Genomic DNA, 72,089 nt, shown 5'->3' on the forward strand with positions numbered 1-72,089 from the left:
GCGCACAGGATTCTATTGGCCCAGAGGTGCAATATTCCTGTAAGAAGAAACTTGAAGCATGCTTAAATAATAGTCCATATTTTATTAAAGATCAATTAAAAATATGGTACTGTGACATCACCTATTGTGAATGGTGGATCCTGTGTTATCTACTGTATATAGAGGTGTTATCAGTCATTGTACAGGAGGAGGTGAGCTGTGACATCACGTATTGTGAATGGTGGATCCTGTGTTACCTCCTGTATATAGAGGTGTTATCAGTCATTGTACAGGAGGAGGTAAGCTGTGATATCACCTATTGTGAATGGTGGATCCTGTGTTACCTCCTGTATATAGAGGTGTTATCAGTCATTGTACAGGAGGAGGAGGAGGTGAGCTGTGATACCATCTATTGTGAATGGTGGATCCTGTGTTATCTACTTTATACAGAGGTTTTATCAGTCATTGTACAGGAGGAGGAGGAGGTGAGCTGTGACATCACCTATTGTGAATGGTTGCTCCAGTGTAATCTACTTTAAATAGAGGTCTTTTCAGTCATTGTTCATGAGGGGGAGAAAGTAAGCTGTGACATCACCTATTGTAAATGGTGTATCCTGTGTTATCTGCTGTATATAGATGTATTATCAGTCATTGTACAGGAGGAGGTGAACTGTGACATCATCTATTGTAAATGTTGGACCCTGTGTTATCGTCTCTATTTAGAAATGTAATAAGTCATTATACAGGAGGAGGTGAGCTGTGACATCAGCTATTGTACATGGTGGACCCTGTGTTATCTACTGTAGTTAGAAATGTAATAAGTCATTATACAGGAGGAGGTGAGCTGTTACATGACTTGTTGTGAATGGTGAATCCTGTGTTATCTACTGTATATAGGTATCATTCATTGTATAGGAGGAGGAGAAAGTGAGCTGTGACATCACCTATTGTAAATGGTGGACCCTGTGTTATCTACTGTATTTAGAAATGTAATAAGTCATTATACAGGAGGAGGCGAGCTGTGACATCACTTAATATGAATGGTTAATCCTATGTTATCTACTGTATATAGAGGTGTTATTAGTCATTGTACAGGAGGGGCGAAGGTGAGCTGTGACATCACTTATTGTGAATGGTGGATCCTGTGTTATCTACTGTATATAGAGTTGTTATCAGTAATTGTACAGGAGAAGGAGGAGGTGAGCTGTGACATCACCTATTGTGATTGGTGGATCATGTATTATTTAGTGTATATAGAGGGGTTACCTTTCATTATAATACTGCCTGTGATACAATAAAACTGCAACTGAAAAGTCTTCTGTAAAAAGCAACATGAAGTATGAGTCCAGCATAAGGCTTGGGGACTAGAGTGAAGATTGCAAGACTGAATTTTTAAAAATGCATAAAATGAAAACCTGATTTAAAGAAAATGTTAGTTTTTGATGACATGTTGCCTTTAAGAAAGTTTTCTCTTTTCAGAATTTGAGCTAATTTTGGTTGATGTTATGAAGCTACTTAGCCCACAATCTTCTCATCCAATATATTTTCTTTGGATACACAGATGCATATGACTATGAAGGCAGTGTAAATTTCTAATCCACACCCTTTCCTTAAACTGTGCAAAAATAACAGATGGCTTGTAGGAGGAGGATGGACATTTCTTAAAATGTCTCATGCCAATAAAAAGGAAAAAAAGGAATGGAAGACTTAGGCCCGCCATTTGTATATTCAGTTGGGTCCAACTAATGGGGCCCCTAGCAATCGTACATGTATAACCTATCACCAGAATAGATGATACACGTGTTATTCCTTTAGGTACTGTATAGTGAAACTAGACGAATTTAATGGTGCATCTGTGTCACACAGAGTTTTGCTAAAAATCTTGCCAAGTGTAATGGCGGCATCAGATGCTGTTCACACTACAGATACTCCATACTATGGTTTCTCTGGTGTTTCTGAGTTACACAGGCAGGCTCGGGCATCGACCAGCTGTGTGTTCATTAATGGTCAGATTAGCAAGAGTTAAAGGGAACCTGTCACCACTTTTTCAGCCTATGAGCTGCGGCCACCACCACTGAGCTCTTATATACAGCATTCTAACATGCTGTATATAAGAGCCCAGACCACTATGTAGAACATAAAAATCCCTTTATAGTACTTACCTAAGGGGGCGGTCCGGTGCACACTAGTTGGATGGGTGGCGCCATTCTCCGGGACTGGCGCCTCACCCTTTGGCCGTCTTGGTCGTCATTATTCTGAAGCCACGATGCATGACGCGTCTACGTCATACATACTCATCGGTCCTGCACAGGCGCTCTACAATACTGTAATCTGCCCTGAGCAGATAAAAATGCGCCTGCTCAAGACCTCAATGCCGGCACGTGTATATGACGTAGACGCGTCATGCACCGTGGCTTCAGAACAAGGAAAACCAAGATGGTCGAAAGGGGAGGCGCCGGTCCTGGAGAACGGTGACACCCATCCAACGGATGTGCACCGGAGCGACCTTCTAGGTGAGTATTATAAAGTGTTTTTATGTTCTACACAGCAGCCTGGGATCTTATATACAGCATGTTAGAATGCTGTATATAAGAGCCCAGTGCTGGTGGCCGCAGCTTATAAGATGAAAAAGTGGTGACAGGTTCCCTTTAACCTGTGCTTGCCTTCTGCTTACTTCTAGGACAACATGTTGTTGGAAACCTATCACATTTACTCCCTGCCTTTTTGGAATGGTGGAATCTGTCTTCCCACGCCGACTATAGTTTATTACTGTGTTGGTCTGTGTGCTGTTGTGTCCCAGTCCTGCTGGTAATCATATTGCATGGTGCTTAAAGTTTGTGTGGAATTTTCTCATCGTCTTGTCACCTTGTTGTTTCCTTCCTGCTCTTATTTTCCTCCTTACCTTTTATTGTCTTATACCTTTGTGTGAGCGTGCTGTGAGACAAAGTTTTGGTTTCCCCTGTTTGTCTATCTCTGTTAGTTTTATCACACTCCTATCCTGGCCCTCCCCTGGGGTAGGAGGGGAGGGGTATAAGATCAGGGCTGGTCAGTAGCAGGGTCAGGAAGGCGGCTCAGACATCCTCACCTTCAATGGTAACTCTGAGATAAAAGATAGAGACCCCTAGTCTGAGGGCATTGATCATCGTATCAATCTATGGCTGTGAGTCCATCTACCTCTATAGATGGTGATCCTATTACAGGTTTGCCTTTTTTATGAGTCGTTGAGCTTTTTTACTGTAATGCAGATGATAAATAATAAAATAATAGAGCAGTCAGAACTTTTAAGATGGCCATGGAAAAAGTGAAAACATGAAGAATGGAAAACAATACATGTAGTTGTCTCTTGTTGCCTGGCAACTATCCCACTTATTATTTTATGACCTGCATCCGAGTTTATATATATATTAACTTTCTGCATATCTACTGCTTTAATTTTAAAATATCTGCAGCAGATCTTTTAGAATTGAAGTATTTTATGTTGGATCCCCGACTGGGAGAATCAGAGAATCATCTTGTAGTTCATATAAAATCGACCTACTCTTTATAGTTAATCTATGATAAAGTAACAATTGAATCAGCCATTGTTTGTGAGTTCTCGTTTGCAACTTGGAGAGGTAAAGGTTAACTGACTGGTGCAGAATGAAGTTTTGTGAGCTACTTTAGGCCAGATAATGGTGAATAAGCTTGCTTAGGAATGGTGGTTTCACAATAATTTGTCGTCTGTGTAGGCAGGCTATTAAAATTTTGCCGACCGGCAAGCATGTTTTCAGTCACTGGTCATTTAATCCCTTCATGACCTTTGACGTATATTTACATCAAGGGTCGTGTCTCTGCCTTTGATGTTGGCTCACAACCCATCTTTTCCTGCACATGACAGCTCATTTAATGAGTCGAAATGTGCCTTTAAGAGCCACGGGTGGATCGTAGATCTGCCTGCAGCCGTTAAAGAGTTAAATCCCACTGTCATTCTCTGACAGCGGGATTTAACATGTGCAGGCGGCAAGCACACCATTCCCCGCTACCATCTGACATGATCATTGGGTACTGATGCGTTGTTAGGACAGCCAGGGGTCAGTTTATGACCCTTATGTCTGTCATGACGATCTTCATATGAACGCCGACTGCAGTTGACATTCATAGGAGATTATGATTTCTGATGTACAGAGCAATGCTGATATTGACGCTGATGTTGATGCTAATGCTGATACTAATGCTGATGTTGATGCTGATGCTGATATTTGCAATAATGCTGATGTTGGCGCTGATGCTGATGTTGACGCTGATGCTGATGTTGACGCTGATGCTAGTGCTGATGCTAGTGCTGATGCTAACACTGATGCTAATGCTGATGCTAATGCTGATCTTGACGCTGACGATGAAGTTGACGCTAATGCTGATATTGACGCTGATGTTGATGTTGATGCTGATGTTGACGCTGATGTTGACGCTGATGCTAGTGCTGATGCTAACACTGATGCTAATGCTGATGTTGATGCTGATGCTGAAGTTGACGCTAATGCTGATGTTGACGCTGATGTTGACGCTGATGCTGATGTTGACGCTGAAGTTGACGCTAATGCTGATGTTAACGCTGATGCTGATGTTAACGCCACTGATGCTGATGTTGACGCTGGTGCTGATGCCCTGCACTGTACTGTACAGCACAAACAATGGTCCGATTGGATTGCAGCTTCAAGGGACTAGTAAATACAATAAAAAACGAAAAAAAGTTAAGAGTATGAAAAAAATTTAAAAAAATCCACAAAAGTTCACTACACCCCACTTTTTTGCCTTTGAGAATAAAGCCATAAAAAACAATTATTTGGTATCGCTGCTTCCAGAAAAGTCTGATCTATCAAAATCTAAAATAAATTAATCCAATTGGTAAACAGCATAATAAAAAAAATCAAAAAGGCAGAATTATTATTTTTTTTGCCGCCGCGACATTGCAAAAAAATACAACAATAGGTGACCAAAACATCCCAGAACTGGAATAACTAAAAACATCAGCTTAGGGCTTAGCTCCAGATCCCGAAAAAGAAAAGTGTTTCGGTTCTCTGAAAATGGCACCAAAAGCAATATTTTTTTTTAACAATCTTTTAAAAAAAATTTACCAACGGAAAACTATACATGTTTGATATCTACAAACTCGTACTGACCTGAGAAATCATATTGCTAATGTTATCTAAGATGAATGGGGGCCTTTAGACTCCCAACACACTATACAACTCTATCACTTACTACTAGAGTTGAGCAAAAACAGTCCATGGCTTCTGCATCAGAGTCCTGTGAACCTCCTCCTACCTTCTGGGATCTCCAATGCCCACATACTGTGAACATTCTGCTACAATTATATACTGCTGGGCTTTCTGATCAGAAGAGGAACCAAGGATGCCGGTAGATAGTAGGAAATTTGCAGGGCTTCAATTCTCCAAGGCTGCAGGACTAGAACTCTGCAAACCTACTCCTACCTGCCGACGGCATTCCCAGTGACGTAATCACTGCAATGCACACTTGACATTGTTATTGATGATGTCAGCAGGTAGGAGGAGGTTCGCAGAGCTCTGATCATTAGTAGTTTACGGCCCCTGGACCAAAGTCCTGTTAAATCTTTGGCTCAGCTCTACCTACTAAGCACAGGGTGAGCACTAAGTGTCTGATTGCTGGGGGGGTCCAAATGCTTGGACACTCACCAATAAGAGACTGAGCATGTGCAATATCAATCCATTTGAAGTTTAGAGTATCATGGAGTTGGCATAAGAGTTGTCTACACATGATGTATTTATAAGTCCTATTCGCCTTTCTGTATGTGGAAGAGACCATGTGAGTGACTTACTATTAGATGGCACTTTCTTACAATCGTGTTTTTCTATTCTGTGTGAAAAAAAAAGTAATTTAGATATGGGTTTCAGCAACAGAACTAAAAAAAAGTTGGGACAGGGTTACAAAATTGGATTTAAAGGTAAGTGGTACTAATGAAAAACAACTTGAGGGTTACTTTACATGACTGTGTAAAACAGAGCATATTAGAGAGGCAGAGTCTCTCAAAATCAAAGATAGTCAGACATTCACCAATTTGTAAACAAGTCTAAATATTGAAAACAAGTTCAGAAAAATGTTCTTTAATGTAAAAGTGAAAAGACTTTGAATATCCTGTCTGGATGCACTGTTTCTTTGGATGTTTAGTTTTTGTTATCCTTCCTTTAATTCTATTAGGGTAGCAGGTATATTTATTTACTCGTTTGCCTGACCAATCACCTTTCGGGTGCGGCTTAAAATACTTACCTCCTACTAGTATTTCCTGCTGGTGATATTCTCATTTTGAAGTCCAGCCATATTGCGGTTTGTTTCTCAGTGAGTGAAAAACCAACTAGGATACCTTTCTCTGCTGTTTATGTTCTCCACTCTGTACCTATCTTGTGTTTGTTGTCAGTAAGTAGGTGACATATTCTTTAACAAAATACAATCTCTCCAGCATTTTACATTTTTTTGTTTGTGTTGCTCACTCTTGGATCAATTCCTATTTCAGCACACTTTCCCTTCTGTAGGTAATTGCACTCTGCTTTGCCCTCTAGTTCCTTCGGAGAAGGTGAAGTGCTCGACGGCCGATCAGGCAGAGTAGGCTCGAGTTGCCCTGTGGTAAGGGCTATTCCAACTCCTGCAGGAGTTACTAGGGACTGCGAAGTTGGGATCTCTAGTCTGTACAGGAACCAGCAAGGTTAGTTGCAGTTTTTTACTGTTACCTGTATCCCTTTTGAATGATTATACAAACATAACAATCCTACCATCTACAGAAAATAATATCAAAATGTGTCGCCCAGGGAATGGGGTACTCGGTCCCAGGCAGTGTATCACTGGGGGATGTCACTTTGGTGGCCGTTGCCCGGTCCCGTGCCCCGGGTGCTTTTTAATGGGGAGTATTTACAGGGGAGATAAAAGTAATTTGTGTGACGCCACCTGCGGGTTGCGGTTAATATTGTGGAACCGCCGCTGATGAAGTGGTTACTCCCAGGGCTGGTGGTAATGGCAGCTGTGGTGGTAGGCCCTCCGCAGGTAGGGCTGAGTCTGGGAGATGTATTATGAAGGATTAGGAGAGACCACACCAGGATTGTAATTAACAGTCTCTACTCACTCGTGGACCCTTGGGCGGCTGGTTCATGTCCCTGTATCCAGTGGCAGTGGATGATACGGTTACTCTGTCCCCAACACTCTCAGTGTGGTTGGGTCCCCATAGCGTGGAGCGTTTGGGGCCCGACTGTCCCTGTGTGGTGGCAGTCACCTTCATCGTACGGCGGGCAGCGTGCACCCTGTAGGGCTGGTCTGTCTCCCGAACCTTGATCCTTGCTTTTCTTATGATGCCCCTTCATTTGTGGGTCAGTGAGGTCCGTGAAGGTGCCCTCACTGTGCAGGTATTTGCCAGGCCGTCTGAAACTGTCGCCTGACCTAGGGCCCTGTGCCCCGTGCGTGCTCTGTTCCCAGCGGCACTCGGGTGTACCCACCCTGGCGACCACTCTCCTGTGCCCCCGGGTCACCGTTACACGACCCAGCTCTAGGCACGTCTTTCTCCTTTCACTACTACTGACTTTCTGACTGCTGACCCCTCCCACCAGGCTGTCTAGTTCCCTGGTGAGGCTCCGCCCGCTAGGTGGCCCTTCCCCTTGTATGACTAGGCAGTGCCCCCTGGTGTGGAGTGGTAACTAGTATTTTGGTGTGTCTAGGTGTTGCTGGCACTGGTGTTCCAGGTCCCTGGGGGTAGGCCCTGCATCCCCATGAGGATGCAGTTCCTACTAGTCCTCTGAGTGGCTCAGGGGCGCTGCAAAAAGATTCAGAAATTCTGGAGAAATCCATGTACACAAGGGACAAGGTCGACAGTCAATATTGGATGCTCATGATCTATGGGCTTTGGGTGGCACTGCATGAAAATCAGATATGATTTATTCATGCAAATCACTGAATGGGCTCAGGAATACTTTCAGAAATCATTGTCTATTTACACAGCAATCCATGGAATCCACAAATGCAAGTTAAAGGTCCATCATGCAAAGAAGAAGCCATATAGTAGCACAATCCAGAAACGCCATTGTCTTTTCTAGGCCAAAGTTCATTTAAAATGGACTGAAGCAAAATGGGAAACTGTTATGTGGTCAGATTACTCAAAATCGAAAATTCTTTGTAGAAACCATGTTCACCGTGTCCTGCAGCTTGCTATCAGCACACTGTTCCTACCTCTCTGATGGTATAGGGCTGAATTAATGCCTATAGCAGTAAATAGCTTATACATGAAAGGTGCTATCAGTGCTGACTATTACATAGAGGTTTTAGAACAACAAGTGCTCAATCTGGACAAAGTCTATTTCAGGGAAGACTTTGTATAGATCAGCAAGACAAACCTAAACCACATTGTGCATCCATCACAACAGCATGTCTTCCCAAAAGAAGAGTTCAATGTGAACCTGCTGCCTACAGTCCAAACCTTTAACCAATAGTAAACATTTTACGCATTATGTAACAAAAAAATAAAAAAGAAGAACCAGGACTGCTGAGGCGCTAGAGACCTGCATCAGAAACAGTCATGGCCAAAAGTGTTGGCACCCTTGGAATTGTTCCAGAAAATGAAGTATTTATCCAAGAATATTATTGCAATTACACATATTTTGTTATCCATGTTTATTTCCTTAGTGTATATTGGAACAACAGACAAAAAAACGGCAAATTGGACATAATTTCACACAAAACCTAAAAATGGGCCAGACAAAATTGTTGGCACCGTTCCAAAATTGCGGGTAAAAACTTTGTTTCAAGCATGTGATGCTCGTTCAAACGCACAGGTGTGGGCAATATGAAAAGCACACCTGAAACTAGATAGCAAGGAGAGACGTTGACTCAATTTTTCTATTGTGTCTGTGTATGCCACACTAAGCACGGAGAACAGAAAGAGGAGAACAGAACTGTATGAGGACTTGAGAACCAAAATTGTTGAAAAATATCAACAATCTCAAGGTTACAAGTCCATGTCTAGAGATCTTAATGTTCCTTTGTCAACGGTGTGCAATATAATCAAAAGGTTTACAACCCATGGCACTGTACCTAATCTCCCTGGACGTAGATGGGAGAGAAAAATTGATGAAAGGTTGGAACACAGGATAGTCCAAAAGGTGGAAAAGCCACCCCAATCAAGCTCCAAAGAAATTCAAGCCATCCCATAGGCTTGGAGGGTATCAGTGTCAGCGCAAACTATTCATGAACATTTGAATAAAATGAACAGCTATGGTAGGAGACTCAGGAGGGCCCCACTGCTGACACAGGTACATAAAAAGGCTACACTGCAGTATGCCAAATTGTATGTGAGTCAGCTAAAATCCTTTTGGGAAAGCACCTTGTGGACAGATGAGACCAAGATAGAGCTGTTTGGTAAAGCACATCATTCTACGGTTTACCAAAGACAAAACAAGGCTTACCAAGAAAAGAACACAGCACCTACTGTCAAATATGGTGGAGGCTCAAAGATGTTTTGGGGTTGTTTTGCTGCCTCCAGCCCTAGGTGCCTTGACTTTGTACAAGGCATTATAAAATCTGAAGTTTACCAAAGGATATTGGGTCGCAATGTAATGTCCAGAGTCACAAAGCTCAGGTTTACATCCTAGATCTTCCAGCAGGACAATGACACCACACACTTCAAGAAGCCTCTAGAAATGGATGGAAACAAAGTGCTGGGGAGTTTTGAAGTGATAGCAATGAGTCCAGATCTAAATCCCATTGACAACTGTGGACGGATTTTAAAATTCCTGATGGGAGAAGATGCCTTCAAGTATGAGAGACCAGAAGCAGTTTATAAAGAAGAGTCCAAAATTTCAGGTGAGAGGAGGAAGAAGCTTGTGGATGGTTATAGGAAGCAATTAATTGCAGTTATTTATTCCAAAGGGGTAAAGGGTGCAACCAAATATGAAGTTGAGGGGGACAACATTTTTGTCCGTCCCATTTTTTGGGTTTTCTGTGAAATTATGTAACTTTGCCATTTGTTTTCTCATTTGTTTGTGTTGCGCTCATACATACCAAGGAAATAAACATGTGTATAAGAAAACATGTGTAATGGCAGTAATTTTTTGGCAAAAATACTTCATTTTCTGGAACAATTTCAAGGCTACCATGACTGTAACAATGGGACATTCCTCTTACAAAACTCCAGAATTTGATCTCCTCACTTCTCAGACATTTACACTATTTTACAAAGAAGAAGGAATGCTACACAATGGTAGACATGGGCTCGAGTCCACATTTTTTTGAGATGTGTTGCGGCCATAATTTTTTCAAATAAAATGGAATGTTCACCTTCTGATCTGTGTTCTATGCCTTGTTGTGTATGAAATATGGCTACGAGAGATTTCCATATCATTGCGTTCTTTTCTTTACATTTTGCACAACGTCCCAACTTTTTGGGAATCGGGGTTGTGCATAGGGGAAGGGGGGGGTGGATTGGCTTCCCTACTGCTGAGATGCTTTCCCCGTATACTCCTTTTTTTGTCGGCACGGGTGATTCATTTGAGACAGACCGGTTGCTCTGGATACATTGCCTCGCCGCTGCAGCCATTTATATAAGGCTGTCAGGTATCGCGTCCTTAGCAATCAGTCTGACTCAGTTATCTCAGCTCAATGCTCCATTGGCCCTTGAGTCCGGTGCAGAGAGAGGCCAAAAAAAGGTTTTTAATAGTCAGACAATGCTTTCATCTATCTTTTCCTGTGGTATTATCACATTATTGTAAATATAAAATTAGATAGCGAAACTGATAGAGCTGCTTTTTCTTTTTCTGCTTTATTACCAAGGGGATTGCATGTATTACTGCTTTGATGCAGAAATATGGAGAAATAGTTGCTTGATGTATTAGTGACATAGAAGCACGATCTTATTGAAGCCCAAAATGGCAGATTTATATACAGAACGATTCTTACAATGGCAGAATTAAAGGGGTTGTCCCCTACTTTTACATTGATGGCGTATCCTTAGGGGTACTTTTCACACTACGATATCGCAGGTGCGATGTCGGTGGGGTCAAATTGAAAGTGACGCACATCCGGCGTCGCTGTCGATATTGGAGTGTGTAAATCGTTTTTGATACGATTAACGAGCGCAAAAGCGTCGAAATCGTATCATCGGTGTAGCGTCGGTCATTTCCATAATTTCGGAAGGACCGGTGTTACGATGTTGTTCCTCGTTCCTGCAGCAGCACACATCGCTGTGTGTGAAGCCGCAGGAGCGAGGAACATCTCCCACCTGCGTCCTGCGGCTCACGCCGGCTATGCGGAAGGAAGGAGGTGGGCGGGATGTTTACGTGCCGCTCATCTCCGCCCCTCCGCTTCTATTGGCCGCCTGCCGTGTGATGTCGCTGTGACGCCGCATGACCCGCCCCCTTAGGAAGGAGGCGGGTCGCCGTCCAGAGCGACGTCGCAGGGCAGGTAAGTCCATGTGAAGCTGCCGTAGCGATAATGTTTGCTACGGCATCTATCACAAGAGATCGCAGCTGCGACGGGGGCGGGGACTATCGCGCTCGGCATCGCAAGCATCGGCTTGCGATATCGTAGTGTGCAAAGTACCCCTTAGAATAGGTCATCAATGTCAGGTCGGCCGGGGTCCAACACACAGCACCCCAGCCGATCAGCTGTTCTCGGTGCCAGGGGCAGTAGCAGGCAGCTGGAAATGCTCAGTTCCTGAGCTGCTTCTGTGGCGCCCTGGACTAGCCAGGTCGTCACAGGGACTACAACACGACACCCCCACCCCGAGATAGGCAGATCAGTCAGACACAAATCCTTGTTGCCCCCCTCCAGGGGCTGATGTCCACACCAGGTGGGGTGGAGCCAGGCGGTTGGCCCCACCCACTGAGGAGTTCACAGTCCTGGAGGCGGGAAAGGAAGAGGGTTCAGCTCGGGCAGAGCTCGAGTGCAGTTAGGGAAGTGGTAGTAGAGGAGCAAACTGACTGTGTCCGGGTACGTGGCCCGGGCACCGAGAACAAGGTTGGCAGACGGTGTTGGCCGTCTGCAGGAGAGGCAGATCAACGTGGAACCGTAGGACCGGGGACGGGCGGTGGCCCGCCGGTACTGAACCGGGGAGCGAAGTGAAGCCAGCACAAACCGGCAGGGCCTGCGGACCCCGACCCGGCTTGGAGTCGCCGTTAAACAGGTCAAATCCGTTAGTGACCGGAACCCCAGGGGTTTCCTAACAGCCAAGACCCGATTGAAGGCAACCGTCCAACCAGCAAAAGGGAAATACAGCTACCGCCACAGCTAGAGTTCCCAGGGTCAGAGCCTGCGGGCAAAAGGGCTCCCCCGGCACATATACACGCTGGGGAGCGGGTTACCGGTGGGAAGCCATCGGGACCGAACATACACAAAAGGTGCAGGGAAAGGCAGCCACCACCACCCGTCCAGGAGAAACCACAGCATCCGGCTGCGGGACCCGTCCATCCAGCCGTTTGTTTTACCAGAGACTTTGCATCCATTTGTGGCTGAGTGAGTACTACCGTGCCATCCGGCACCGCGCTGCACAGTCCAAGCGACCCTGCACCTTGCCAACCCTGCCTCCCCGTCACCTCACCGGGCCCCGGGACCACCAACCCCCCTACCCACGGAGGGGAGAGAAGCATCCCAGCTGCTCCCTGCCATCGCTCCCGGGATCCCCGTCAATAGCAGCGGTGGTGCCCAACCTCACCACAACCCGTGGGTGGCATCACGGACCAAATCCCCAAACTGAACTACCCCCCCCTTTTCACTCACGGGCGAGGAGCGCCGCTCGAGTCCCCGGATCCGGCCCACCGCTCGAGCCACCGAGCAGCAGCAGCAGCAGCGCCGGACCCGAGCGTGGTGAGCGCAGCTCCCCGCCGCCCGCGACACTTCATCTTCTCATAGTGATTTCTGCCGGGTACTGTACATCCGCCTCCTATTCAGGTGAATAGGAGGCTGATGTGCAGTACCTGGCCGCGGCCACGATCAGAAGACGGAGCAGCTCAGGAACTGAGCATTTCCAGCTGCCTGCTACTGTCCCCGGCACCGGGAACAGTTGATCGGTGGGGGTGCGGTGTGTCGGATCCTGGGCAATCTGACATTGATGGCCTATCCTTACAATTGGTTATCAATGTAAAAGTAGTGGACAACCCCTTTTAGGGGGTTATCCCCTTTGAAATATTATTACTCCAAAAACTCAGGGAGACAAAACTCAAAAATAGTAAAAAAAAAAATCAACTGAGCTTTTACTCTCCCTTTTGGGCTCCAGCTCTGTCTCTCTCAACTGGCTCCTGTCTTTGTTGATCTGCTGCAGCCATTCACTGATTTCAGTTGTTTGTCCCACCTTCATTGTCACCGCTACTGTGCTCAGTGATTAGTTGCAGCGCTGTCAACAAAGACAGGAGAAGCACCTCAGAAGGGTGAGTTAGTGCATATTGTCATGTGCTGCCCGGGTCCGCACACGCGGTTACTACTATGGTGTTGGACTCTGTTTACATTGCAGAGTCCGACAGGCAATCTGATGTCTCTTAAATACTCAGCTTTGCTGGGCGTCGGCTGAGTTGTTTTACTGCTCTCAGCCATGCAGGAGCTAATCCTTTTTAGGGCCTCTGTCACACGCCCGTGAAAATCACGCACGTGTTTCACGGACGTGTCAAAGATGCAGATTGTCCTCGGTGTGCTGTGTGTATGGCACATGTGTGTTCTCCGTGTGTTATCCGTGATAACACACGGAGAACGGGAACTTTCTGCTCACCTGTCCCTGGCGTCGCTGTCCATGGTGCTGATCTGCGGTCTCCGGTCCTGCCGACTCCCCGCTGCTGCTGCTTCTGGCCGCAGTGAAGTGAATATTAAATGAGCATAATGAGCGGCGGTCGGCAGCAAGTGACAGCAGCGGCAGAGACAGGAGGGCTGGAGAAGGTGAGTAAAGGTTTGGTTTTTTTAAAAGACACATGTCTTTTCTCCGGTGCGTGTCACACGGAACACATCCGTGTGGTCCGTGTGTGTTATGTGTGACACGTTTGCATTCTGTGTGACACCCGTGATGCTGGAGAAAAACGGACATGTCGGCGTATGGAGCACACGGGCACACGTAAGTACGGAACGAAAACACGTTCCATGCAAAAATACTTACGTGTGCCTGAAACTATAGGAAAACATATGTCAACGTGTGCCCGTGTCTCATGTACGTGAGAAAACTGTCCATACACGTACCGGAGGCACGAACGTGTGACAGAGGCCTAGAGCAGTTTGCAACTAAGTCTGAGAGCTGGGTTGCTAATTACAATTAAGCCTGGGGAGTGTAGTAGGAAATTGCCGAAGATAGCTTCAGCGATCCTGGTCTCAGTGGTTATTCCGTTCATGGTGAACTACAGTTGCTATTCTGCGTGGTGTGAACGTTCCCTGTTGTGAGTTTATTCCCTACCCATTTCTTTATTCCCCTGTACATATTTTGTCTCCCCTTTGTGATTGAGTGCAGTGTGTATGAGGTTTCGTTCCCCTTTGTCCGAGTCTTTTCTGTGGGGTTTTCTTATTGGGTTTACGGCCCGCTCTAGGGTGGGGGGAGTAAGATCAGGGCTCGAACAGGAGACGGGGTCACGCTGGGGGCTCAGACCTGACTAAAATCAAGTTTACCTCCGAGATAATGGACAGTGCAGAGTCTCGAGTCTTCTGAGGGCCAGCTTTTGAGCCCCTGTTCCATTAGTACGTACCCCGTGACACATATATAGTTTGGTTCCTTGTTTGTTTTGCCTCCTCAAGCCTTGGGGACAATAATTTCTGGAAGGAGACAGCCCAAATCTTGTAAGATTTAAGTACTTTATAAACTACATGTACAAGGGTAGAGTCACACCACCGTATTCTCTCCATCCGAGAAAAATGGTCCAGTTATTCTGATCAGGTTTTTTTTTCATTTTCAAAAATGTGGGGAAGAAATATAGAAGGTGAAAAGTAAGAAGAAGGGGTGAAAGGGTGGGGCTTGTACTTAAAGTCGCCATTGAGTCAGTCTTTTTTTTTTAGGGATGGGGGGTGATTCATCATAATAGAAATTCTGGAAAGTGTGCTGTTGGTATTTGCTTCAAATTTATCAATGTGTGGCATGATGCTTGATAAAATTGTTAGCAGTTGGGTCTGATAGTGCAGCTGTGTCCCAATTACTCAAATTAAACTAAGGGGTTCTTTGCACATTGCTACATCGCAGGTGCGATGTCGGAGGGGTCAAATTGAAAGTGACGCACATCCGGCATCGCTGTCGACATCGCAGTATGAGAATCCTTTTACTTACGATTAACGAGCGCAAAAGCGTCGTTATCGTATGATCGGTGTAGGGTCCGACATTTCCATAATTTGGCAGCAGCGACGGTACGATGTTGTTCCTCGTTCCTGCGGCAGCACACATCGCTGTGTATGAAGCCGCATGAGCGAGGAACATCTCCTTACCTGCCTCCCGCCTGCAATGAGGAAGGAAGGAGGTGGGCGGGATGTTTACGTCCCGCTCATCTCTGCCCCTCCGCTTCTATTGGCCGCCTGCCGTGTGACGTCGCTGTGACGCCGCACGACCTGCCCCCTTAGGAAGGAGGCGGGTCGTCGGCCAGAGCGACGTCGCAGGGCAGGTAAGTGCATGTGAAGCTGCTATAGCGATAATGTTCGCTACGGCAGCAATCACAAGATATCACTGCTGCGACGGTGGTGGGGACTATCGCGCTTGGCATCGCAGCATCGGCTTGCGATGTCGCAACGTGCAAAGTACCCCTTAGGCTAGGGTCAGTCGAGCAAATAAAAAATCAGTCCCATTCTTATCCAGAAATGTGGGAGGATTTTTTCTCACTTGTCATCCATGTGCTGTCCATGTTCAATCCTTTTTTTTTGCTCAGTTTAACCATCCTAACTACAATTATCGGGCGCATTAACATCTTCAACACATTTAGTAATGGTCCTCAAAGATGTTTTACAAAAATAAATAGACCCCAATTTTCTGTGACTCAAAGACTCCCGAACACTCAAAGAAATTTTGGATTTTCCATATGTAACAGGTTGGGTGTTTAGTGAATACAAAAGTATGGAAATCATATTTTCATAAGAAGTAACTTTGTTGACACTCTTTCTTATCCTGCCAAATTCCAACATTACTGAGACTTTTAAAAATACCATGATATATGTGTGACGTTTGGTACGGGGAAGTAACAAGTGAAGGGCGAAAGGGAAGGGAAACCCTGTGTCTAGGGAACGGGAAGATGGTGACCCCTGACCAAGCCTACCGCTGGTCCCTGGGGTTCCAAATCACCCTAGACAGCTTCTCCACCTATGCGCCAAGCTGGATACCTAACCCTAGGTATCTCTAGTGCTGGGCCTCAAATAGGGAATAGATGGGATGAGCTCTTCATCAACCCAACAAAACTCTATAGAAAACGCAAGAAGGATACACAGAGGGAAAATGCATCAACTACTTGACCACAGATGACTCAGGTAGAAATTCAGCAACGTTTTCAGCAACGATACCACAGAGGAGTACAAGCCGCCTGCTTGCAACCAAGGTTTGAATGAACTGAAAAATATCACCAACACCAGTCCAAAAGAAGGAGTTGTAAAACACCAAGGGAATACTGATGAGCAACAGCTGGGTGGAAGGCGAGCTCCTGCTGTAGCATAGCAAACTCTAAATGGTCCTGTAAATGATTAATATCTGCTGTAGGGGGTGACATCCTAATGGCATCCTATATGAAATTTTCAATTTTCCAGCGAACAGGATGTCTATCGTAAGAATCAATGTATGTTTTACTCTTTATCACATTGCTAAAATATCATTCTGAATATGATCTGAAGAGTTCTAAACAGAATTCCAAAATAAAGACTATGGGGAGATAAGGTATGCACACCAGTGACTATGTAAGGGGAATACATGGAATAGCAGAAACTGCTGTGTGAATACTGACTTGAAAAATCCAATAGCTATGTGTAAGAGTGAAAATGTGAAAAATGGAATCTGCATTACTGCCATGAACATATGAATCAAGAGAAATTTAGCTACTGAATTGATCAATGCAATAGAGCCCCAACACTACGCCAAAGTATTTCTCTACGTTGGGGTCCCTAGCTTGTGTGTGTCCTCTCATGCAGTTAAAAAACTTACCGTGTATGGGAAGCTGAGACCCAGGCTATTTATGCGTATTATATGGATTGGCAATAGGTGTGGTGGGGAGGGTTCACAAACGAAAAACTACTAACAATAACGAATAACGTTTGGAACACCATTCTAAGTCTGAACTGGGTGCAAAAAACCTAAAAAAACATCACTATGGGGAGATAAGGTATGCACACCAGTGACTATGTAAGGGGAATACATGGAATAGCAGAAACTGCTGTGTGAATACTGACTTGAAAAATCCAATAGCTATGTGTAAGAGTGAAAATGTGAAAAATGGAATCTGCATTACTGCCATGAACATATGAATCAAGAGAAATTTAGCTACTGAATTGATCAATGCAATAGAGCCCCAACACTACGCCAAAGTATTTCTCTACGTTGGGGTCCCTAGCTTGTGTGTGTCCTCTCATGCAGTTAAAAAACTTACCGTGTATGGGAAGCTGAGACCCAGGCTATTTATGCGTATTATATGGATTGGCAATAGGTGTGGTGGGGAGGGTTCACAAACGAAAAACTACTAACAATAACGAATAACGTTTGGAACACCATTCTAAGTCTGAACTGGGTGCAAAAAACCTAAAAAAACATCACTATGGGGAGATAAGGTATGCACACCAGTGACTATGTAAGGGGAATACATGGAATAGCAGAAACTGCTGTGTGAATACTGACTTGAAAAATCCAATAGCTATGTGTAAGAGTGAAAATGTGAAAAATGGAATCTGCATTACTGCCATGAACATATGAATCAAGAGAAATTTAGCTACTGAATTGATCAATGCAATAGAGCCCCAACACTACGCCAAAGTATTTCTCTACGTTGGGGTCCCTAGCTTGTGTGTGTCCTCTCATGCAGTTAAAAAACTTACCGTGTATGGGAAGCTGAGACCCAGGCTATTTATGCGTATTATATGGATTGGCAATAGGTGTGGTGGGGAGGGTTCACAAACGAAAAACTACTAACAATAACGAATAACGTTTGGAACACCATTCTAAGTCTGAACTGGGTGCAAAAAACCTAAAAAAACATCACTATGGGGAGATAAGGTATGCACACCAGTGACTATGTAAGGGGAATACATGGAATAGCAGAAACTGCTGTGTGAATACTGACTTGAAAAATCCAATAGCTATGTGTAAGAGTGAAAATGTGAAAAATGGAATCTGCATTACTGCCATGAACATATGAATCAAGAGAAATTTAGCTACTGAATTGATCAATGCAATAGAGCCCCAACACTACGCCAAAGTATTTCTCTACGTTGGGGTCCCTAGCTTGTGTGTGTCCTCTCATGCAGTTAAAAAACTTACCGTGTATGGGAAGCTGAGACCCAGGCTATTTATGCGTATTATATGGATTGGCAATAGGTGTGGTGGGGAGGGTTCACAAACGAAAAACTACTAACAATAACGAATAACGTTTGGAACACCATTCTAAGTCTGAACTGGGTGCAAAAAACCTAAAAAAACATCACTATGGGGAGATAAGGTATGCACACCAGTGACTATGTAAGGGGAATACATGGAATAGCAGAAACTGCTGTGTGAATACTGACTTGAAAAATCCAATAGCTATGTGTAAGAGTGAAAATGTGAAAAATGGAATCTGCATTACTGCCATGAACATATGAATCAAGAGAAATTTAGCTACTGAATTGATCAATGCAATAGAGCCCCAACACTACGCCAAAGTATTTCTCTACGTTGGGGTCCCTAGCTTGTGTGTGTCCTCTCATGCAGTTAAAAAACTTACCGTGTATGGGAAGCTGAGACCCAGGCTATTTATGCGTATTATATGGATTGGCAATAGGTGTGGTGGGGAGGGTTCACAAACGAAAAACTACTAACAATAACGAATAACGTTTGGAACACCATTCTAAGTCTGAACTGGGTGCAAAAAACCTAAAAAAACATCACTATGGGGAGATAAGGTATGCACACCAGTGACTATGTAAGGGGAATACATGGAATAGCAGAAACTGCTGTGTGAATACTGACTTGAAAAATCCAATAGCTATGTGTAAGAGTGAAAATGTGAAAAATGGAATCTGCATTACTGCCATGAACATATGAATCAAGAGAAATTTAGCTACTGAATTGATCAATGCAATAGAGCCCCAACACTACGCCAAAGTATTTCTCTACGGTGGGGTCCCTAGCTTGTGTGTGTCCTCTCATGCAGTTAAAAAACTTACCGTGTATGGGAAGCTGAGACCCAGGCTATTTATGCGTATTATATGGATTGGCAATAGGTGTGGTGGGGAGGGTTCACAAACGAAAAACTACTAACAATAACGAATAACGTTTGGAACACCATTCTAAGTCTGAACTGGGTGCAAAAAACCTAAAAAAACATCACTATGGGGAGATAAGGTATGCACACCAGTGACTATGTAAGGGGAATACATGGAATAGCAGAAACTGCTGTGTGAATACTGACTTGAAAAATCCAATAGCTATGTGTAAGAGTGAAAATGTGAAAAATGGAATCTGCATTACTGCCATGAATATATGAATAAAGAGAAATTTAGCTACTGAATTGATCAATGCAATAGAGCCCCAACACTACGCCAAAGTATTTCTCTACGTTGGGGTCCCTAGCTTGTGTGTGTCCTCTCATGCAGTTAAAAAACTTACCGTGTATGGGAAGCTGAGACCCAGGCTATTTATGCGTATTATATGGATTGGCAATAGGTGTGGTGGGGAGGGTTCACAAACGAAAAACTACTAACAATAACGAATAACGTTTGGAACACCATTCTAAGTCTGAACTGGGTGCAAAAAAACTAAAAAAACATCACTATGGGGAGATAAGGTATGCACACCAGTGACTATGTAAGGGGAATACATGGAATAGCAGAAACTGCTGTGTGAATACTGACTTGAAAAATCCAATAGCTATGTGTAAGAGTGAAAATGTGAAAAATGGAATCTGCATTACTGCCATGAACATATGAATCAAGAGAAATTTAGCTACTGAATTGATCAATGCAATAAAGCCCCAACACTACGCCAAAGTATTTCTCTACGTTGGGGTCCCTAGCTTGTGTGTGTCCTCTCATGCAGTTAAAAAACTTACCGTGTATGGGAAGCTGAGACCCAGGCTATTTATGCGTATTATATGGATTGGCAATAGGTGTGGTGGGGAGGGTTCACAAACGAAAAACTACTAACAATAACGAATGACGTTTGGAACACCATTCTAAGTCTGAACTGGGTGCAAAAAACCTAAAAAAACAGTGTTGGGGCTCTATTGCATTGATCAATTCAGTAGCTAAATTTCTCTTGATTCATATGTTCATGGCAGTAATGCAGATTCCATTTTTCACATTTTCACTCTTACACATAGCTATTGGATTTTTCAAGTCAGTATTCACACAGCAGTTTCTGCTATTCCATCTATTCCCCTTACATAGTCACTGGTGTGCATACCTTATCTCCCCATAGTGATGTTTTTTTAGGTTTTTTGCACCCAGTTCAGACTTAGAATGGTGTTCCAAACGTTATTCGTTATTCCAAAATAAAGACGTCTGAGATCTCTTTAACCTCACTATATAAAATAAACATATTCAAAACACACATAGAAAACCATCCAGAGATAAATTGCCTTTAATTAAGAACATCTGTCTAAATATTGTGAGAGCAGGAAACATTTAAGGGATGCTACAATTATATATGGCGCAGCATGTTAAATTGTTATTATAAATCAGCAAACATGGTTTTGTACCATTTTGTCTTGTCACATAATAGGTCGACAGTTATCATTTCTTCCCTTTTACTATTAGTAGGGAAAAACATTCACAGCTAATTGAAAAGCGGATCGGTTAGGAGATTTCTCATTACAAGCTGCATGCCTTAAATAGGTCTTCTAGACCTAATGTGGCCGGTGTGCTTATTTTAAAAATCCACATCAGAATGGCTGTAAAATCCTGATAGTAAGATGAACACTTTATAAGTCCAGCTAAAGAGTGAGAGATCTCATGAGGTAAGTATATTTGGTTCCCACACTGCCTTAGGCTAGTTTCACACTCACGTTGGGTTGAATCCGCTCGGTCCGTTGCTGCGTCGTTTTGACGCATCCGTTATTTTTGTGTTGTCAATGGATGCAACGGGTCCGTTATTTCACAGGAATCCGTTAGCTGATTTCTGTGAAATAACGGACCCCTTGCATCTGTTGCACCTGTTTGGCGTCCGTTAGGCGTCCTTCTAACGGAATGCGTCGCCTCCGTTTTTTCTTTCATTTTTTTCATTCTGGGCATACTCAGTAGAAATTAGTGGAATCCAGCGGCGGATTCCGTTGTAAAGCACTTTGCAACGGAATCCGCCACGAAAGGGATCCATTATAACTATTGACGGATGTAACGGAATCCGCCGCTCGGCGTCATTTTAACACAAGCAATTAACGTTACATGCTGCGTTCCTTCCGCTCGGCGGAAGCAACGCAGCGTCGGCCAGCGGACGCAACGCAGGTACTTTTGGCACAATCCGTCATCCATACAAGTCTATGGGAAACAGCGGAATCCGTTAACGGATTGCAACTGTAGGAAAACAACGCAAGTGTGAAAGTACACTTACTGACAGCTGCAGCTTGTACTTAGCAGGTTGAGATCTTAGCAGCAGCAGGGAGGAGTGATGCTGAAAAAATGTTACTAACGCTAGTAAAGTGGAGATTAAGTTCAACTTTCTTACGGATTATGTTACGGTCGCCGAGGGGCGGCGACCATCTGGGAGTGGACTGGACTCCCCCGGAGGAGCTAACCTGTAGTGAACCCCTATACAGGATTTGTCAGGCACAGCACCAGTGAGCCTAAATGCACAACAGCCAGGACCAGTGGAGGTTAGCTCTTAACGGACTGGTTAGGTATCTTTATGTCCAGTACTTCTGTGCACGGACTTGGCAGCACGAAGGAGGTAGCTCGGACTTGGCAGCACGGAGGTGGTGGCTCGGACGTGGCCGCACAGAGGTGGTGGCTTGGACGTGGCAGCATGGAGGTGGAGGCATAGACGTGGCAGCATGGAGGTGGTAGTAATAAGCAGGCTCTAGGTCTAGGATGAGACACAGGTTAGGAACACAAGACTGGTACTAGGAGGTGATAAGAAGAACTAGACACAGTACCATACTGTGACATGAAAACTAGCAACACACTAAACTAATAGGTAACGTTGCTCAGGCGCCTCCCCTAAGAGGAGGCAGACTTAAATACCTTTAGGGTAATGGGTGACCTCAGGAAACAGTTCTGGGTAAAGAGACACTGGCTCTTTAAGAAAGGGGGGATGGTTGCGCATACACTGTACATGCACTTACAGAAGGCTTGCACATGGCCTGGAAGCAGGAGGAGGCCGTGGCAGACCCAGGGGCAGGAAAGGGGTGCCTGGAGTTGCTGGGCAGGTGAGAAGAGCGGCAACCCCGCCGAGGCCTGGATGCGGGGGCGTGTGGGGTGCTGCACCAGGACCAGTACCAGGCGCTACAGATTATACAGCTATTTTGACTTAGATTTCCAAAATATGTACACAAAGTCTAAGAGATATATGTAATCAGATTGTGTTGTGAAATCTGGTGACAGATCTGCTTTAATACTTTGTGTATTGAGTAATGTATATGGATGGCATAAAGAACAAACAAATCAATTTTGGAACAAAGCATGCCAGACATGTCACTGGAAGCAAGGGTCATCAAGCTACGACTTCCTTAGGCTATGTGCGCACACTGCGTCTTTTTGACGCTGCGTTTTTGTGCGTTTTTGGCCGCTAAATACGCACCTGCGTCGAAAAAACGCGGCAAAAAACGCACGCGTTTTGCCGCGATTTGGTGCGTTTTTTTGCTGCGTTTTGCTGCGTTTTTGCTCACTGCGTCTTTATGCGTTTTTTATCAGTGAACAAAAAAAAAAGGTCTGATGTCATTTCCTTCTTCAATGTGTTCTTCATTCTCCACTAGTGTATGCAGAAGAGCAGACAGCTGCAGAACTACAAGGCTCAGCATATTCCATCCAATAGTGTATGCAGGAGAGCAGACAGCAGCTGCAGAACTACAAGGCTCAGCATGCTCCATCCAGGACTATATGCTTGAGGGAGAGTCAGGGGGAGCAGACCTACAAGGCTCAGCATCCTCCTTCCAGGACTGTATGCAGGATTTCTTTGCCCCCCCAAACAAAAAAAATGACGTGGGCTTCGCCATATTTTTGTATACTAGCCGGGTACAGCAGGCAGGTACGGGCTGCCCCCAACCCCCAGCTGCCTATTTGTACCCGGCTGGGAACCAAAAATATAGGGAAGCCCTTTTTTTTTAAATTATTTCATGAATTTCATGAAATAATTTTAAAAAAAAATGACTTGAGCTTCGCCCAATTTTTGAGTCCAGCCGGGTACAACTAGGCAGCTGGGGATTGGAATCCACAGTGCAGGGTGCCCATGCTTTCTGGGCACCCCCGCTGTGAATTGCAGTCCCGCAGCCACCCCAGAAAATGGCGCTTTCATAGAAGCGCCATCTTCTGGCGCTGTATCCAACTCTTCCAGCTGCCCTGAAGCCGGGTGGCTAGCTGGGTAATAATGGAGTTAGGGCTAGCTGTATATTATCAGCTAGCCCTAAGCCCGAAATTCATGGTGTCACGCCAATATTAGACATGGCCACCATGAATTTCTAGTAAAGATAAAAAAAAACACAACACAGAAAAATATTTTTATTAGAAATAAAACACAACACAATTAGTGACTCCATCTTTATTGAAATAAAGAACCCCCCCTCCGCAGTAATCCTGGGTCAGGGTCCCGCGCCGTCCAATCCGGATCCAATATCATCTGATCGGTTTGCTGGAAGGCAAAGCGATCAGATGATGTGTCAGGATCAAGTGCCTGAATCCCATCACACATCAGCTGATTGTATAAAAGCCGATTATACAATCAGCTGATGCATCGGTGCAAAAAAAAATAAAAAAAATAATACTCACTTATGTGCTGATTACCGGCAGCTCCTGCAGTGATGGGGCGGGAGTCTGATCCCGTCCGATCGCTGCAGCAGCTGCCGGTAATCAGGGATGAAGTCTCCTGACGCATCCGCTGATACCGGCCGGGCGCCCGCGTCACCGCGATACTTACGATCACCTGATGCGTCAGGTGACTGCATCAGGTGATCCATCACCAGGTCCTGCATCCAGCGGAGGGTTCCCGGCCGTCTGCACACAGCCGGAGCGGGGGTGGCGATACCGTGAGAGGAGATGGGAGCGGGCATGGCACCGGGAGGCTGCAGACAGGTGAGTATAACTTTTTTTTTTCTATTGTTAACTTTTGTTTTCGCAGCCGCTTCCACCTCCTGCCTGTACATGGCGCCGCACGGCAGCATGCATGCACAGGACTGGAGGTGGACGTGGCGGTGACTGTACCGGGAGGATTCATGCTTCTGTATATACTGACAGAAGGAATCCTCTTCCTGTACACGTCACTTTACTACCCACCTCCTGCGTTTATAGCTGCGTTTTTGGTCTTCAAAACGCACCAAAACGCAGCTATTTGCGTTTCTCATTGCGTCTTTCAACATCCCATTGAACTCAATGGATGAAAAGCGCAGTGAAAAACGCGGGAATAATTGACATGCTGCGTTTTTGTGGTCACCACAAAAACGCAGCTGAAAAAAAACGCTGTGTGGGGACAGCAAAAATGAAAACTCATAGACTTTGCTGGGGAAGCAAAGTCCTGCAGTTTTGAGGCCAAAAACGCACCCGAAAAACGCGCAAAAACGCCGAGAAAAACGCACTGTGTGCACATAGCCATACTGTGGACACATCATACGAAGAGAGCAATCACTTGAGAAGGACTTCATGGTCAGAGGAATAGATGGAACAAGGAGAAGAGAAAAACCAGCAACACGATGGCTTGATACCATCAAGATAATGGCAGAAAAGACCCTGGTGGACGCATCTAGGCTGCTCAAGATCGATCTTCCTACAGACTGTTCATCCATCAAGTCTCCATCACTCAAGATTGAGCTGAAGGTGAAAGGAATAATAAATTGGTGAGCTGGGAGTGATGGTGTGAGACCTGCCCCTGTTCTGGTTCACGGCCCTGAGATGACATGTGAACAGGACATATCTTTATGAAACAAACCCTTTTAAGCCTTTTTGTTTAGGATCAATTCTTGGTCAAGTGTTACATGCTTAAGAGCAGGTGTCATCATCACTGTCCCCATTGGGGCTCACAATCTACATTCCCTATCAGTATGTCTTTGGAGTGTGGAAGGAAACCGGAGAACCCGTCGGAAACCCATGCAAAACCGGAGGAGAACATACAAACGCGTTGCAGATGTTGTCCTTAGTGGGATTTTAATCTAGGGCACCAGAGCTGCAAGACTGCAGTGCTAACCACTGAGCCACCGTGCTGCCCATATTACAAATGTTGGCTTTCTACTTTGGACATTCATTTTCCACTTAAATGTTAAAAAGCTCTCAAATCCAAATGATTCCCTAACACAAAATGCTGTTTGTACTGCTTAGGCTGCTTTCACACATCAGTTTTTTTCCATCAGGTACCATCCAGCAAAAACCTGAAAAAACGGATCCGACATCTGTTGCCGCCGGATCCGTTTTTTCCCCCATAGACTTCTATTAGCGCCCGATTGTGCTGGATGGCCTTGCGTTCCATCCGTCTTTCGCTAGATCCGGCAAAATTTGCTTGTACGGTGGCTGGATGAAACGCTGAGGCTGCTTTCACACATCCGGTTTTTGCAGTGCGGCTCAATCCGGCTCAAAAACCTATGCAACGGATGCGGCGAGAAAAACGGATCCGTTGCATACGTTTTTCCATGCGGCCCGTAAGTTTTTGACGGATGCGGCTTGATACTGAGCATGCGCAGTGCAAAAAAACGCATCTGGCGGCCAGATCGCATCGAGCATTCATAGGCTTGCATTGTAAATCGCACCGCATTGCGCTGGATCCGGCGAGATGCGTTGTTTTCGCCGCACAAAAAAACGTGCCAGGCAACATTCCATCCGGCCGACGCATGGGCTAAATATGCCGCATCCGGCAAAAAACGGATGCAACGCAAGGCCATGCGGCACAATACGGCGCTAATGCAAGTCTATGCAGAAAAAACGCAACCGGCAGCAAAAAAAAACAGTTGCGTTTTTTCTGCAAAGCGCCGTATTGTGCTGCTCAGCAAAAAACGGATGTGTGAAAGCAGCCTAAGGGGAACGTTTTTTGTCTCCGGCGAAAAACCGTATCACGCCGGATTCGTTTTTTTGAACTGAGCATGCTCAGTAACACAACAGATCCGTCAAAAAACTGAAGGAACTGATGGAGAAAACTGATGCAACTGATCCGTTTTTTCGCTGGATCCGTCGCATCAGTTTTTTCGCCATATTGTGCCTGATGGCAAAAAACTGATGTGTGAAAGCAGCCTTAGGCTAATTTCACACATCAGTTTTTGGCATCAGGCACAATCCGGCGTGTGCCTGATGCAACGGATCCGGCGCGGAATATGCAAAAACTGATGTGCCTGATCCTTTTTTTTGACGGTTCCAATATACCGGATCCGTCAAAAAACGGATCCGGCGCATCCGTTTTTGCATCCTTTTCGTCCGTTTTTTTGCTGGATCCTTTTTTTTCAATACATTGGAGCATGTTCAGTTTACAAAAACGGATCCGGCGGCCGCATCCGTTTTTTAACGCATTACGCCTGATCCGGCGTCTATAGGCTTCCACTGTAAAACACGCCGTATCGTGCCGCATCCGGCGCGATCCGTTTTTTTTGACGGACAAAAAAACGTTACAAGATACGTTCCCTCCGGCCGCCACTTTAGGCAATTATGACGGATCTGGCAAAAGCCGGATGCAACGCAAGGCCATCAGGCACAATCCGGCGCTAATACAAATCAAAGGGGATAAAACAGATCCGGCGCCCGTTTTTTCCCGGATTGTGCCTGATGGAAAAAAACTGTGTGAAAGTAGCCTTAATCAGAAAAAGTCCAATAGGTAGAAGTAGTCAATTGACACGAAGACTGACTGAAGATCAGAAGGTCAGTACCAAGCCAAGAGACAGGTGTACTCTTCCAAATGCCAGGAAGTTAGGGAAGGGGCTTATCAATCAAATTCAATATACAGTATGTCTAGCTTCTTTTATGGGGTTGCCCAGTTTATACATATCCCTCTGACATTTAATTTCCAATTCAGACTTGCAGATCTTAAGGTTTTCTGCTGGGATAATTTAGATACTACAATTTGCAATAGGTAGACTGCCCATATTCCCTGCAGCATAGCCACAAGGAAACGCTTTGAAAATCAATGAGTATCTAGCTCATCCTTTGTCTTCAGTCAGCACCATACAGTGGACATGGCTCTTGGCTTTAGCTAGTACCTGAATTTCCAAAGTCAGCCAGCTAGTTCATTAGAGAAATGTCCTAATAAGAAATTATTAGAGATGGGTGAATAGTAACTATTCATGTTCAGATTATGCTTAGTACTATTCCAGTATTCGTCACGACAGGAATAATGCTCACGTTCCCCGTTGACTTGCATTAGGTTCGAATACCAAACTAGAACTTCGGGATTTGTCATTAATAACACTGGTCAACACAAAGAAATCATCAGCAATAGTAATATGTCTGTTTTAGGGAGTTTAATGTGATGTGCTGATTCCAAAAATATGCTTAGTTTTGCATTTCATTATTTCTGCATTTTCAATGTATGCTGGGCCCCTCATGTGATATGCCCAAGTTGTTCAAATGGTCTTCATGACTGGTTGAATATGAGGAAAGTGCCTATGCCATTTGCTGTTCCCAGGATCTGGAGAGAACCCAAAAATTATAGTGATGACTGCTACTTTTGTTTTGTCAAACTGAAGGGCTTTTCTACAAAGAACAAACATAAGATTAATTACCTTGAACTTGAATCTGCGATTAGGCCAGTTCCACATGATGGTACCTTGCCATTTCCTGTACCACTGTTGCCTGTATTGGATGAAAATGAAGTAGAACATGAAAACCATAGAGCTGCAGCTACAGGCGAAGACATGGAGACCTCAAGTCAAGATGAGTATGTACCTGATGGAGCAGCCGAGAAGCCAGAGCGCTTTACTCAACATGAATTAAATGATCTCATCAGAGACCTTTCATTGTCAAAAGATAAAGCTGAACTTCTTGCATCTAGGTTGAAACAGAAGAATCTTCTTCATGATGATGTCAAAGTGTGTTATTACCGAAACAGAAGTAACACTTTAACACAATTTTTCACAGTTGATGGACCGATGGTGTACTGTAAGAATGTGAATGGTCTCTTTGAAGAACTCAATCGCGAGTATTTTTTTGCAGATTGGTGATTGTTTATTGACTCATCCCAGAGAAGTTTGAAACCAGTGTTGCTTCACAATGGAAATATGAAACCATCAATCCCTATTGCTCACTCATGTCATCTAAAGGAAAGTTATGAAAATCTGTCAGTTGTTTTGGATGCTATACAATATAAGCATCATCAATGGAATATCTTTGGAGATTTTAAAGTGATTGGTCTGCTAAATGGGAATGCAAGGTGGTTTCACAAAATATTGTTGCTTCTTGTGTTTATGGGACAGTAGAAATACAGTAGACCATTGTGTCCATCGTGATTGGGGACAGAGAAACATCTACTGTATGCTCCAGGTAGAGACAATGTTCAGCATAATCCTTTAGTTTCTCCAACAAAAATCTTTCTTCTTCCACTACATATAAAGTTGGGATTGACTAAAAACTTTGTGAAAGCCAAAGACAAATTCACAAGGGTTCCAGTATATTCCACAGAAACCATCCAGCATTCACCAGCACAACTGAAGGAAGGGGTATTTGTTGGTCCTCAGATCAGAGAGCTTATGAGAGATGATGTGTTTGAAGGAACGCTAAATGGTGCTTTACATGCTGCGACATCGCTAGCGATTGCTAGCGATGTCACGAGCGATAGCACCCGCCCCCGTCGGTGCGATATGTGGTGATCGCTGCCGTAGCGAACATTATCGCTACAGCAGCATCACACGCACATACCTTTTCAGCGACGTCGCTGTTGCTGCCGAACAATCCCTCTTTCAAGGGGGAGGTGCGTTCGGCGTCACAAAACGGCCGCCCAATAGAAGAGGAGGGGCGGAGATGAGCGGCTGTAACGTATTGCCCACCTCCTTCCTTCCTCATTGCCGGTGGACGCAAGTAAGGAGATGTTCGTCACTCCTGCGGTGTCACACATAGCGATTTGTGATGCCGTAGGAACGAAGAACAACCTGCGGCATGCACCACCACCGATATTTGGAAAAGGAGTGACATGTCAACAATCAATGATTTTTACCTTTTTTGCGATCGTTGATCGTCGCTCCTAGCTGTCACATGCTGCGATGTCGCTAACTACGCCGAATGTGCGCCACAAACACCGTGACCCCGACGATATATCGATAGCCATGTCGCAGCGTGTAAAGCACCCTTAAATGATAAGGAACTGAGATCTTGGAAAAGCTTCAAGTGGATCTGTGAAAACGTCTTAGGAAAAAATAAATCTCCACAATATGTTGAAGGTGTTGAGGAACTGCTAAATGCATACCAGTGTCTTGGACGTCGCATGTCTCTGAAAATGCAGTTTTTGCATTCACATTTAGATTTCTTCCCTCAAAATCTTGGGGATGTAAGCGATGAACAAGGCGAGCAGTTTCACCAGGACATTAAAGTAATGGTACACCAGGGTTTATGGAATGACTCAATAATGGCAGATTGCTGTTGGATTTAATATAGGGACAACCCTGAAAAATCGTATCAACGACAGTCTAATGTCAAGCACTTTTAATTTCTGCTCATATTGTGGTTTCTATTTTGCATGTGAAATTATTTTGGTTCAATAAAATCTGTTTTGTAAGGTGAAGCATTTTTTTCTGATATGTAGATTACTGTTTTTTTTAATGTCGCCAGTATATTTTCTATACCTTAAAATAATGATGCTGCTCCATGGAAACTATACGTGCTGCAGAAAAACTATATACATTTTCGAAATTAGGACAAAAAGATGATTAAAAAAAGTACAAAGTCATCTGCGATGATTACAAAAAAATTTTTTGTAGAACTGTGTAATCCGAACACGAATAGTTACTATTCACCCATCCCTCGAAATTATATTGTCACAATGACTATGGGATAGCCAAAGCTCTGAATCTATCCTTCAAGCTAGTGGGCCCAATGCTATCCCTAATCTCAAGGATACTCTTGATTGTGGAGAGGCCCGATTTTCCTTCCTGGCCCTACTCCTGACCAGTCTTGATCTGATTCCCCCTCCCCCACCCCCAAGGGGGGGGGGGGCAGGAGTGTGATGAAACTTAAAGATAAACACAGACAAGGAAAAAACAAAACTCTGTCACGCACGCACAGACAAAGGTAAAGACAATAAGAGATTCAGGAGGTAAAAAGAAGAGCAGGAAGGAATCTAGAAAACAACAGGGGTAATCTTCACAACCGTACCAAGCAAAGAGCACAACTTTCACCGGAGAGTCTGGGACACCACACCTCACAGACCAACATAGAATAAACTGTAGCTGGCATGGGTGGAATGTTTCAACCAACATAAATAGGAGCAGATGTGATAGGTCTCCCTACAACATATCCAGAAAAACAGGATTGAAGAGATGGTTCTCACTGGTAAAATACAACTCTTTTTATCTTCTTCACGTCACATCGATAGGCAAGTGGCAGGGTAGGTGCGGGACACAAAGACGGACAACAGCCGTTTTGTGCACACACAGCAATTCATCAGGTCCTCACAACGTGTGACCCCACAATCCCCTCAACACGTGACCAAAGAACCAAGTAGACCAGCAGAGATTAACTTTTGCTAGTCTGCCTATGAATCAGCACACGGCAGGTCGATGCCTGAGTCTGCCTGTCTAAATCCCAGACACCAGAGAAACCATCAGGTGGTGTCTCAGAATTCATCTGAACAGTGCCCAATGCCCCATGACAGTCGGGGAAGTTTGTAAGTTTGTGAAAAACTCTGTGTGAGATAAATAAGGTGTATATATATATATATATATATATATATATATATATATATATATATATATATATATATATACATATACTGTACATATCTATATGGAAGGCTACTGCACCACACAAGATTGGAGCAATCCAGAAAAGTGATGGTAATCTTTGGCCATATTCTCCTTTGATGGATTTGTTGCAGATTTCATGTAAAATCATACCTAACAAATTGTGCTGAGTATTGTCAATTGTCCAACTTATGGCACTTTAAGACAGGCCAATATTCGGTAACGAGCATTCCAAGACCAGCAATCACCAGACAAACAAGCATACTGGGTAAAAGGATTGATTGTGATGGCAATGCAATCATCGTGATCAGCAGCACATCGTCCTGACTAATCAGATCTGCTGCTGATAACTATGATATTCTATTTCACAGAATGATTGTATTAACGATCACTCTTTGTGCATTGATTTCAGGTCGTCTTGTCGAAACAGGTTATTACATGACGTCTGATGGTCATGGTTGGTCAGTGTAAATGAGGCTGCATTCAGACTTCAGTGATTTTTAATATACGCAAAAAACTATTTCCATCAGTGCGCTGCATCAGATTTTCATCAAAGTTTACTGTTATCTTGTATGCGCCAAAAATGATGGAGGTGTCTAAAGCTTTTCATATCAAGCATGAAAAACTGAGTGCAACATGATGCAACTGGGGTGGCATCTTTGGTATTTTTTTTTTTTTAAACTCGTTTTATTGAAGGTTAAGTAAGACATTACATTATAGGATGAGTCAGTAATTTGTACTTTACAAGAATACATGTATACTGTTTGAAATGCATGGTAATAAAGTAGCAACAATTAAATCAGCAATTATTACTTTCAATCCGGCCTTAGCACATTAATCAATATAGAAATGTCAGTTCGCAAAACATATCCATTCTGATAAGAGAAGCGCAACCCAGATTACAGAGATCTCGTGATATCCCCAATACTGCATATCGTAAATCACGTATTTCTCCTTTCCACCCATCAGATCACCATTAGCTATTATCACACTAGTACCGACTGCAGGCTATCAGCTAAGGAACCGGGAGATCCTCCGGTCAAGGGCGATCCCATCCATCTACCCCATATTTTGTCAAATTTATTTAAAGAACCTCTTGTCTTATAAACATAGTGTTCTGACGGAATTATAGCATTTACCAGTGCAATCCAAGAGGCTCTAGTTGGGGGGTGGATGCCCATCCAGTTTAATATGATGCCCTTCCGGGCCAAAAATAATACCTTTTTTATTAGTAAGTTTTCATTTTGGGACCAGGAGCGTACATCCACCACCCCAAACAGACACAGAATTGGGCACAGAGCAACTCCTTTCTGAAGTATGGTGGACAAAGTCGTTACAACCTCGCTCCAATAGGAGAGAATGACCCGGCAATCCCATATCATGTGCCAGAAATCAGCACCGTCTCTCCCGCATCTCGGGCAGCCCACCCCCCCCAAATTATTCGCCTTTTTCATCTTGTTCAGTCTCTGAGGAGTCATATAACTTTGGTGTATTATATATAACTGAATCAGTCTATTGTTGGCTGCAGGAGAGACCAGTGTGTGGGATTCGACAATGTCGTCCCACACTACATCGTCAATTTCAGGGATCCTGACACTCTACCTCTCCCGGACAGAAAGAGGACTGTTCATGGCCTTGGCCCGGATAAGTGAGGAGTATAATTTTGAAATAAGGCCTCCAGGACCTTGTGATCTGATAATTCCAATGACTGGAAAGGAAGAGAATCTGATCCCACGGCCAGAGAACTGAGCCCGAAAGGCGTGCCTAATCTGGAGATACTGAAACCCATGAGATTCCGGCAATTCGAATTCCTCACGCAGTTGTGCGAAAGGGCGGAGTTCACCATCCCGGACCAGTGATCCCAGGGAGACTATTCCTCGATTCCTCCATTCACCAAACCCTGGTAGCCCACAAAAGTGTGGGAGGTCCAGGTTATCCCATAAGGGTGTCTCAGTTGGCATATCATGAAAACCGAAAATGGCTTTAGCCTCTTTCCAGACCCTGGCCCCCAATTTATGTATCGGAAGGACCAGACCCTCAGGGGCCTTCCTGTGGTCCGTCAACAATGGCCACAGGAGATCCACACCTGTGAACTCTGCCAAAAGGCCCTCCGGAGAACCCCTAACCCTAGGGAGTGTCCATTGTCCCAAATATTTCAATTGTCCGGCCAGGTAGTATATGTACAGATCAGGAAGGGCCATACCCCCCATGTCCTTGGGTCTCTGTAATTTGGCCAGCTGTACCCTTGATCTGGATGAACCCCAAACAAAGGTGATCATCAAGGATTCCAGGGACCGAAAGAAAGAGCGGGGAATCTGTACGAATACATGTTGGGTTATGTAAAGACACTTTGGTTGTACTATCATTTTAAGGAGATTAATCCTTCCCGCCACTGAGAGCGGGAGTTGGCTCCATCTATTAAATTTCTCCCCGAGGTGTGATAGTAAGGGGGCAATATTTCTTGCTATCATCTCCGAAGGGCTTCTCGTCAGTATAATCCCCAGGTACTTAAAATGATCCACCACTGGAACTCTACATATGTGGGTGTTCATCATTTCCTCCCTGTCCCGAGATAGGAAGAGGAGGTACGATTTTGACCAATTTATTGACAGGCCCGAGAACTCCCCGAATCGGTCAATTAACTCCACGGCTCTAGGAATGGAGGAATCCGGATCAGACGCAAACAATAATAGGTCATCTGCATACAGAGACAAACGTTCCTCTCCCTTACGGTGTCTCACTCCCCGGTAGATTAGGTCCGCCCGAATGCGCACTGCCAATGGTTCCATGGCAAGGGCGAACAGGAGAGGGGATAGAGGACATCCCTGTCTGGTTCCCCTCCCCAAAGGGAAAGATTCCGAGACTCCGCCTCCCACCTGAATGTTGGCAGTTGGAGCTTTGTATATAATCTCGATCCATCTAATAAAATCGTTGCCGAAACCAAACGCCCGCAGCACCTCCAGCAAGTACGACCATTCTATAGAGTCAAAGGCTTTGGCCGCATCCAAGGAGACCAGAGCCCAATCCTCCTCTAACTTGGTGCCCATCTGTAGAATCACCTGCGCCCTCCTCAAATTATCCGAGGTACTTCTACCCGGAATGAATCCAGACTGATCTTCATGTATTATGGAGGAGATCACTTTATTAAGTCTAGTTGCTAGAATTTTGGTAAGAATTTTGTAATCAGAGTTCAACAGAGAGATCGGTCTGTACGAGCCACAATCCAATGGGTCTTTATCTGGTTTCAATAGTAGCACAATGGTCGCCTCATAGAAGGAGTCCGGCAACCGTCCCCTGCGGAACGAAGCCTTAACCGTCTCCAGAAGAGCTGGTGCCAGCTCCCCCCTATACTTTTCAAATATTTTTATCGGGAGTCCGTCTGGACCAGATGCCTTACCCCTATTGAGGGCTCCCATCGCCTCCACCATCTCTTCCATACTAATGGGCTCATCTAAGGCCGACCTCTGGGCCGAAGTCAGTCTGGGAAACTCCAGATCCCGCAAATATTCAGTGATCTCCTCCCTTGACACAGTCACCCTGGACTCATACAGGTTCCTATAGAAGTCCAGAAACACCTTCAGAATACCAGTGACGGAGGTGAATGATTCGCCACCGGTGTCTCTAATCTTAAGGACCGCAGGTGAGCTAGTGGATTGGCGCACCAGGAACGCTAGTAAACTACTAGATTGGTTCCCTTGCTCAAAGTATCTCTGGTTCATGAAGAAGACATGTCTCTTAGCCTTATCTTGCAGGAACAAAAGATATTTCCTCCCAGCCTGTAGCCACTGAGATTTGTTTTCCTCAGAAGGGTCCGTGGTGAATCTATGTTCAAGCACTCTATTTTGGGTGGCCAATTCCTCCTCCTCTCTGGCCGCCTGTTTCTTGACATAAGAGATGGAGGAGTGACAGCATCCCCTCAAATACGCCTTAAGCGCGTCCTAATATGCCGAGTGATTCTCCTCCACGGAGTTCGTCTCGGTGTATGCCCTGAGCTGATCAGGGATCCTATCATTAGTACCAAAGAGTGACAGCCACCAAGGGTTAATCTTCCGTGACACTTTACGGGATTTACATCCTTCCCATTTAATACTGACAAATACCGGAGAATGGTCTGATACTGATCTGGGTAGATGACATACCGAATGTATATGGGCACAAACTCTTTCATTTCCACAAATGTAATCAATTCTAGACAATGAGTTTTTCCCTGGGGTATAACATGTATATTCTCTCAATACTGGGTTAAAAAACCTCCACACGTCACACCATCCCACCTCCTGGAGGAATGCACTCAGTCTAGTTTGTATCGTAGGGGAGATCGGGACCTGTCGGGCATTGAATCTATCCAGTCCCGCGTTACTAATCAAATTGAAGTCCCCCATGCAGAGCACCAAAGCTTGTGGGAATTGTGAGGCAAACTTAGCCGCTTCATACAAAATTGAGATTCCCATCGCAGGGGGAATGTATATGGCTAAGATCACTATCATGATCCTATCTTTGTGGGCCTGGACAAACACATACCTCCCATCATTATCCTTTATAATCTTGCCCGGGTCCCACCGCAATGCTTTATGGACTAGTACCGATACTCCCCTAGAATATGAGGAATGAACAGAGTGAGCTGACCATTGAACCCAAGGCTTCCGAAGCACTCTCGTGGTTTCCAACAATAAATGGGTCTCTTGTAAACATACAATCTGAGCTTTGGATTTTTTGATATGTGCGAATACTGCCGCCCGTTTCCTGGATGTGCCCAGTCCCCTAACATTCCATGTCATCAAGCTTAAAGCCATTGATATGTATCTTTTACTGAATTAATAGGGAAATGTCAAAAACTTAACCCACAGTAGAACTTGGGCAAACGTACCCTTAAATACAAACTATCGGTTGCACTCACACAGCCGAAAGAACTGGTCCAGTAGTGTGACCAGGAGAGGGTGTCCCTAGTAACGACCAGGGTAAACCAACGTGGCTAGATGGTGTACTTGGTACGGGGGTGTCCTCGAAACAAGGACTTAAGCTTCTCCTGCAGTCCAACGTATTGAATTACCCTGTGACATAGCATATTAATCGTACATGGGTAAAATAACCCAGAATAAATGGACATAAATATAGAAGAAAGAAAGAGAAAAGAGAAGAGAAGAGAGAAGAAAGAAGAGAGAGAAAAAAAAAAAAAAAAAAAAAAGGGGGGGGGTGGATGGGGAAGAGTGAGTAAGAGGAAGAGGCAAGAGAAGAGGGGAGAAAGAAAAGAGATTAAGATGAGCGGAAGAACAAGAGGGTGAGAAGGGGGAATATAGGAATAAAAGAAGGAGAGAGGTATCAGAGGGCATACTAGGTGGAGAATGGTGGAGAAGAGGAAGGTTGAAGAGGGAAGCTGGAGAGAATAGCAAGAGCAGACTTAGAGATAGATAGAGAAGAGGATAGTGAAAAGGGTAGGTAGATGGGGTAGAAGGATCCGAGGGGTTAAACAGGTAAGTGAAACTGAGAGGGGGAAAGAGGCGATAGAAATGTAAAGGAACTGGAAGGAGAGTTTGCAGGTAATCCCAAACTATAAGTTATTATCATGTATGGTGACCTTAAACGAAAAAAAAAAAAACAAAAAAAAAAAAACCTTAATATAGCACTAAAGAATAAATTCAACATCCTGAACTTAAGTGCGTTGCCAAATACTGCGAACCCGGAGTGAGGACCCATTTTGGATCGCAAGATGCAGGATAATACAAGATCGCACGAAGGAGATCATGATACCGCAACCGCAATCTGACACATGTCCCGCCTGAAGTCAGCTCCATCCGGTCCCACCAGCGATGAGTATTCCAGAGCTCAAACTGGACTTAGTAATGATCGCAGTGAAGTCAACTTCTCAACAAACTGGAACCAAAAGAGCAGGACGCGGGCGCAACTGCGACCCCGAGCACCGCTCCACTCGTATGTCTGGAGGAATGAAGGAGATGAGAATATTTTGCGTCTTCAATAACAAGGGACGCCGAATCTGCATAGGGTGATCCTAAAACGATCGCAACAGCGATATCTTTGGTATTTTTTACTGGCCCATAAATCTTTATTTTTATATAGCGCTAACATATTCCGCAGCAAGACTGTCCCCATTGGGGCTCACAATCTAAATTCCCTATCTGCATGTCTTGAAGTGTGGGAGGAAACCGGAGAACCCGGAGGAAACCCACGCAAACACGGGGAGAACATACAAACTCCTTGCAGATGGTGTCCTTGGTGGGATTCAAACCCAGGGCCCCAGTGCTGCAAGACTGCAGTGCTAACCACTGAGCAACCGTGCCTCCCATGCCCATAGACTTGAATTGGTGAGTTTGACCAATGACTAGGATCAATAATGGACAAATCTTTGTTGTTGTTTTTTTTTAGATCCATCCAATTTGCAAAGACACACGGACTTGTGAACAGGCACCTAGACTATAGTGGGCACACGTTATATTTGGAGATGCAGTTTTCTGATTTCTACAGTATATATTAGAGGTGTCCACAGCCTCCTATGCGGACTGTTCTCTCTGCCCATCAGCCCCAGGTTGGTTTTAAATAGTATCACATCCTATCTGCCCATATATTTGTTGACCTTTAGTACAGGAGAGGCCTGACAGTAGTAAAGGGTCCCATTCCCATCAAAAAAGGCCACCTTGCCGCGGTTGATGGGCACACAAGGATTGGCCAAGTTTTAGGCATTGAACCTTCATTTTACTAAGTATATTCTATATAGCATTAATGCAGTTTAAGTGTCATATATCCTATGTTTGCATGTATCTTAGCACTTACAGGGTGCTGCTGTATTCTTTTGTTTGTGTTTCGTGTAGTGATAGCAGTTGGTACCTATTCACACATGTTATATATGGAGATGCAGCTTTCTTGTTTCTGCAGTATATGTAAGTGTTCCCATAGGCCCACATTTGCAAAACATTTGTTTTTTTTACCGTTGTCTTAGTCAGTATACATTTGGACACAGTTTGTACTCAATTTTCCATAATGAGAACCATTACAATAAAATGTATACTTATATTTACAGTAGGGGGACTAAATGCGGCCACTGTCGGGCACATGCCGTGACCAGAGCGCTGTTGTCCCTAGCCTTAGTTGTGCTATTTTTGCAGTACAGATCAGTGATTCGGACTGTTGATGATCATCCTTCTCAACCTCACATGAGATTTTAACACATTTCCTTTATAAGTATTGACCTTACCATAAGCAGTTCTGCTTGGTAGGCACAAGAACTAATGAAGCCTCATCTCTAGTGGATTCCAGAATTGCAGTTAGAGGTTCTACAAAAATCAGTAATTCCTGCAACTCGACATCACATAAGTCAACTGGATTTTTTTTGAGGACTTAAACATACTACTAAATGGAGCATGTTATAATAGTGGACACTTGCATGTAGCTCAATATGAAGGATTGCTGATGTTGACTACAGGTTTCACAGTCAGGAGTCTCTATGGACATTTGGCGTTTCGCAATCAGGAATTCATGGACATTTGGCGTTTCGCAATCAGGAATTCATGGACATTTGGCGTTTCGCAGTCAGGAGTCTCTATGGACATTTGGCATTTTGTAGTCAGGATTCTTTATGGATATTTGGCATTTCGCAATCAGGATTCTCTATGCACATTTGGCGTTTCGCAGTCAGGAGTCTCTATGCACATTTGGTGTTTCGCAGTCAGGAGTCTCTATGCACATTTGGCGTTTCGCAGTCAGGAGTCTCTATGGACATTTGGTGTTTCGCAGTCAGGAGTCTCTATGCACATTTGGTGTTTCGCAGTCAGGAGTCTCTATGCACATTTGGTGTTTTGCAGTCAGGAGTCTCTATGGACATTTGACATTTCGCAATCAGGAATTCATGGACATTTGGCGTTTCACAGTCAGGAGTGTCTATGGACATTTGGCGTTTCGCAGTCAGGAGTCTCTATGGACATTTGACATTTCGCAATCAGGAATTCATGGACATTTGGCGTTTCACAGTCAGGAGTCTCTATGGACATTTGACGTTTCGCAATCAGGATTCTCTATGCACATTTGGTGTTTCGCAATCAGGAGTCTCTATGGACATTTGGCGTTTCGCAATCAGGAGTCTCTATGGACATTTGGTGTTTCACAGTCAGGAGTCTCTATGGACATTTGGTGTTTCGCAATCAGGAGTCTCTATGGACTTTTAGCGTTTCGCAGTCAGGAGTCTCTATGGACATTTGGCATTTCGCAGTCAGGATTCTCTATGGACATTTGGCATTTCGCAGTCAGGATTCTTTATAGACATTTGGCGTTTCGCAGTCAGGATTCACTATGGACATTTGGTGTTTCGCAATCAGGATTTTCTATGGACATTTGGTGTTTCGCAGTCAGGAGTCTCTATCGACATTTGGTGCTTCACAGTCAGGATTCTCTATGGACATTTGGCGTTTCGCAATCAGGATTCTCTATGGACATGTAGTGCTTCACAGTCAGAATTTTCTATTGACATTTGGCGCTTCACAGTCAGAATTCTCTATCGACATTTGGCGTTTCACAGTCAGGATTCTTTATTGACATTTGGCGTTTCATAGTCAGGATTCTCTATGGACATTTGGCGATTCGCAGTCAGGATTCTCTATAATATTTATTCACTTATATAGCGCCATTAATTTCACAGCGCTTTACATGCATCAGCAATACTGTCCCCATTGGGGCTCACAATCTAAAGTCCCTATTACTATGTCTTTGGAGTGTGGGAGGAAACCAGAGAACCCGGAGGAAACCCACGCAAACACAGGGAGAACATACATACTCCTTGTAGATGGTGTCCTTGGTGGGATTCAAACCCAGGGACCCAGCGCTGCAAGACTGCAGTGCTAACCACTGAGCAACCGTGCCTCCCATGCCCATAGACTTGAATTGGTGAGTTTGACCAATGACTACGATCAATAATGGACAAATCTTTGTTATTGTTTTTTTAGATCCATCCAATTTGCAAAGGCACACGGACTTGTGAACAGGCACCTAGACTATAGTGGGCACACTCTTTGCAGATGTTGTCCTTGGTGGGATTTAAACCCAGGACCCCAGCACTGCAAGACTATAGCCACCGTGTCGCCCATCTGTATCTCCCAAGCCATATCTCTCAGCTCTGTGATCCTGGATTTTACTTTTGAATTCCCCTATTCTTTCATTTTTGACTTTCCATATCATCTCAATATGTGTCACACGGAGATTTTAACAAACTTCGCCGACTCTGATGGTGGCTTCAGGATCTGTTCAGACTACAGTTTCTGATAACCTCTCTGGTGTTTGTGATCAAGCAGGCAGACTCGGGCATCGACCTGCAGAATGGTAGGTCATAGGCAGTCTAGCGAGCGTTAATCTCTGCTATTCTGCCTGTTAGTCCCCTTTGGTCACATGTTATGGGGATCCAATTACATCAGCTTCCCTTCTATATATGCTGGCTAGATCCTCCTGCTAGGCCAGCTATAGTTTATCTTAGGTGGTCTGGTAAGGTGTTGTGATCCAGACTATGTAGTGCTTGTTGCTGAGTGCGGTTGTGGAGTTAACTTTTGTTTACATATTTTTTTATTGTAAAATTTGGTTCAAACAAAACAAATTTTTCACACAGTAAAATATAACAACAATTAGTCAAATTACAATCTAAAGTTAAATTAACATAAAATTTTTGAAATAGAAAAAGTCGGGCAGGGGAAAGGGGGAAAACAAAAAAAGAGGGGGGGGAGAGGGAAAGGCTATAGGATTAAAGAAAAAGGTAAACTAGAGTTGTAGTACAGTTTTGGCTGAAAATTTAAACTGAATCTCTTAACACATAAATTGCTAACCGTAGAGTTAACGTGGAGTTAACTTTTGTTGCTATCTTCCTGCTCTTGCTTTTCTCCTTAAGGCTACTTTACACACTGCGATATCGGTCCCGATATCGCTAGTGTGGGTACCCGCCCCCATCTGTTGCGCGACACGGGCATATCGCTGCCCGTGCCGCACAACATCGCCCAGAGCCATCACAAATACTTACCTGTCCGGCGACATCGCTGTGACCGGCGAACCGCCTCCTTTCTAAGGGGGCGGTCCGTGTGGCGTCACAGCGACGTCACTGAAGCGTCACTGAACCGCCGCCCAATAGCAGCGGAGGGGCGGAGATGAGCGGGACGTAACATCCCGCCCACCTCCTTCCTTCCGCATAGCGGCCGGGAGGCAGGTAAGGGGATCTTCCTCGTTCCTGCGGCGTCACACGCAGCGATGTGTGCTGCCGCAGGAACGAGGAACAACTTCGTTACTGCTGCAGTAACGATTTTTAAGAATGGACCCCCGTGTCGCCGATTAGCGATTTTGCACGTTTTTGCAACGATGCAAAATCGCTTATCGGTGTCACACGCAACGGCATCGCTAATGCGGCCGGATGTGCGTCACAAATTCCGTGACCCACAACGACTCCGCATTAGCGATGTTGCAGCGTGTAAAGCCCCCTTTAGTCTATTCCTTTGTGTGCAGTGTGTCTGAGTTTTGGTTTTCCCTTGTCTGGCTTTATCTGTGTTTCCATCTCAATCCTGCCCCTTCCTTCCCTGATAAGAGGGGAGAATCAGATTAGTTCTGATTAGGAGCATAGCCAGGCACGGGACTTAGGCATTTCCACCATCAGGAGTAACTCTGAGGTGAGGGATAACCTAGGGTCCCCTAGCTTGAGGGACAGCATAGAAACCCCTGTCCCTCATTATCCTACAGTCACATTGTGACACTATGACTCTTGTTATTATTTTACAACTCTCCGCTCTTTTTATGAAACTACACCCCATCTCGCATGGGCCCGGGACTTCTGATGATGTGCACTAAACAGATGCTGAGTGTAAGCTTCCCCGGCTTTAGTGAGGTATAGTGCACATGACCGGAAGTCCATGCAGCTCCGGATCATGCGCAGTGCGCATCCACCTTCCGACGACCGCCATGAAGACTGAGGTATGTGCGGCATCACTGTGTATTCATTAGCATGTTAGTATGCCCACAGGGGCGCGCTACCATGCTATGTGGGCCGACCAGACAAGGGAAGTAACACCCTTACGACTAGTCCCTTGCCTCATTAGCATATAAGAAACGATCTTTAGAAATACTTTTTCTAAAGATCTCTTTCTCTATGCTAGTGTATACAGGGAGGTTTAGGCAGGGGTTACTAAGGCTGCTTTCACACCTCCGGTTTTAGCAGAGCCGACCAATCCAGCTCTAAAACCTATGCAACGGATGCGGCAACAAAACCGCATCCTTTGCATAAGTTTTTGACATGCGGCCCGTCCGTTTTTTGCCGCTTGCGGCACGCTACTGAGCATGCGCAGTGGGAAAAAACGCATGCGGCGGCCGGATGCGGTGTTTGCCGCAGGGCGCCGCATGCGGCGTCCATAGGAATGCATTGCAAATCGCGCCGCATCGGTCGGATGCGGCGCGATGCGTTTTTTTTTGACGGACAAAAAAACGGGCCAGGCAACGTTCCATCCGGCCAAAGCATCGGCTAAATCTGTCGCATGCGGCAAAAAACGGACTGAACGCAAGCCCATGCGGCACAATCCGGCACTAATGTAAGTCTATGCAAAAAAAAAACGCAACTGGCGGCAAAAAAAACTGGTTGCGGTTTTTCTGCAAAGCGCCGGATTGTGCCGCACAGGAAAAACCGGAGGTGTGAAAGCAGCCTAATATGCACTCAGAACTGCCCGTGGTTCTGGGTGCATATTGCACCTGACAGGTTCCCTTTAATGAACAAATGTTGCATTTCTTAAAATGACAAACATACTACAATATCTTCAAGCAAAAACGGGTGACTACACCCAGTCATACAAGTTCAACAGCTTTTGTTGTGTCAAGTTTTAACTTTCTATATCAGGATATTTTATTTGCGTGGTAGTTTAAGAAATGTTACATTTATACATGCAGAGTATTTAGAGAATTCCATCACAAAAACATTTTTTGACTGGTATAAAAATGACTTAACCCTAGAACGCATACCTGGGGCCTCGCAGGCCTGCTAGGTCACTTGTTTTCTATGGTAGATTTCTATGGTTGCGCATTCTAGGGTTTTAAAGGGAACCTGTCAGGTCCAATATGCACCCAGGTCCATGAGCAGTTCTGGGTGCATATTGCAAATCCCTGCCTAACGGTCCCTGTATCTAGTAGCATACTTTTTCTAAAGATCTCTTTATGTATTTCTAAAGATCCTTTATGATATGCTAACGAGCACAGGGACTAGTCACAAGGGCGTTAGTTCCTGCACTCATTCCGCCTTCTTAGCACGTTAGCTTGCCCACAGGGGCGTGCTAACATGCTATTCAATGCAGCATCGCTAGCGGTGACACGTGTACCTGTGTCCGCTGTCACCGCTGATCAGAATGCCCAGCACTTCTGGTCGTGTGCACTATGAAGCCGGGTGTACGCGTCCCTGCTTCAATGAGGTCTAGTGCGCATGACCGGAAGTGCCCTGACTTCTGATCACCGGTGACAGTGGACACAGGTACGCACAGCACCGCTGGTGATGCTGCACTGAATAGCATGTTAGTACACCCCTGTGGACGTGCTAACGTTCTAAGAGGGCGGATTGAGCGCAGGAACTAATGCCCTTGCGACTAGTCCCTGCGCTCATTAGCATCTCATGCAGGATCTTTAGAAATACTTTTTCTAAAGATCTCTTTATTTATGCTACTAGATACAGGGACGGTTAGGCAGGGATTAAAAATATGCACCCAGAACTGCTCGTGGACCTGGCTGCATATTGCACCTAACAGGTTCCTGTTAAGGCGGGCTTCAGATCAGCGGTATTCTGCCACAATGCTGGATCCGGCACAAATGCATTTCACTTCAATGCATTTCCTATGGACTGGCGGCAAGTTCCGGTCACATGCGGTTGCGTGCATCATACACAACCGCATGTGACCAGAACTTGCCGCGAGTCCATAGGAAATGCATTGAAGTGAAATGCATTTGTGCCGGATCCGGCAATGCGGCAGAATACCGCTGATGTGAAGCCCGCCTAAGAAATCACCAACCTTTTTAGAAATGGTCTACGTAATGCTTTTGTAAGCCCTGTGGTAATCCCTGTCCACCCATCTCCGCAATCTGTTATAGTAGTGCACTTTACAGTTCTTACCTTACTAAGCGCGGCTTTACACGCCTCAATTTATCGTACGTTCGCATGTTCGATCGCACCCGCCCCCATCGTTAGTGCGTTACTGTCGCACAAAGTCGGTAACCCCCGTCACACATACTTACCTCCCGGACGACCTCGCTGTGGGCGGCGAACATCCTCTTCCTGAAGGGGGAGGGACGTTTGGCGTCACAGCGACTTTACACAGCGGCTGGCCAATAGAAGTGGAGGGGCGGAGATGAGCGGGACATAACATCCCGCCCACCTCCTTCCTTCCGCATTGCCGGCAGGACACAGGTAAGCTGTGTTCATCGTTCCCGGGGTGTCACACGGAGCGATGTGTGCTGCCTCGGGAACGATGAACAACCGGCGTGCAGAAGGACGATCGATTTTTTTGAAAATGAGCGACGTATCAACGAGCAACGATAAGGTGAGTATTGTTGCTCGTTAACAGTCGCACGTAGCTGTCACACGCTACGATATGTCAAACGACGCTAACGACGTGACCCCGACGACATATCATTAGATATATCATAGCGTGTAACGGGCCCTTTAGTTTGTTGGTTCCTTTGGGACAAAGTATTCCCAAAGAAAAACAAAACTTGTGAAAACGAACGTGTTACGGCTAAATATGGACACTAAAATTGGTAACATGTAAACGGTATTGCTGAATCTGCCTCTACCCTTATCGGATCGGTTAGGAATAGACCCCAATCACTACTGTCTAGTGTTTAATATGGGAAGATAAGTTGTTTACGTCAGTAACGTAAAAAAATAAAACAAAAATATGAAGAGTTGTCAGGAGTTTTAGGGTTTGAATTGAATCTCAGGGATCGGGGCTTTAACTTAAAACGATTCCACATTGTAGTGAATTTCCTCCCATTCAGTCCTTTTATACAGTTGAAAGGAAGGGAGATTGGAGATACCAGAAAGATCATTAATCTCCAAGGAGAATTGCTGTGCGGCGCGGTGCATCTTTATAAGCCAGATGATTGAACAGGAAAGAAACGTGCTACATTATTCCTGTCCCTGATCTGTCATTCTCGCTGAAGCTCGTGTGTACGGCACAGGTAGTTTTCCATAGAGATCAGTGATCTGTGTGTGAGCTTTCTTCTTTCCACCTTTTTCCTGTCAGACAAATAGAAAAAAAAGGAAGTGATTGGATTAAATAATTATTCCATTTATTTTCTTGTGACCACAGTAAAACTAGGTTTATTGAAAATACAGGGAAATAGCAATGTAATGGGTGGAAATCTGGAAATCTGCTGACTCTCTGATGATGACTCTCTGATGATGACTCACTTATATACAGTATCTTTGTTAGGATGAGTTCACATGTCCAGTAATCATCCGTTAGAACCGATCCTGCAGAGATCAGTTGGTAATAAAGTTCTGCAAACACCACTTTTTGGTCAGTTGTTAAATAAGTGATGTCTGCCGGATCCATATTTTTTAACATGGGAGTCTATGGAGAACGGATCCGTTAACTGATTGCTATTTAGCCATGCATTATTCTTGCATTTGAAACGGATCTGTTTTTTTCTTACAGAATTTATTTGTTTCAAATCTAATATATAAAGCTGAGTATATGTATGTGTGTATGTATGTACTGTATTTATGTATGTATGTCCGCTAAAGGAATCTGCACCGTCGCATTTACAATCACAAAATTTTGCACAGACACCCAATGTGACTCAGGGAACGTCATAGACTATGTTTTGATAAGAAAATGTAATCCCGCACTTTACAGTTAAACTGGGTTTACACGCTGCAACATCGCAAAGGACATCGCTGTAACGTCACCGGTTTGGTGACGCAATAGCGATCTCCATAAGTCTCTGCTAAGTCTCTGGTGAGCGGTCAACCCGGCAAACCTGGCCAACAACTTACCAGCGATCCGGACCTGCAGAGCGACCTAGCTGGTTGTTGGGGACGTTGATAAGCAGCCTTTTGAAAGGGAAGTTGCTAACAAAGTCGCTGAAAAGGATTCACACACTGAAACTTCATGCTGCACAGCGGGAAACAAAGGACCTAGGAATGGTCCTGAACGACTTGTAGTGATCAGCAACTTCCAGCAACTTCACAGCAGGGGCCGGGTCGCTGATAGGTTTCACACACTGCAACATCGCAAACAACATCGCTATTGCGTCACAAAACCGGTGACGTTACAGCGATGTCGTTTGAGATGTTGCAGTGTGTAAACCCAGCTTTAAGGCCCCGTCACACACAGAGATAAATCTTTGGCAGATCTGTGGTTGCAGTGAAATCATGGACATATTGTTCCATTTGTACACAGCCACAAACATGGCACTGATTGTCCACAATTTCCCTGCAACCACAGATCTGCCGCAGATTTATCTCTGTATGTGACAGGGCCTTTACTCTCCAACAAACCTGCCTCCATTAAAGTGAATGTAGCAGGGAACTACAGGTTATTATTACAGTAGCAGCTGTGATTGGTTGCTATAGGAAGAAAGGACATTCATAGTATAAGAAGCTTATGTGTGAGGTAATATGATGTCGGTGGGGAGACGGATAGAGAAACAGACAGACTGAGAGACAGACAGATAGACAGACAGGCACAGACAGAGAAAGAGGCACACAGGGAAAGAGACAGACAAACAGAGACAGACAGATAGGAAAAAAAAACAGACAGACAGAAAGAGACAGACAGAAAGACACACCGGGAAAGAGACAGACAGAGGCAGACAGAGAAAGAGACAGAGGTAGACAGGGAAAGAGACAGACATAGATAGACAGGGAAAGACTTACAGAGAAAGAGACAAAGGCAGACAGGGAAAGAGACAGACAGCGAAAGAAACAGACAGAAAGAGGCAGACAGGGAAAGAGTCAGACAGCAAAATATACAGACAGAAAGAGGCAGACAGGGAAAGAGGCAGACAGGGAAAGAGACAGACAGGGAAAGAGACAGACAGGGAAAGAGACAGATGGAAAGAGACAGACAGAGAGACAGGGAAAGAGACAGACAGTGCAAGAGACAGAAAGAGACAGAAAGAGACGGACAGGGAAAGAGACAGACAGGGAAAGAGGCAGACAGGGAAAGAGGCAGACAGGGAAAGAGGCAGACAGGGAAAGAGACAGACAGGGAAAGAGACAGACAGGGAAAAAGACAGACAGGTAAAGAGACAGACAGATAGAGAGAGACAAACAGACAGAAAGATAGCAAAATAGACAGACAGACAGGGAAAGAGAGGCAGACACACAGAGGCAGACGCACAGAAACAGACACAAAGTGAAATAGAGAGAGACAGACAGAGCTAGAGAGACACAGACAGAGAGATGGATACAGAGACAGACAGATAGTTAGACAGACAGAGACAGACACTGATAGAGACACTGACAGACAGACACAGACAGACGCACAGATAGACAGAGACAGACAGAGAGAGACAGACAGAAACAGAGACAGATAGAGAGACAGACAGACAAAGAGATACAGAGAGAGACAGGGAAAGAGACAGACAGAGAGACAGACAGACAGAGAGACTGACAAAGACATACAGACACAGACAGGGAATGACACAGACAGAGACAGACAGAAGCAGACAGGGAAATAGACAGGCAGTCAGAAGCAGACAGGGATAGAGACAGACAGAAGCAGACAGGGAAAGAGACAGGCAGTCAGAAGCAGACAGGGATAGAGACAGACAGAAGCAGACAGGGAAAGAGACAGAGACAGACAGAAGCAGACAGGGATAGAGACAGACAGAGACAGACAGAAGCAGACAGGGAAAGAGACAGACAGAGAGATAGAGATACAGACAGAGACTGGGAGAGAGACAGAGAGACAGTTACTATACTGGGCAACGCTGGGTACTACAGCTAGTACAAGGTAAATAGCAATCCGTTCATGGATCTGTTCTCCATTGACTCTAATGTATAAATATAAAAAACGGATCCATCAGAGATCATTTTGCCAATGGATCTTTGCAGGATCCATTCTACCGGATGAGTACAGGACATGTAAACTCAACCTTATATACTCAGTTGTAAGTATAACGTTGATTGAAATTATTGTTTAAAATTAACAGTGCACAGTTCAGTAGTTCCCACCAGACCTATTTAGCCTTTATATCAGTTGCACCATTTTCCGATCATGCCATCAACCCTTGGTCTTGATATCCGTGTGTTACGCTCCTTGTGTCCCAAGCGCAGTTCCTATTAATTTCCTACCTTTTCCTGCACAGCCGCCTCCCTCCATCAGTCATTCCTACTAAAGCAGTAGAGAAACGCCTGTTCCAAGGCCTGCTGGTCCTGTAGGCTACTTTCACACATCAGTTACATGTGAAAGGGGTATACATAATAGGGACAAGTACAATAATCATAAACAATACAAGACACAGACAGGTACAAGAGGATAGCGGTCCCTGCCCGCGAAGGCTCACAGTCTACAAGTGATAGGTGAGGATAAAGTAGGTTAGGGTAGAGCTGATTGTGCGGCGCTGTATCAGACTGAGGGTGACGGCAGGTTGTAGGCTTGTCGGAAGAAGTAGGTCTTCAGGTTCCTTTTGAAGCTTGTCAAGGTAGGCGAGAATCTGATGTGTTGAGGCAGAGCATTCCAGAGTATGGGGGAGGCACAGGAGAAATCTTGGATGCGATGGTGGGAAGAGGAGATGAGAGGGGAGTAGAGAAGGAGATCTTGTGAGGATCGAAGGTTACGTGGAGTAAAGACATGGCCTTATAACTTGAACCAGGTGGGGAACCTGGAGGTATCCTCCAAGAGTCCGGAGCCTACGGCTCACCTTGTGATAGGCTTAGAAAAGTCCATGAACTAGAAGGCAATCGGTGCAGAGAAACTCAGATAGGCCAAAAGAAGTCAAGTGACTAGAAGCCATCAGAGGAAAAGGAGAGGACCTGGCTAGCCAAAGAGAGCAGAGGGGGAAGAGGAGGCATAGGCCCGGCAGTTGGTGGACTAGGTCCCAGAGAGCGGGATAAGCCAAAAGCAAGTACCCCAATAGAGAGCAGCAGCAGAACTGTAGAAGTGTGGCCATGTCTGTCAGGATGGTGGAAGATAAAATAAACTGTTCTATGTTGTTTTGCCATTAGAAACCCAGTGTTATGTGTCACGCTGCTTTATCTTCGACGGTGACCGGCGGCGGGGTGGTGGATGTTGCCCTGAAGAGAATTGTAAGTGTCATCATTGGAAATTTTGGTTTCCTAAGCTCTTGTTGCATTATCCCGGGACTATAGGTAGAGGTTTTGACTCCGCCCTAGCTCCTCTGCTGCCTCCTGTGTCTATATCTTCTTGCTGTTTTAAATTTTCATGCCGGAACCATCGGCAATTACACAGATTGATCTTCTAGCAGTCTTCAGGAACATGCTGCCTTTGGAGGGGCATGAACAGATTTATATCTTGGCTCAATGACGAACCAAGATCTCAGTCTGCCCATATGCTGGCAATGGAGCCATTTTACTGTTTCCCACCAGGAGGATGATTTGTGCATGCACTCAATGGCACCATTTTCCCAAAGCCTACTGCAAGAGCAATCTGTGCAAGCGTCGCCCGCAGTTAGCACAGCATCGGTTGGAAATTTAAAGAAGGAAGATAAAGACATAAGAGGCAGAGGAGGGGAAGAGCTCTACCCACAGTCCCACCCTAATGCACCGAAAGCTTGGGAAACCAAAACTTGTAATGATGATTAAACAACAACCAGTTTGTGGATTTCTTCACTGATGGTATCAATTAAATCAGTATAAGAGCACCATTATGGCCATACTTTTTTTAAAAAAATTTGAGGTTGTAAGTTGTGTTAATCACCTAGGCAGGTTAACGATGTAACAATTTTTATTTCTTCCATATACTGTTCTACAGCAGCCATAGTCCTTATGCTCCTCCAGATGATGGCTGTTACGACCACAGAGCATGTATCCAGCTCCAAACGGCAACAATAGTCCTTAGGATAGTTTCTTAATCCAGACGATGGATATCATGACTGTAGCACGGGTATCCAAATTCAATCTCTATAGTCCATTCATGGGCACCAGGACCTGGCCACAGCAACAGATCTTCCCCCCCCACGTCACCGCACCAACTCACTAACCAAACATGTGGATTATTGTTGTACCTCTCCTGGGATCAGCCCCCTGGATGGGCAGAAGTACTCATCATACCCACCTCCTTAGACATTTTTTACATGAAGCTCAAAGTATGAAGGTTCCAGAAGCCCAGTCTCTGGCATTATCTGCAGAATTCTGCAGAGAGGAACAAAAGACTCACAACCCCCCACCAGTCCTACTGCAGAACTGATTACATTAGAGTCCATGGAGGCCAACTAGGATAAACACATTTACAACACCTTCCCCCTTCAAATTGTGTACCTTGAACTGATGAGCAAGCAATCGCTAATAAAAACCAACAATACGATTGACGTAACTGGCGCTCCGTGCAAGTCTGATTCCCTTAGAGGCATGGACTGCGCTCTATGTCCATTGGTCCAGTAGTCTTTAGTCTGAAGACAAATCCTCACACCTTTATTTTGACATGCATAATCCTGATTACAGATTCTCTTTAACCAGAAAGGACTGCAAAAAATTTCTGTAACAATCTCTAAACTTGGGATGATGAGAGAAGATATCAGTACAAGGAGCTGCCAGGATCAGGAGATTGAAATCTACATCTAGCATTTTAAATTTCCAACCATTTACAATATACAAAAAAACAGGTGGATAAATACTTATAAATCTAAAAGGATTTAACAGACCTGACCCATGGAAAAGATAAATAAAGTGCTCAGAGAGGAGGATATGATTGAATGACAGAGGCTAAGACATAGCAATGATAAATCTTTCCTATGAAACCTTGTAGCTTACTGGGGATCACAGTGACAGTCAGTGAGTAAATGAGTGACGTTTCAGGTCTGCATTACATCGTGTAACTGGATGTAATGAGTCGTCAAGGGCTAAAACTGCAGCTGCAGGACCATAGTGAATTGGACACTAACATCCTTCAAAAAATGTCCAAAAACCTTAGAAAGTTTAATAAGTTTTTTGGTGACATGCCAAACAGAGACAATTAATAATGCAGAATAGGATGGTTGGCTAAAAGTACCTGGAATTCTTTATTATGTAGGTTAGGCTGCTTTCACACTACGTTTTTTTAACATGCGTCATGAACTTTTTTTTGCTGTAAAAGTGGATCCTGTTTTTAAAAAGAAAAACGCATGCAAACGCATGTGTTATTTTGCAGGATCCTGCCACTTGAAGTTTATGGGCGGGCATTGAAGTCATGTGATCGGGAGTGAGGGGAACTGAACGTGATAGACTAGGAGCCGGCATCTGACAGCTGCAGACGCTGGTAACCAAGGTAAACATCGGGTAACTAAGCGAAGTGCTTTGCTTGGATACCCGATATTTACCTTGGTTACGAGCGTCCGTAGCTGCTAGGAGCCGGGTTGCCTGTTCCCTGCACACGTAACCAAGGTAAGCATCGGGTAACTAAGCGAAGCGCTTTGCTCGGATACCCGATATTTACCTTGGTTATAAGCGTCTGTAGCTGCTAGGAGCCGGGCTGCCTGCTCCCTGCACACGTAACCAAGGTAAACATCAGGTAACTAAGCGAAGCGCTTTGCTTGGTTACCCGATATTTACCTTGGTTACAAGCGTCTGCTGCTCTCAGGCGGGGGAGAGAGAGAGGAGCGAGAGGGAGGGGGAGAGAGGGAGGGGGAGAGAGAGACTGATCACGCCAGGCTGGTTTCTGGGCATGCTCAGTAGAGCAAGCAGGATCCTCTCTATCAGCATGCCAGCGTTCACATGCGTTTGTCTGCAGTATAGTCCGGATCCAGTGAAAAACAGTATTTGGACGCAGCTCAAAAACGCTACATAGTGGATCTTCACTATGACGCACGCAAACGCATGTGAACGCATGTTGACGCGAGTCCATTGCAAATGCATTGAAATGAAAACGCATTTGCACTCGATCCGTTTTTGCGTTAAAAAATCGTTCATGACGCATGTTAAAAAAACGTAGTGTGAAAGCAGCCTTACTCAATAGTTACTTTTTATATTAGCATTCAATTAGTTGGTAGTACTTTGAGAATACAGCAAGAACCTTTATTTTTGTCCATCCAGCAACAGTCATTATGATTTTTGGGTACTTGGAGTGGGAAGGGACACATTCTGAATTTCTTCCCTTTGGTACTGAGAGGTTTTCCTGCCCCCTGGCTACAACTATCTTCTTCTTCTTCTGTTCTTATCTAGCTCTCATCCATTATTTGTAAATGTATTAAAATTAACAAATTCTAACAAATCCAAATATCTAGTAAAGCAGGTCCTCAAATAACAAAAGAGGATGGCTTCTACAAGTAGATAATGATCCTAAACACACGTCAAAATCCACAATAGACGACTTCAAAAGGTGCAAGCTGAAGGTTTTACAATGGCCCTCACAGTTCCCTGATCTGAACATCATTGAAAATCTGGCTAGACTTCAAAAGAACAGTGCATGCAAGACGAGCCAGGAATCTCACAGAACTGGAAGATGTCTCCAAGGAAGAGCAGTGCAAGCAAGAGGAGCCAGGAATCTCACAGAACTGGAAGACGAGCCAGAAATCTCACAAAACTGCCAGACGAGCCAGGAATTTCACAGAACTGGAAGATGTCTCCAAGGAAGAGCAATGCATGCAAGACGAGCCAGGAATCTCACAGAACTGGAAGAGGTCTCCAAGAAAGAGCAGTGCATGCCAGACAAGCCAGCAATCTCACAGAACTGAAAACAGAACTGAAAGACGAGCCAGGAATCTCACAGAATTGCAAGACAAGCCAGTAAACTCACAGAACTAGAAGACGAGCCAGGAATCTTACAGAACTAGAAAATGTCTCTAAGGAAGATCAGTGCATGTAAGACGAGCCGGGAATCTCACAGAACTGGAAGACATCTCCAAGAAAAAGCAGTGAATGCAAGGAAAGCCAGAAATCTCACAGAACTGGAAGAGGAGCCAGGAATCTCGCAGAACTGCAAGACGAGCTAGGAACCTCACAGAACTGCAAGACAAGCCAGGAAACTCACAAAACTGGAAGACTCTCCTAGGAAGAGCAGTGCGTGCAAGACAAGCTAGGAATCTCACAAAACTGGAAGACGAGCCAGGAATTTCACAAAACTGCAAAACGAACCAGAAATCTCACAGAACTGGAAGATGTCTCCAAGGAAGAACGGTGCATGTAAGACAATCTAGGAATCTCACAGAACTGGAAGACAAGCCAGGAATCTCACAGAACTAGAAGATGTCTCCAAGGAAGAGCAGTGCATGCAAAATGAGCCAGGAATCTCACAAAACTGGAAGACAGACCAGGAATTTCACAGAACTGCAAGACGAGCCAGGTATCTCACAGAACTGGAAGACGTCTCCAAGAAAGTATGAGTGAAAATCCCTCAATCAAAATTTGAAAGACTCTTGGCTGCTATAAAAAACGTTTATAAGCTGTGATACTTACCAAATGGGGTGCTACTAAGCACTAACCATGCAGGGTTCCCAAACCTTTGCATCGGCCCATTTTTCCTTTTTTGTTAATTTAAAAATGAAAGATGAAAAATATATTTTTTTTTTGCCTTAAAAAGAAAGGAAATGTGTCATCTTTAACATTTTGCCTTTTAGAGATCATTTCATCTTCAACTTGCTTAACTGTTCACAATAGCAGTAAATTTTGACCAGGGGTGCCCAAACGTTTGCATGACCCTGTATATAAAGATAGGAAATAGAGCAATAAATGATTAATTTAACTAAAGAAAAAACATTGTATATATAACCTTTTTGATATAAGTTAATGTATCAATGTATTTTACTGTGCAGTAGGTTAATGAACAATAAAGTAAGCTTTAACAGTGGCATCAAATGAGCGCCAATAACAACAATTGCTCATGTTTCCTCTTCTCTCCCATCAAGGAAAATTCTAGTGATTGTAGAGGAAATAGTAGTAGTAGAGGATCTCATCCTCTTGGTGCGTGGCTTCGTGTCTCCATGTCACAGACATGACCTGTAGTGGATAACTAAGGTAATATTATCGGATGATTTCCCATCAACAGCCTCTGTTGACACCATGTGGTTGGTCCAAAACTATCTTTTAAGGATTTTTGTATGAAATGAGGTAAAAGTTCTATAAAACAACAAAATGGTTTTTAAGAAAACTGCTTCAATCCTGTGCACTTGGACAGGCAAAGTTCTAGTACCTTGGCACTTTCTGTGCCGCTGTATGCTTCGTCACATTTGGCCCTGGCAACAAGACGATCAAGTTTTCAAACAGAAAATATCTACATACTAGAGTATCCATTGAAGCTTTCCACAATTTTGATTTCCCCCATTTGACATACAATTTTTTTTGACACAAAAGCTTTCATTCCTAAATGCCCCCATATACACTGATGAGCAAAAGGGTAACAATGTTTTGAACTTTTGCCTTTCAAGCTCAATATCTCACCATCCGCTACAGCTCTGAGCATGAAACGACCTTCATTTTATAGACAATCATCTTGGCTGTCTCATACATAAATTTAACTTGCAACTATTTAGCATATGATTAGTTATGTCCCTGCTCCTAAAAATCTAAATTTATTTTTTTTACTAGTTTATCAGTATTTTGTAAATTCACTATTGGCTTTTACCACTGTTTGAATCCTTCTGGATTCTTGATAAGATTAAAGCATGTCTCGACCGAAATTTCATCTCAGGTTTCTTCTACACGTTCCCAATGTTGGGGCATACAGGTCGGCTCTTAGCTACGTATACAGCTGTTTCTTCAACTCTACCCAGAAGTGTCTGATTGGGTTGAGTTATGGGGACTGTGGGGCCAATCCAGCACCTCTACATCATTGTCATTGAACCATTTCTTTGCCACTATTGACATATGCTTCGGTCGTTGTCTTGCTGGAACACTATGTCGTCCTTTTCATACCCATAGTACTCGAATGTAAGAAGTAACTCGTCTTGTAGGATACTCAGATATAGCTCAGCAGTGAGACCACCATCAATCCTGGTCAAGTATCGAACGCCTTTGGCTGCAAAATAACTTCATATCATCAGGCTTCCTCCATTGAACTTCAATTTCTCGATCCATAAGGCCCTTTTTCCCTTGTTTCTTCCAGACCCATTTGTACCCATCAGAGCCGTCTATTGACTTTCATCTCATCGCTCCAAATCACCCGTTTCCAGTCTTCTACTGTCCACTTTTGTCCTTCATTGCAAACTCGAGCCAACTCTTGTTATGATGATATTGAAGTCAAGGCTTCTTCACATTTTTCGGGCCACCATTCCAGATTTGCGTACTGGGCATCACACGGTGCTTGAATGGACATCTGTGATCTCATTATTATGAAGCATATGAACCGCCTCCACTGCTGGGTTTATTGCACCAAAACTGATAGACCTTGTCATGAGCCGACTTGTTGACTCGGATATTTTCCCTGGATAAATCAAATTTGGTACCTGTTCTGATGAAGGAGGGGGGCTTCACTCCGAAACACAAAAATAAAGCACCTTTTTATCCACTTCACGGACTGGACCTTTGGTTCAGCAACAACAGCGCAGATCATTCCACGCTTCTTCTAGCTTTTATCAGTTACCTCCAGCCTTAGGACTTGTGGATCACAAGGTGAGCGACCTGCTCTCTATTTCCCCTTTTCTTTTATTTGGCAAGACATTATTGCGCTGTTTCTTTACAGTATTGCATATGCTAAATACTTGCAAATTTATGTATGAGATAGCCAAGATGATTGTCTATGAAATGAAGGTCGTTTCATGTTTGAAGCTGGAGTGGATGGTGACATATGGAGCCTGGAAGTCAAAAGTTCAAAACATTGTTACCCTTTTGCTTGAAAGTGTACATTAGACCAACAACAGCCGGACCCTGCAATATTATTGAGTTCGGCCAACAGTCAAAAGTTTATGTGAGTTCCTAGCACCCCCTCCATCATCTGTCGGAAGAGAGTTAAGGATCCATCATGTTTTATTTCAAGCTGTCTATGCTGTTTTTGAAGAGATAATCAGGAGCACTTAGCAGACCAAATGGTCATGTGTATAGGAGAGTCGGGCGAGATAGCTGCTGGCTAAGCTTCTTAAAGTGTGGGAGTTTTAGTATTTATTTAAAATCATACATAGGAACAGTATGGCAATTATACAATATTAGGGTACGAGCCCAAGATCAGAAATAGCAGCGTATTGGACGCAACGTGTTTTCGTTCCTTTTAAAATGCTGCTTTGTATAGTAGAATCACAGTGGATGGGATTTATAGAAATCTCATCCCCAGTGCTTCTTTTTTTCCCGCAAACTAAACTGAAATGCATCACTGCTTTTCGTGCTGCAGCATGTCAATTTATGCTTGCTGAGAAAAAGACTGATGGCACATCCTACCTTTCTAATGTGAATAGGTGTAATCTGAACGTGAACATAGTAACAAAAAGGAGACAGTTGCACTCTGTAGTGCTAAGATATGTGGAACAATGAATTTGGGAATATAGACATGCATTACTGCTATGAAAAACATGTAAAAAATGAGATACTTATCACACAAAAATTGCCAGTTTTATGTGAGTCCAACAGCCAATGGCAAGGCGACCTCTTTTTGTTGGGTCCCTATGAAACTAATGCCTCTCTTTGTGATAAGGATCCAAGAAAAAGAGGTTGCCTTGCCGTTTCTGTTTTTCGACAACTGAGGCACGTGCCACAGGTTCTAAAGCCATTTATGGATGGGGGGGGGGCCCAAACGTGTTGATGGTGGATTGTTTCAAACCATTCTTGGTATTTCTAGTAATTGGGGCCACCAAATTAGCTAGTGTTGGGGCTCTGCGGAACACAAAGCATGGTTTTGGTGGCAAAACTTCACCTATACATTTGTCTTGACTTAAAATGTGCCAATGCTTTTGTACAATCTTTTTAAAAACTCTATTATTGTCATGATACTGTACTATAATTGGCAGCTGTAACACTTGTTGTGGAATCGTAAGTGGCATTAACTGTTTAGAGTTAGGGGTGATCAGGGAAGCTCGTTGAGTTGCTCCTGCTATTGTTAGGGCCCCCTGAATAACATCCTCAGAGTACCCTTTCTCAAGAAATTGTATACTCATATGCAGAGCTTCCAATGTAAAGTCTTTTGTATGGGTACAGTTGCGGTGCAGGCGGAGGAATTGGCCCTTAGGGATATTCAAAAGCCAAGAGGGTAGGTCACAGCTAGAGATGGGAATAAAGCTCTTAGCATCAACAGGTTTCCTAAAGGTTTTTGTTGAAAGCCAAGATCCATCTATAAAAATGGTAAGGTCTAGAAAAATAACTTGACTTGTGCTCATATTAGAAGGCATGTAAAATTTGAGATACTTAGCACACAAAAATGGCCAGTTTTATGTGAGCCCAACAGACAATGGAAGGCGACTTTTTTTTACTGTATCCCTCTATCAAATTAATGTCTGTGTTTGGGTTAAACCTACAATTTATGGGCGAACAGGAACCTGCAAATGGAGAATTAAAATTGCCTGAGGCTGAGGAGCAGGAGTGCTCAATCAGAAGGCATAACCCTGTAATCTAAGAAAAAGACTTAGCATCAACTGGTTTCCTAAAGGTTTTTGTGTAAAACCGAGATCCATCTACAAAAATGGTAAGGTCTAGAAAATAACTTGTGCTCATATTAGAAGTGAACGCTAGACCAAAACTGTTGGGGTTATTACTCTGTATAAATTCTTGGATATTGCCTTGGGTCTGATCCCAGATGAATAATACATCGTCTATAAAGCGACACCATAAAATCAGGGCCTTGCATAGATGGTTGTGATAGAATATAGTTGTTTCCTCCCATTTGGCAACATAAATATTAGCATACCTGGGGGAAAATTTAGTCCCCATTGCTGTCCCCCATGTTTGCAAATAAAATTGGCCGTTATAACTGAAATAATTATGGTGTAGAATGAAAGAAATGCAATCCACTATGAACTTACAATACAATAGCTACTTACCTTAACTACTACCTACCTATTAGAACTTACCTACAATAGCCCTCAGTCCAGTAGACCACTGCGCAACCAGCTCTGTCCTCACCTATTGTACCATCACCCATCCCCTGTAGACTGTGAGCCCTCGTGGGCAGGGTCCTCTCTCCTCCTATACCAGTCTGTTTTGTACTGTTAATGATTGTTGTACGTATACCCTCTTTCACTTGTAAAGCGCCATGGAATAAATGGCGCTTTAATAATAATAAATAATAATAACTTAACCTGGGTATCTTGATATTCAGCAAGCTTACTTACTGCTGAAAAAGCTGCAAAAAGCTGCATCACAACCTTTTGTGTGATTAATAACTGTGTACAAGGCTTTAATGTCCAGTGTTTCCAATAAGTAATTCTCATTCCACTCAATGGGTTCCAGTAGCCTGATGATATGGGCTGTATCTTTAAGATATGCTGGTGTCTGGACCATACATTTCTGTAAATGATGGTCTGCATATTGGGATAAATTAGCTGTTAAGCAATTGATGCCCGAAACTATTGGTCTGCCTAGGGGGTTAGGGGGTCCTTATGGATTTTAGGAATATGGTAAAATATTGCAATAGAAGGAGTTTTGTTACAGACAAAAGCTAGTTATTTTTTGTTCAGGATACCTGTAGTGAATCCCTTTTTGGTTAGCATATTTAGTTCCTTAATGTACAGATTTGTAGGGTCCTGATTCAATTTCTTATAGGTTTGTCCAGCGCTCAAAAGGTGAATCGCTTCCCTGTGGTACATGGTAGAATCCAAAATTACAATGAGTTTGATAGGGACCTCTTTTTGTTGGGTCCCTATCAAACTAATGCCTCTCTTGATAGGGACCCAAGAAAAAGAGGTTGCCTTGCCATTGGCTGTTGGGCTCACATAAAACTGGCCATTTTTGTGTGCTAAGTATCTCAATTTGTACATGTTTTTATAGCAGTAATGCAAGTCTATATTCCCATATTCATTGTTCCACATCATTTAGCACTACAGAGTGCAACTGTCTCCTTTTGGTTACTATGTTTCATGTCCAGTTTGCACCTGTTCATATTAGAAAGGTAGGATGTGCCATCAGCCTTTTCTCCGCAAGCATAAATTGACCTGCTGCGGCACGGAAATCCGCACTGTCTTTCAGAGTGCAATGGTCTTCTTTTTGTTACTAAATTTATGCTTGCAGAAACAGGAGTGTTCTAGGCAAGAGTCAAATGTGGATTTTTAACAATCCTTTCAATGAAACTTAGGATATATATGCCAGATCAGCATCCCAATTTGCAGACACGGTGTTTCGGGGTGCTTGCCCCTCGTCAGTGCAAAGTATGGGGTGTCTGATCTGGCTCATGAGAAGCTTTGTGGGGACCACGGGGGAACACTATTCTCCTTAAGGAGACTTTGCAAGCCAGTCTGGCTGCCAGTAAGGGGACTTATAGCTGCCATGCCCCTCTAGGAAATAATGTTCGCTAGAGTTTGTCTCCTTTACTGGAGAGACAATTTGAATATTTCTTAGAGGGGCGTGGCAGCTATAAGTCCCCTTACTGGCAGCCAGACTGGCTTGCAAAGTCTCCTTAAGCAGAATAGTGTTCCCCCGTGGTCCTAGGGAAGAGAACACAGCAAAAATCTCCTGCGCCTAGAACCCTGATTGTGAGCACGGGCGCTGCGTTCTCTGGCAGAGAACATTCATGTGTCCACAATAGAATACACACTACGTCTGGAACGCAGCGTGTCAAGATCGTAGGCACGTACCCTTAAGGGTGTTCTACCATCCCATGTTTTTTATAGGTCTCCATATGTATTAAGTTATTTTCAGTTGAACCCACCGCCTATATAAAGTGTACGGTAGCCTCCTGACAGATGATCTCAAGGAAGATAAGCATCGGGCACATTGAATTACAATTCCAGATCCTTGTTATTTCTATGAAAGATGAGCCAACACCAGAGATGCCTAAAAGTAGCTTATTCTACTTTTTCTGCTTAAAATGGATGAACTCTCCAGTAAGCAAAGTGTGCATGTGTATGGGGGTGTCCGGAGACGCAGCTATTGGTGTAATGAGCACTTGGTTGACTTCAATCTCAGGTGTATGTGCAGCTTATGTGGTTTGTACAGACTCATAAGTATGATTATTATTATGCTTTGATTAGATTGCGCCGTCATATTCCGCAGCACTTAACATACAGTATCATCTCTGTCCCCATTGGGGCGCACAAGCCTAAATCCCCTATCAGTATTTGAAGTGAGAGAGGAAACCGGAGAATCTGGAGGAAACCCACGCCAACACGGGATGAAGTATTTCCTTCTTAATAAAAAATAATTTAGTGTTTATAATTTCTACAAATTCAGTAAAAATGGTAAGAAGCCTGCACGAGGACCCTTTAAAATTGAGCTAGATTTAAGAGACGTTTAAAATGACATTTCGGTAGCGTTAATGCAATGATCCGGAACTGATAAATGGGACAGGGATAAGTTATTGGCAGGATGCACAAGGGTCAAGGCACTCGTTATCTGAATGACACAGGGAAGCATTATTTGCCAAAGGTCAGTACAAATTTTCACGGATGGTCAGTAGTATTTGCTACACCTTTTAACTTTAGCTCCTTCCAGTAATTTGTTATTCTTCACAATTGCACAAGTCCTAAGCCTGCAAACTGAGAACATGCTAATTACAATAAAGCTACACATAGCAAGGCATTTTGACTAGGTGTATACCTCGCTCACTTTTATCACATATCCTAAGACCAAGAATGCTATACTTTATGCTAGGATTGTTCATTTATAAAGTGGCGTAACTAGAGTTCGATGGGCCCTGGTGCAAAATTTGGACCTGGGCCCCCCCTTATGTTGGTCAGATGTATAAAATAAAAATAAAATAAATCTTTATTTTTATATAGCGCTAACATATTCCGCAGCGCTTCACATACATCAGGAACGCTGTCCCCATTGGGGCGCTCACAATCTAAATTCCCTATCAGTATGTCTTTGGAGTGTGGGAGGAAACTGGAGTACCCGGAGGAAACCCACGCAAACACGGGGAGAATATACAAACTCCTTGCAGATGTTGCCCGTGGTGGGATTCGAACCCAGGACCCCAGCGCTGCAAGGCTGCAGTGCTAACCACTGAGCCACCGAGCCGCCCGTATGTATATGTATGTATACATGTCCCTTATTCTGGGCTCCTTCCTCGTAAATATGTCCCCTATCCTGGTATATATGTCCCTCATCCTGGTGTATATTTCCCCCATCCTAGTGTATATGTTCCCCATTGTAGCCTACATCTTGGTATATATGTCACCATCCTGGTATATATGTCCCCATCCTCGGCCCCTCCTGGAACATACTGTCCCGCTCCTGAGTCCCTCCTAGTATATACTGTCCCTCTCCTGGTAAATACTGTCCCCCTCCTGGGGCCCTCCTGGTGTATACTGTCCCCCTGCTTTGCCCCTCCTGGTCCCTTTAACACATTATGAATCTCTATCAATATATACAACACATATACCAAGGAAAACTTGCACCTGCCCAATATTATGCATGCCTCCTCATGTCATCAATGCCATGTGATAATTGGCAGTGAGATATTAGCAACTGATCCTTTAAAAACCTTTAAGTTGTTGACACTCAATCAACTTGATATCTAGGGAGTTTAGTGCCCCGTTTTGGACATCCATATAGCCATCTGTGTGTGTCATCAGTGTGCCATCTGTGTGCTGTCCCCGTATGTTTATGTGACATCCGTGTGTCATCCGTGTATTGTTCGCATGTCCGTGTGACATCCGTATGCTGTCCGTATGTCCGTGTGACCGGTACTGATTCTTTTACGTCTATAAGATGTGCAAAGCCAGAAAAATGATAGATAAGTGCTAGATAGATAGATAGATAGATAGATAAATGTTAAATAGATACAGTAGATAGATAATAGAAACAGTAGATACATAGATAGATGGATAGATAGATAGATAGATAGATAGATGGACGGACAGATGGATGGATGGATGGATGGATGGATAGATAGATAGATAGATTAGATAGATAGATAGATAGATAGATAGATAGAGGGATAGATAGATAGATAGATAGATAGATGGACGGACAGATGGATGGATGGATGGATAGATAGATAGATAGATAGATAGATAGATAGATATATAGAGGGATAGATAGGGATTTATTAACTAGATTAGCTATCTAGCTTGTACAACTATTTAGCAGAGTTAATAAATAAATTTACATAAAAGAAAAAATTGGGGTTCCCTCTAATTTTCAGACCCAGCCCAGGTACAGCAGCATATGTGGGCTGACACTCTCAGCTGTCAGCTGTAACCTTGGCTGATTTTGAAAAATAGAGGGGATTCCACGTTGAGATTTTTAATTATTTGAAACTTAAAAAAATGGCGTAGAGTGCCCCCATTTTTCAAAGCCAGCAAAGGGACATTAGACAGCTGGGGACTTATATTTTTAGGATGGGACGACCATGGTTATTTGGCCCTTCCCAGCCTAAAAACAGCAGCCTGCAGTCGCCCCAGAGGTGGCGACATGGAAGAAAGTATCGCGAGAGGGCTCTCGTGATACTTGACATGAGAACCGCGGGCAGTGAGCTGAGTTGAAGTCATGAGTTTGCTGAAGTGTGGGAGGCTACAGTGACTAGTCTCTCGGCCAGTGAGGAATGATCGTTTCTTCATTGCCTGGAACAGTAAGTCTTCAAACGTCATGGGACCCCCTTTTGGATTACACCGGACTATGAATTAGGGTTTTTGCAGGGAAATAAATTGGTGAATGAGGGTGTTTTTTGTCTTTATTTGTTTAATCATTTTCTCTTTTTATGTCTTTCAGGTTTGCTTTTGTGGACATCACTATGGGTTATGCTGGACTTTTTTTTTAAATCAATTTTTAATAAATTGCTGAATGAGGGCTATAGTTGGGGGGGGTTTGTTCAAATATATATATTTTTTATATTTCTGCTGGATTAGTAATGGGGATGTCTGATAGACGCCCACCCATTATTAATACCAGGGCTTGAAGCTAGATGGCAAGTCACCGCTGGGATCAACCCTATATATTACCCCGTTGACCACTGCACCAGGGCAACGGTAGAGCCGAGTACAGAGCCGGATTTGGCACATTTAATACATGTGAGTTTGCACTGTATATGAGTTTTGGTTTTTCTGTCTGTCTTTATCTGTGCTACCATCACACTCCTGCCTCTTCCTTTCCTGTGAGGGGTACGGACAGATTAGATCTGGTCAGGAGAATAGTAACTCTCAGACATCTCCACCATCAGGGGTAATTTGGAGGTTGGGGATAGCCTAGTGTCCCCTAGCGTGAGGGTCACTATAGGAGCCCCATCCCTCGCTATCCTACAGTCACACTGTGACAGGTATATGCTGTCATTTTAATAAAATACCTTTCTCTGCTGTAGATCTAGCAGATCTCTGAAAGATAAGTCCTGTATAAAGGCCCTGTCACACACAGAGATAAAACTGCAGCAGATCTATGGTTGCAGTGAAATTGTGGACAATCAGTGCCAGGTTTGTGGCTGTGTATAAATGGAACAATATGTCCATGATTTCACTGCAACCACAGATCTGCCAAAGATTTATCTGTGTGTGACGGGGCCTTAACCCCACCCACTCCACTTTCTTTGTACACTGTTCTTAGATAGAAAGCTGACAATCAGTGGTGAGGGCAGGGTTGTACAGAGCAGGAGGACTACATACTAGACCTCTAGTGATAATCTCCTGCTGATAAAACACTGATTTTATTGAAACTACAACAAGCAACCTAGTGAGCGATACATCCCCGGAACCAGGATATCTGCCCCTACATCATGCTGCTCTTAGATTACATAGCACAAACCTGCTTACAGATTACCTTTAAATATGTTATAAAACTGATTAACACAACAGTGAATGCATATATAATAAAATGCATAATGTGCCTCCCGAATGTCGAGCTTCAACCCCGTCACAAGAAATTCTGTGGATGCATGAATAATCCATTGCTTCTCTGAATCCTGTTAGATTCCACTATGGAAGCTGCCACTAAAGCTACTAATTAACTAAATTCCTATAATGGTCTTGACAGAACATAATTTGCAGTCCATCGGCTTTTGGTTCCGCAACTATTAGGTCTATTTCTGTCTTATGTCGTCTCTTTGCTGGTTTTATATATTTTATTTTATTGTCGCCTTAGGATGAAATTGAGATAAACCGGAGCCCGTAACCTGACGCTGCTCTCTTCTCTTTTATGGGAATGGCTCTCCCACGGAAAAGGGGGAAAATTTCCATAATGATATTATATAAGGGATTTGCTCATAATGCAATTCCATAAAATTAGAGTTAAAGCAGCTTCAAAGCAGAGATTCATTTTTAAAATGATGCAATTATTAGTATGATTGGATGCTGCCTACTGGTGGACAAATAAGTCTATATTAAGTCCAATCATTTTTGCAGGCAGCTCAATAAGAAAATTTCTCCGCCTGCATGGCTCATCTGTTTGCATAGGCTGTATTACGGTATTTGCAGCACAATAATAAGCAGTGGTGTAATTTGCTATGGCAAAGTATGTACACACCAAAAATGCTCCCCTGGCACTGACCGAGAGTAGAAAAAGGGGAAATTGCGCCAATTCAACTTTTTAAAAATCGTCCTAGTTTTTGCCTTTTTTATTCAAGAAGTCCCAGTGATGTTGGAAGGAAGCATGGATCACAGTCCACTATCATGCTCGGCACTAAATATAATCTACCTTGTTTTGCCTCAATTATTCCTCTGTGTTTCAACGAAAAACATTAATCAAGATGAAGTTTCCCGTGTTTTCATTGACAAAACCGAATACATTATCGTTCCCGGATCCCACCCAACCACCCTACTAAAATGATCAATCACACTGCATGGCTTCACACTTTTCCAAGTTTGACTCCCTTCTCTATACCATCACTGACAACATACATCTGTAATCCACCTTTCCACCTCCTGCCGACTCCAATTCAGAAATATTTCCAGACTCCATACATTCCTTGACCAAAAATCTGCAAAACACTAGTGCATGCCCTCATTATCTCCCGCTTGGACTACTGCAACCTCCTGCTCTCTGTCTTCCTGTCACGTCTTCACCAGAGTCTGCTCCTGCGACTTCTGCTTCGGCCATCAGGCGCCGCCGTATTCCCGCTATGGGCAGTACTGGTGATAGGGGAGGAGTCAGTACCAGTGGCTCTGGTGGGCGCAGGCTCCGCCAATCCACTAAGCTGGGTTTGACTGTGACCTGCAGTGCCACTGGCTGACTGTGGTGGTGTGTGCCTTCCAGCTGAAGTTATCACCTTTCAGCTACAGGCAATGAGAAGGCACCACACCCTTCTTATTCCTCCTCCAGTCTGCTGGTCGTCGCCAGATATAGCCTTTGAAAATTCACTGCAGCATCTCTGGTTCCTTGCCCTTGTACTATTGCTACCTGTGTTTTGACCTCTGCTTAATTTCTGACTAATCACCTGCCTGCCATTTTTGTACCTCGCTGCCATCTCCGGTTTGAACTTAGCCTGATTTACTGACCACCCTTTTGCCTGCTGATTTTGCCTCTTCTGTACCTCCTGGTTTTGACCCTGCCTGACTAGCATTCTTCTTTGGATTGCAGACGTTCCATAGGCAGCAATCTCCTGGACCTTATTGTAATTCCAGATCCCTGTACAGGGGTTAAAGGATTTCAGGGTTTTCAGGATCCTGCTGAGTGGGCGGCTAGCCTCTAGTCTGTCTGTGACAATCACCCTGTGTCTGTGGTCCTGGACAGATGTCACACCTCTCTTCAAACACTCTCACAACCCTACAATCTATCCTAAACTCTGATGAACGATTATTCCACCTGTCCCCCCACTATTCCCTGGCCTCGCCGCTCTGCCAATCTCTTCACTGGCTTCCCATTGCTCACAGACTCTGTTTCAAAACATTAACCATGACATACAAACCCATCCACAACCTATCTCCTCCATACATCTGTGATCTAGTCTCTCGTGACTTATCCGCACGCAACCTCCAATCTTCACAAGTTCTCCTTCTCTACTCTCATCTTCCCATGATGGCATATAAGAGTTCTCCCGCGCCTCCCCCATACTCTGGAACGCTCTACCCCAACATATCAGGCTCTCACCCACCGTGGAAACCTTCAAAAGGAACCTAAAGACCTACCTCTTCCAACAAGCCTACAACCTGCAGTAACCCTCAGTCCACTACACCACTGCCACGACCCGCTCTACCTTCACCTACTCTATCTTCACCCATCCCTTGTAGACTGTAAGCCCTCGTGGTCAAGGGTCCTCTGTCCTCCTGTACCAGTATCTGCCTTGAATTGTTCACGATTATTGTACTTGTCTATGTATGCCCCTTTTTCAACTGTAAAGCGCTATGGAATAAATGGCACTATAATAATAAATAATAATAATAATGCACTTTTCCCACCAAAGGCACTCATACACAGCCTGGATATTTGGAGAATTGTGCAGAAGTTGGTTGTTCCCCCAAATTCCACTAGGGACCATTTTCATAAGAAGCCATGTAACCTTCCAGTATATTTTTGGAGTGTATCAATAATGAAGAAAACACAGTCCTGCACCACTAGACATTACCTTGCGGTTTTAACGCACTTGCATGGAGCACAGGTCAGGCACCAACTGATCAAGGCTGGGAAGTGCTCGTCCAAATAGAGTGGTGAATCCAGAAAACAGTCCAGGAAAGGAAAAGACCGCACACTCCAAATATGCCAAACGATCTTCTTTATTCACAAAGGTGCAGGAAAAAAAGGTAGGCAAGGAGCTAGGTGCAGGCTCCTGACAAGGACAACGGACGTTTCGCGTCTGATTACGCTTCGACTGGTCCACCAGTCGAAGCGTAATCAGACGCGAAACGGCCGTCGTCCTTATCAGGAGCCTGCACCTAGCTCCTCGCCTGCCTTTTATCCTGCACCTTTGTGAATAAAGAAGATCGTTTGGCATATTTGGAGTGTGCGGTCTTTTCCTTTCCTGGACTGTTTTCCATATTTTTGGAGTGTGCAAGACAACCAGAGGAAACTCACACCGGACATACAAACTCCAATCAGTTTTTGTCCCTCATCAAATTCAATCCCAGGACCTCAATGCTGCAAATCAACAATCCTCGCTGCCGTGCTTACCACCCTTGCTCAAAAACATTTCTTAACCTCAATGTTGAATGATGAGTAAGAATTATCAAAATGCTTGTGAATGCTCTCTTAATTTCCTGCTGGAATTACAGCCAAATCCTCCTACAGTAATGGCTGGAAGTGTTGGCACCCTTGAAATTGTTCCAGAAAATTACCGTATGTACTTCCAGAAATGTATTGCAATTACACATGTTTTGTTATACGTATGTTTATTTCCTATGTATGTACTGGACCCAAAAAAGTGAAGAAAAGGCAAATTGTAGATAAATTCACACAAAACCCTAAGAATGGGCTGCACAAAATTGTTGTCCCCCTCAACTTAATATTTGGTTGCATATCTTTTGTAATAAATAACTGCAAACAATCGCTTCCTATAACCATCCACAAGCTTCTTACTCCTCTCATCCGGCATTTTGGACTCTTCTTTATAAACTGCCCCAGGTCTCATATTGGAAGGCGTCTTCTATTCTCCCAACAGCAATTTTAAGATATCTCCACAAGTGTCAACACGATTTAGATCCGGACTCATTGCTGCCACTTCAGAACTCTACAGTGCTTTGTTTCCATCTATTTCAGGGGGCTTCTTGAAGTGTTTGGGGACATTGTCCTGCTGGAAGACCCATGAACTGGGATGCAAACCCAGCTTTCTGACACTGGGCACCACATTACCACTGAAAAGCTTTTGTTAATCTTCAGATTTCATGATGCCTTCCACACAGTCAAGGCCCCCAGTACCAGAGGCAGCAAAATAACCCCAAAATATCTCTAACCTCCACCATATGTGACTGAAGGTCCTGTGTTCTTTTCTTATTAGACCTAATTTAGTTTTCAGTAAACAGTAGAATGATGTGCTTTACCAAAAAGTGCCATCTTGTTCTCATCTGTCCACAGGACTCTTTCCCAGAAGGATTTTGGTTACTCACGTACATTTTGGTCAACTTTAGTCTAGCTTTTCAATGTCTGTGTCAGCAGTGGGGTCCTCCTGGGTCACCTCCATAGTGTTTCATTTCATTCAAATGTGGATGAATAGTTTGCGCTGATACTGATGCCCCCTGAGCCTGCAGGACAGCTTAGATTTCTTTGAAACTTGATTGGGGCGGCTTATCCACCATCTGGACTATCCTGTGTTGCAACCTTTCATTAATTTTTCTCTGCTTTCTATGTCCAGGGAGATTAGCTACACTTCTTCATTATTTTGTGTTGTGTGGACCAAGGAACATTAAGATCTTGGGAAATGGACTTGTCACCCTGAGATTATTGATATTTTTAACAATTTTGGTTTTCAAGTCCTTAGACAGTTCTCTTCTTTCTTTTCTCCATACTTAGTGTGGCACACACACAGTGCAAAGACTGAGTCAACTTTTCCCTTTTTTATTTAATTTCAGGTGTGATTTTCATATTGCCCACACTTATTACTTTCCACATGTGAGTTTGAACGAGTATCGAATGCTTGAAACAAAGTTGTTTACTCACAGGTTTGGAAAGGTGCCAACAATTTTGTTTGGCTCATTTTTCGGGTTTTGCATGAAATGATATCAAATTTGCTTTTTTTTCCCTATATTTTATTTTGTTGTTTCAATACAAACAAAGGAAATAAACATGTGTATAAAAACATGTATAATTGCAATAATTTTTTGGGAGAAATATTTTATTTTCTTTGACAATTTCAAGAGTGCCAAAACTTTTGGCCATGACTGTATAGGGGCTTTACACGCTGCAACATCGCTAGCGATTGCTAGCGATGTCGCGAGCGATAGCACCCGCCCCCGAAGTTGGTGCGATATGTGGTGATCTCTGCTGTAGCGAATATTATCGCTACGGCAGCGTCACACGCACATACCTGTTCTGCGACGTCGCTGTTGATGCCGAACAATCCCTCCTTCAAGGGGGAGGTGCGTTCGGCATCACAGCAACGTCACAGCGGCGTCACCAAGCGGCCGCCCAATAGCAGAGGAGGGGCGGAGATGAGCGGCCGAAACATGCCGCCCACCTCCTTCCTTCATCATTGCCGGTGGACGCAGGTAAGGAAATGTTCGTTGTTCCTGCGGTGTCACACATAGCGATGTGTGGTGCCGCAAGAACGACGAACAACCAGCGGCATGCACCACAAACGGTATTATGAAAAGGAGCGACGTGTCAACGATCAACGTTTTTTGACGATTTTACGATCGTTGATCGTCGCTCCTAGCTGTCACACGCTGCAATGTCACTAACAATGCCGGATGTGCGTCACTAATGACGTGACCCAAACGATATATCGTTAACGAAGTCGCAGCGTGTAAAGCACCCTTATGTCGTCTTCCCTCTTAACAATCATGCACCCCAACTAATCATTCTCAACTCTACTGCCTCTCTGACAATCCATTGTATGGATATTCAATACATTTTCAATAACGGAAAACTACATAATAGGCTGCCCACAACTTGCTTTCCATATATCTCCACCTAAAGGGGCTGTCAAACCACCACTAACTAAATATTGATGACTTATGCAAAGGAAAGGGCATTAATACCAAACTAATGGACAAACCCCTTTATTCTCCAATCTAGGTTATATTTAATATGTCTGGTATAGCATAGGCTATGTATTTAAACCCATCCGCATCTCTTTTTTTGGAGTGCCCTGGTTAACTCAATGATTTTCTGTAAAAAATAAATAGTAATACCGACCCCCGGTTACATTCTGCCAGGATAAATAAGATTTAACATTTGGACATTTTGAATTTCAACATTCTAAATTCTTTTTTCCTAACCAATGGGCAACAACAGTTTTCTAGCCATTACCCCCACTTTCTGTGGCAATATAACCGTACCATGGTGCATAGCCTGCTACAGGTCTACAATACAAACTAGTATGGACCGTACTCTCCATTTGTAGCAATACTAGAATAATGGAAGGGTCAAAAGAAGTGGTTGGCGCTCCGCCAGCACACATAGGAAAATGCATGTAAATTGATTACTTCTTGTTAATGGTCTCATGGTTGTGCAAAGAACGCACGCCCATTAACAAGAATCATTTTACACGCATTTACTTATAATCTACTTGGAAGTCGATGTCACTATAGGGAAGCAGTCTTATTGTGGATGGACCTCAATATTGCACTAGCCGAGGACCGAACTGATCTTACCTTACCTGGTCTATAATAAAACATGTATTGAAGAATAATGTGTATATATATATATATATATATATATAGTTAGGTCCAGAAATATTTGGACAGTGACACAAGTTTTGTTATTTTAGCTGTTTACAAAAACATGTTGAGAAATACAATTATATATATAATATGGGCTGAAAGTGCACACTCCCAGCTGCAATATGAGAGTTTTCACATCCAAATCGGAGAAAGGGTTTAGGAATCATAGCTCTGTAATGCATAGCCTCCTCTTTTTCAAGGGACCAAAAGTAATTGGACAAGGGACTCTAAGGGCTGCAATTAACTCTGAAGGCGTCTCCCTCGTTAACCTGTAATCAATGAAGTAGTTAAAAGGTCTGGGGTTGATTACAGGTGTGTGGTTTTGCATTTGGAAGCTGTTGCTGTGACCAGACAACATGCGGTCTAAGGAACTCTCAATTGAGGTGAAGCAGAACATCCTGAGGCTGAAAAAAAAGAAAAAATCCATCAGAGAGATAGCAGACATGCTTGGAGTAGCAAAATCAACAGTCGGGTACATTCTGAGAAAAAAGGAATTGACTGGTGAGCTTGGGAACTCAAAAAGGCCTGGGCGTCCACGGATGACAACAGTGGTGGATGATCGCTGCATACTTTCTTTGGTGAAGAAGAACCCGTTCACAACATCAACTGAAGTCCAGAACACTCTCAGTGAAGTAGGTGTATCTGTCTCTAAGTCAACAGTAAAGAGAAGACTCCATGAAAGTAAATACAAAGGGTTCACATCTAGATGCAAACCATTCATCAATTCCAAAAATAGACAGGCCAGAGTTAAATTTGCTGAAAAACACCTCATGAAGCCAGCTCAGTTCTGGAAAAGTATTCTATGGACAGATGAGACAAAGATCAACCTGTACCAGAATGATGGGAAGAAAAAAGTTTGGAGAAGAAAGGGAACGGCACATGATCCAAGGCACTCCACATCCTCTGTAAAACATGGTGGAGGCAACGTGATGGCATGGGCATGCATGGCTTTCAATGGCACTGGGTCACTTGTGTTTATTGATGACATAACAGCAGACAAGAGTAGCCGGATGAATTCTGAAGTGTACCGGGATATACTTTCAGCCCAGATTCAGCCAAATGCCGCAAAGTTGATCGGACGGCGCTTCATAGTACAGATGGACAATGACCCCAAGCATACAGCCAAAGCTACCCAGGAGTTCATGAGTGCAAAAAAGTGGAACATTCTGCAATGGCCAAGTCAATCACCAGATCTTAACCCAATTGAGCATGCATTTCACTTGCTTAAATCCAGACTTAAGACGGAAAGACCCACAAACAAGCAAGACCTGAAGGCTGCGGCTGTAAAGGCCTGGCAAAGCATTAAGAAGGAGGAAACCCAGCGTTTGGTGATGTCCATGGGTTCCAGACTTAAGGCAGTGATTGCCTCCAAAGGATTCGCAACAAAATATTGAAAATAAAAATATTTTGTTTGGGTTTGGTTTATTTGTCCAATTACTTTTGACCTCCTAAAATGTGGAGTGTTTGGAAAGAAATGTGTACAATTCCTACAATTTCTATCAGATATTTTTGTTCAAACCTTCAAAT

Source organism: Anomaloglossus baeobatrachus, chromosome 11 (assembly GCF_048569485.1).
Source record: "Anomaloglossus baeobatrachus isolate aAnoBae1 chromosome 11, aAnoBae1.hap1, whole genome shotgun sequence".
Classification (NCBI taxonomy): Eukaryota; Metazoa; Chordata; class Amphibia; order Anura; family Aromobatidae; genus Anomaloglossus; species Anomaloglossus baeobatrachus.